The sequence below is a fragment of the Alnus glutinosa genome, chromosome 1 (assembly GCF_958979055.1).
Source record: "Alnus glutinosa chromosome 1, dhAlnGlut1.1, whole genome shotgun sequence".
NCBI lineage: Eukaryota > Viridiplantae > Streptophyta > Magnoliopsida > Fagales > Betulaceae > Alnus > Alnus glutinosa.
In genome coordinates this window covers 18,210,311-18,281,293 of record NC_084886.1, presented here as the reverse complement: position 1 = coordinate 18,281,293, position 70,983 = coordinate 18,210,311, and the positions used below count along the sequence as shown (strand labels likewise).

At 36.9% G+C, this 70,983-nt stretch overlaps 5 protein-coding genes and 1 long non-coding RNA gene across 7 annotated transcripts; 5 read left to right on the top strand and 1 right to left on the bottom strand.

Annotated features, from left to right (window-relative positions):
• The first annotated feature begins 16,221 nt into the window (after window positions 1–16,221).
• On the top strand, window positions 16,222–20,002 carry LOC133858627 (2-alkenal reductase (NADP(+)-dependent)-like). The gene is made up of 5 exons (XM_062294100.1): window positions 16,222–16,461; window positions 17,084–17,261; window positions 17,496–17,662; window positions 18,037–18,119; window positions 19,412–20,002. Exons 1-5 carry the CDS (start codon window positions 16,222–16,224, stop codon window positions 19,788–19,790), a joined length of 1,047 nt encoding a protein of 348 aa, XP_062150084.1. The 3' UTR covers window positions 19,791–20,002.
• Window positions 20,003–30,511: 10,509 nt separating this feature from the next.
• On the top strand, window positions 30,512–32,899 carry LOC133875861 (2-alkenal reductase (NADP(+)-dependent)-like). The gene is made up of 5 exons (XM_062314116.1): window positions 30,512–30,810; window positions 31,297–31,474; window positions 31,564–31,730; window positions 32,096–32,178; window positions 32,357–32,899. Exons 1-5 carry the CDS (start codon window positions 30,568–30,570, stop codon window positions 32,733–32,735), a joined length of 1,050 nt encoding a protein of 349 aa, XP_062170100.1. The 5' UTR covers window positions 30,512–30,567; the 3' UTR covers window positions 32,736–32,899.
• A 6,167-nt stretch (window positions 32,900–39,066) lies between these two features.
• Window positions 39,067–41,157, top strand: LOC133875853 (2-alkenal reductase (NADP(+)-dependent)-like). Its single transcript, XM_062314105.1, has 5 exons — window positions 39,067–39,368; window positions 39,712–39,889; window positions 39,997–40,163; window positions 40,312–40,394; window positions 40,609–41,157. The coding sequence occupies exons 1-5, from the start codon at window positions 39,117–39,119 to the stop codon at window positions 40,985–40,987; spliced, it is 1,059 nt and encodes a 352-aa protein (XP_062170089.1). The 5' UTR covers window positions 39,067–39,116; the 3' UTR covers window positions 40,988–41,157.
• A 4,254-nt stretch (window positions 41,158–45,411) lies between these two features.
• LOC133875841 (2-alkenal reductase (NADP(+)-dependent)-like) lies at window positions 45,412–48,220 on the top strand. Its single transcript, XM_062314087.1, has 5 exons — window positions 45,412–45,855; window positions 46,481–46,658; window positions 46,748–46,914; window positions 47,383–47,465; window positions 47,664–48,220. Exons 1-5 carry the CDS (start codon window positions 45,613–45,615, stop codon window positions 48,040–48,042), a joined length of 1,050 nt encoding a protein of 349 aa, XP_062170071.1. The 5' UTR covers window positions 45,412–45,612; the 3' UTR covers window positions 48,043–48,220.
• A 132-nt stretch (window positions 48,221–48,352) lies between these two features.
• LOC133875847 (uncharacterized) lies at window positions 48,353–50,831 on the bottom strand. The gene is made up of 4 exons (XR_009901501.1): window positions 50,638–50,831; window positions 50,496–50,560; window positions 49,648–49,704; window positions 48,353–48,642 (listed from the first exon to the last, which is right to left on the bottom strand). It is a non-coding gene; the product is annotated as an uncharacterized LOC133875847 (long non-coding RNA).
• A 12,271-nt stretch (window positions 50,832–63,102) lies between these two features.
• On the top strand, window positions 63,103–68,333 carry LOC133858625 (2-alkenal reductase (NADP(+)-dependent)-like). Of its 2 annotated transcripts, none has more exons than XM_062294098.1 (5): window positions 63,103–63,374; window positions 63,850–64,027; window positions 64,117–64,287; window positions 64,468–64,550; window positions 67,870–68,333. In XM_062294098.1, exons 2-5 carry the CDS (start codon window positions 63,863–63,865, stop codon window positions 68,246–68,248), a joined length of 798 nt encoding a protein of 265 aa, XP_062150082.1. In that variant the 5' UTR covers window positions 63,103–63,374; window positions 63,850–63,862; the 3' UTR covers window positions 68,249–68,333. The 2 variants fall into 2 exon arrangements, with proteins under 2 accessions (XP_062150082.1, XP_062150083.1); XM_062294099.1 differs by having other exon boundaries at window positions 63,850–64,050.
• Window positions 68,334–70,983: the final 2,650 nt, after the last annotated feature.

Below are 70,983 nucleotides of genomic sequence, written 5' to 3'. Positions count from 1 at the left end.
AGAATAAAAGAAAAAACCAGGGCAAGATCAAGAAGACAAAAGAGATCGATCATCATATCAAATAAACTAATTGAAAATGAGAAAGAACACAAAATATAGTATGAAATGGGAGATGGAAAAATAATATTTCTTTTTTAAAATTAAAAAAGTACATAAAAACGAAGAAATTAAGAACTTATTAAAATTTCAAAAAAATGCATGAAAACCGAAAAAGAAAATTATATATCATCGCATGGACTCGATATATGAGCAATAAACGTACACGTGGCATCCACTCAGCCCACAAAATGTACACTACGTAAATCCAGAACTGATAACACATGCACGTATAGGCCTGAGCTTTCTTGGTTTTATTTTTGATATCGCGGGCAAATATTGAGTATATATATATATATGCTATTAGGGTGCTCTCCAGAGCTTGAATTTTTCTTGAAGTAGTCTGAAAATATGTATCATGATTTAATGGAAATTAACAGAATAGTCAAATTCTTTGAAAGTTGAAAGCATTAATTAGTTAATTAAGTAAAACAACAATTAATGAGAGATATAGAGAGGAGAAAACAACATGCTTGAGAACTACCAGGGTTCCATGCATGCCCCTTTCCTCAATCTAAAAAACATTTGAAAGTAGTGGTTAAATAAAAAAAAATCAATAATATCTCCTAATTAAGCCTCTTTTGATGGAAAAATACATTAATTGTGTGGAGTTTGTGAAATAAGTTAGCTTCTACTTGATGGTGGCAATACGTATTCGCTTGTCGATGCATGAGTATAAAATTATATAAGTCAACATTGAATAAAGCCATAATGAAATAGAAACAAAATACAAAAGCGGAATAAAGGAAATAAATACACAAGACTTTACGTGGTTTAGTCTATTACTTACATTCACATGTTAAAACCTTAAAAGCTATGTATACTTTGCTCTTATTCTTTATGATGTTTACAATACCAATGATTCCTATATATAGAGAAAAGATGGTACGTGAATACAGTATAAATAAGATAGTTAAATAACATAGATTTGATTATCAACCACAAGAATTTGATTACAAGCACAATCACAATTCTATAATTAATATTATAACATCCCATAGAAACAAAATACCAAAGCGGAATAAAAGAAATAAATACACAAGACTTTACGTGGTTTGGTCTATTACTTACATTCACAGGTTAAAACCTTAAAAACTATGTACACTTTGCTCTTATTCTTCATGATGTTTACAATACCAATGATCCCTATATATAGAGAAAAGATGGTATGTGAATACAGTATAAATAAGATAGTTAAATAACAGAGATTTGATTATCAACCACAAGAATTTGATTACAATCACAATCACAATCACAATCACAATTATATAGTATAACATCCCATAGAAACAAAATACAAAAGTGGAATAACGGAAATAAATACGCAAGACTTTATGTGGTTTAGTCTATTACTTACATTCATAGGTTAATGCCTTAAAAGCTACGTACATTTTGCTCTTATTGTTTATAATGTTTACCATACCAATGATCCCTATATATAGAGAAAAGGTGGTGATAAATAAGATAATCAAATAACAGGGATTTGATTATCAACCATAAGGATTTGATTACAATCACAATTATATTATAACATCACTTCAAACTCAAAGTAGAAGATTCTAGAAGCTTGAGTTTGAAAATAAATTATTTTTTTTTTCCTGGAGATGGCAATAGTCGGTGGCAAAGGCCAGAAATGGTGCCGGTGATGATGGCTGAAAACTCGTTGGAATTGGTGGCAGTCGGCAACGGTGACCAAGATGGGCTTTTAACAACCATAGGCTGAAAATGGGACAAAATAATAGGCCAACATAGGTTCAACTATGTTCGAGGCCAACTTGGGCCAACTATGGGCTAAATATGAGGACCCATTTAATTAAAGGAGCCAAACCTCTCAACCTTAATCCGTTAATTTTAAGTTGAGTTTATATTCGTGTAAAAAATTGTTAGTCCTAAATATTGTGTGTAGTGTCGAGACATATATATAAGACTATAAAGGTATATCAAATTTGACCAATTTAATTAAAGAAGTCAAATTCCCCAACCATAACCCATTAATTTCATGTTGAATTCATATCAGATTTACGAGTCGTGTCAAAAATTGCTACCGGCCTCCTTGTACCGTGTTCTAACCTTTCAATTATGGACCAGGAAAAGTTTGGACAATTTTACCCTCATGTTATAAGGAACCAGCTATTTTCCAATTGCTTTCAATTGGAGAGGATCCTGGTCCTTCGATTATGAATTTTTGTCTTGATCATAAATGCAGCCACTAACTGGGTATGGAGTGGCCAAAGTTGTGGAATCCAGGCATCCAGAGTTCAAGACGGCTGAGTTGCTTTGGGGCACAATCGGATGGGAGGAGCACAGTCTCATCACGGATGTGGAAGGTCGATCTCTTTAAAATCCATCACACTAATGTGCCCCTTTCGTACTATACTGGAATTCTTGGTAAGTTGTCTGCTGATCATTCAGTTAATTCTATATTGACTTGGGTGTTAAATGACAATGAATGCTGTTGATGTATGAACATGCTCTGGAAATACATTTGTTAGCCAGTGAATTCTTTGTTTGAAGGAGATACTTTATCTTGCCCAATGCTCTGATATGCACACACAAAACTATATGTGAGTTGACATATATAGTTACTGCAATTTGTCGACCATCTGTTGTGTTGTGTAATATGTTTTGGTTGGGATTTTGTGTTGAGCTTTTTGTTGATACTTCAATTTTGTTTTCCCATATAATGATATAATTTTAGCTAACTTCCGATCTAGTTCATGGTCGATCTTTTTGTTTTTTATGTTAGCAATTACCAAGATAAAAGGGAAGAACACATCAATCAATTAATCCCAAAAAACAAAAAAACATAAAATAAAAAAAATCAGCTATGAATGCTGTTTGAATTAGTTGCATACCAACATGTGATATCATTTTGAATTGGCATTTGGCAATCAGGGACGGAGCCAGACATTTTAATGGGAGGGGGCCAAATAATTTTTTTTCTTAAGTAGGGGTTAAAGTATATATATAAAGGCAAATTTTAAGTAATTAAACATAACCTAATTTTGATATTTTTATTATTCCATTCAAATTAAAAATCAATAAGCAAAAGTGAAAAGAGTTTTTAGAAAAAAAAAAAGTAAAGAAAACCACTGTCCAAAGATTCAGAAAATAAAAAATAAAAAATAAAAAAAGGTCTCAGTTATTTTTTCCACATATTCTTAGGAAATTGAGCTTGGTCAAGCTTGTGACTCCTCAAATCTACACTTGTCTTCTTCTAATGCACTACTTGACTAAACCCTTTTCGTTTACTTTGAACAAAGCCTCTACAACTTTGTAAAGATCCTTCCATTGTTACCTTCTCAGGCATGTCCATTGCTACTCGTGAAATTTTAAAGAAAAAAGTTTTGACAATAGTTGAACAGATGATAAAAGGGAAGGGGCCAAGGAAAAAAAAAAAAAAAAATCTTGCTAGGGCCAATAGGCCAAAAAAAAAAAACCTTAATTTTTTTTTGTTTGTTTTACCTTAATTTATTTATTTTTTTTCTTAAGAGTTGAGGGGGGGCCATCATTGTTGGCAATTTTGCATTATAGTGTCACTATAGCAACCGTTAGTTTTCAATGAAGGTGAATTTCTCATGTTGCTTTACCCTTCCATCATACACAATCTTGCCTCTAATTGCTGTGCATTTGGCTTTAATTCTAGGTATGAGTTTGACCAAGTGACTTATATTCTTTTAGGCATAGAGGGTAATATGAGACGATTAGGTTGGGCGTAGTTAAGACAATAGAGAACATGTAGTTAGTTGGGCGTAATTAAGTTTATGTTGCCAAGGGACGATTAGGTTGTGGGGCTGCGGGGGCAACGCCCTTATGGTAGTTGCTCCCGGGGCACAATATAGGGTATTTTACATTTTTTTCATATCTGTCCGTACAGTAGGATTTTGTTATAAATATGTTATGCTGTAACTCTAAATCACTACTGAATATAGCCGCACTCCTGTGGACGTAGGCACATTGCCGAATGGCCCGAACCACATAAATCTGTGTCTTGTTTTTCTCTTACTCTTTCTCTTTTCGATTCTATATTATTCATCATTGTTGTGCACGGTAACAATAGTATGCCTGGTTTGACTACTTTTGTTGGTTTCCATGAAGTTTGTTCTCCTAAGAGCACTAGTACTAGATACCCAACAATTTTTCCTAAATTTAAGGAATAAAATTACTTTTTGCTTTCTTATAAAAATACATTTCACAATAGATTCCCGTATATTTTCCGATATAAATTAAATACTCATTCTTTCTTCTTATTTTATTATTTTTCTTACTTTCATACTTTTTGTCATTTTTATCATTATATAATTTATTGATTATCTACAATGCTACCCAATACATTGGATACGTAGCACTGTAGCTACCCAAGAGTTTAAGGGAAATGTAAGGAAACGAATGTGGATGACTTTTTGTGACTTTTTAATTTTTTTTTTTTTCAATATTTAGGAAATGGAATTACCTATAAATTATCTGCTATTAGTGCTTTAAGAAAGAAAAATATGTCTTCATTTCAGTTGGTCAGCTTGTTGGGCAATTTGCAAAGTTGATGAGTTGCTATATGTTGTTGGAAATGGTGGAAGTAAAGAAAAGGTGAGTTATCTTTGTTTGGTATAATATGCTTCAGGGTTAAGCCCTGAGCAAGTGTAGTTAACTTGATCTTGCCATGTGTCATTGGGTTTCTTTGCGAATTAATATTCACTCCAAGCCAATACATGGGCTCTCAGAACAATGGAATGTACTTAATTCTAACACGAATCTTCTTATTTTTCTTTTGTTGCTTTAAATTCTTTGTTCATGATTTTGTTCTTCCAAATGATTTGACATTATGCAGTGTTAAGGAAGAGAACCAAGTGGAAAAAGAAAATCAAAGGGGAAAAGAAAATCAAGTCACTACAGAGTAATAGCTACTAGCCTTACTCAGCCCCTGCCTTTCTCTTTTCTATTTTTCTAGTTTTCCTCAGCACACTTCCTTGGAAGTCAGCATGCACACGATCCTAAGACATCAGGTGATTGATCCTCAGCAGCTTAGAACAGTCTACACAGCTGACCTGCAGCCCGATTCCCTCCAGGAATTCTGTTGCACTTTTCTCCTCCTTGTTTACTGGCTGACTCACAGCTCCTCAAAATCAACAAGACTTTTTTCTGTTTTTGTTTTCATTTTATATGGTCAACTTGATGTAAAGTGTTGTACTATTATTTCCTAAACTGGTGTACAATGATCATTATAAATAAACACATATTTCCTGGTTTTGGTCAAGCAACCAAACCAGTTCCTTACTACAATTTTCATGGTATCAGAGCTCACCCCAAGAGCCAACGCTCCACCCATGGCTACTCCTGACTCCTCCTCTGCTAACTCAGCTTCCTCCTCTCAACATACCACTCCACCAGCAACCAATCCCATCAACTCTGCTACATCTTCCAATCCATTGAACTTACATCACCTCTGTCTAACCTACCTTCTTTCTCTCAACTTTTCAAACTTGAAGGACCAAATTACTTGGCCTGGGTTGCACAGTTTCAACCCATCCTCTGAGGCAATGACCTCCAGGGACTTGTGGATGGCACTGATTTTTGTCCATTCCAGTTTCTCACTAATACTGACAATACTCAAGTTCTGAATCCTGCCTATGTTACATGGCAGAAGAAAGACCAGCTTCTCTTGAGCTGGATCATTTGCTCACTTTCACCTTCCATTGTATCAACGATGTATGGTCTGAAAACATCGTTTGAAGCTTGGACAACTCTAGCAACCAGATATGCCTCTCAATCCAAGTCCCGAATTTCTCACCTCAAATCATGCACTGGGTATTTAAATCTGGCCAAACAATGGGCAGATCAACTGGCTGCTGCAGGAAAACCAATTGATGATGATGATCTCATCTCATTTGTTGTAAGTGGTTTGAATCCCATCTTTCACACCTTTGTCACCATTCATTCCTATGCCACCCGTGACCATGACATGACATTTGCTGACTTCCAATCTGAACTCTTTAACCATGAAACTCTGCTGGAAAACCAACAACGCCCAACTATCACACCAGAAACCGGTTCCTTTGCCTTATACACTAAAAAGCAAGGCAGCTCTTCCAGCAACAACACAACTGACACCACTCAGTTTAAGAGACCAAGATTTCCTCCAAGGCCTAACTTTCGACCTCAGTCGTTTGCACCCAGAAGCACCTTCAGCTACTCTCTCAGAGGGAGTAGTGATCTTCATGCCACTAATCCACCTTACACTGTACCCAACCAGCGCTTTAGGCCTCCCAACCTTAGGCCTAGCTTTCTCAACTAGCAGGGAAACTCTCAAACTCGAACTCCTCCACCTACCACAGCTCGTTCACCTTGCCAAATCTGTGGCAAGAGTAGCCATAGTGCACTGGACTGCTACCACCGCATGGATTTTTCCTATCAAGGCAGACACCCTCCTCCTCAACTAGCAGCAATGGTGGCCCAACTCAATGATTGTTTTGAGACACAAGACTGGCTGGCAGACTCCGGTGCTAACACTCATGTCACGGTTGATCTTTCTAACATTGCCAATCCTTAACCATTTGATGGAGGAGACACTGTTGGTGTAGGCAATGGGGCAGGTTTGAGTATCAAAAATTTTGGTTCATCCTTGGTTCATTGCAAAACCTCTTACCTACCTCCCTTTCTTCTTAAAAACATTCTTCACTGTCCGAATGCCTCGGCCAATCTCCTCTCCATTAACAAGTTTTGCTTAGACAACAATTGCTGGTTTGCACTTATTGGTTCAAACTATTCTGTGCAGGACAACCTGACGGGAGCTGTGCTTCTTCAGGGGCCAAGTGACAATGGATTGTATCCCATTCCTCTACACTCCCTCAAATCCAAACACCTTAATCAGTGGAAGGGTCTCACAGCTCACTTAGGAGTTAAAACCTCAGATATGGTGTGGCGCCAACGACTTGGAGACCCCTCACTTGCTGTTTTACAGCAACTTTTGAAGAATCAGCACCTCCCACTTTCTGGTTCAGTCGATAGGACAAGGGTTTGTGAATCATGTCAACTAGGCAAGTCCAAACAATTGCCTTTTTTTGAGTCCAATAGGGTTTCTACTAAACCTCTAGAACTTATCCATTCGGATGTTTGGACATCCTCTGTTGCCTCCTTAAGTGGTTGTAAGTTCTATGTTTTGTTTGTAGACGATTATAGCCGATTTACTTGGTTATATCCCATATTAAATAAAAGTGATGTTTATCTTAGCTTTGTTAAGTTTAAATTGTTTGCTGAAAATCTCTTCTCAACTACTATCAAGCAATTTCAATCCGACAATGGAGGTGAATACACCTCTACTCATTTCAAACAATTTCTAACTCAACATGGCATTTTGCATCGCCTAACCTGTCCACATACCTCTCAACAAAATGGCATTGCTAAGAGGAAACATAGACATGTGATGGAAATGGGGCTAACTCTTCTTGCTCAATCCGGTTTGTCTCCTAGGTACTGGGTAGATGCCTTCCTCACCTCCATTTATTTGATTAATCGGCTGCCATCCCCAGTTCTCAAACAGGAATCCCCCTTTTCCAAGCTCTTTCATCACCCTCCAGATTACTCTACACTTAGAACCTTTGGGTGTCTTTGCTACCCTCTCTTAAGACCCTATGCCACTCACAAATTATCCTTTAGAAGCAGGCCGTGTATATTTATTGGCTATGGCTCTAACCAAAAGGGATATCGATGCTTGGATCCTACCACAAACAAGGTGTACCTGTCAAGGAATGTCACATTCGATGAAACACAATTTCCTGCAAAGAATCCATCTTTTTCACTTGGCTCCTGGAAGGTCACAACTTCCCCAGGTAACTCAATAGTTCTAATTCCATCTCAGTTGTATCTTGATTTCAATTTCGTTAAGGCATCCTCTAACCAAATTGGAGATACGCCTAATGCCATAGACACACCATCTCCTCACACAGCACAGACACAGACCACTCACTCACCTTCATCCTTTACTGATCAACATGATAATTCTACACCTCAACCTGAACATTCTACCATATCCATCACACCCGATGAGTCTTCCATTCGTTTAGACACACCATCAGATTCTTCTCCTTCTCTTCATCAACTTCCTTAACCTTCCCTTCCTCATTCTTTCTCATCTCCTCACTCATCACCTCGTGAGCCACCGCCTAACCGCATTGTGACCAGGTCTCAAACTGGTCACTCAAAACCTAAACCTTTCCCTGGTTTTAAAATGTTCCACACCATCAAACACCCCCTCCAAGCTCTACACACAGTTCACCTTCCACCAGAACCCTCAACTTTCAAACAAGTTGCCTCCAAACCTAAATGGATTCATGCCATGAACCTTGAATACCAAGCCTTGATCTCAAACCAAACATGGTCCTTATGCCCCAGGCCCTCTCATCACAATGTGGTTAGAAACAAGTGGGTTTTCAAAATTAAGCAAAAATCAGATGGCAGTGTGGATAGGTACAAGGCCAGACTTGTGGCAAAGGGGTTTGATCAACTTAGTGGAGTTGATTATTATGAGACCTTTAGTCCAGTCATAAAACCAACAACCATTTGTCTTGTTCTAACTTTAGCTGTCCAATTTGACTGGCCAATCCACCAACTGGATGTCTCCAATGCTTTCCTCCATGGGGTATTAGATGAAGAGGTATATATGGAGTAACCCCAAGGTTTTATTCATCCTTCCTACCCAGACTATGTGTGTCGTTTACACAAGTCAATTTATGGCTTGAAGCAGGCCCCTAGAGCATGGTTCACTCGGTTATCTCAATCTCTACTTGACATTAGGTTCACTGGATCTCAATTGGATCCATCTCTTTTCACATATCATGCCAACCAAGTTCACGTTTGTCTGCTGGTTTATGTAGATGATATAATCCTCACTGGCAACCACAAGGACACTATTTCTTGGATACTCAGCAAGCTTAAAGCAGAATTTGCTCTCAAAGATCTTGGTGCACTCAATTATTTCCTTGGAATTCAGGCTATCCGAGATCACCATGGCCTTCATCTTCGACAGTCCAAATATATTACTGATCTTCTAGAACGAACTCAGATGACAGATGCCAAACCTTATCCAGCTCCTTGTGTTGCTGGCACCAAAATGTCCAAATTTGATGGAGACCACTACCTAATCCCACTACCTATCGTCACATTGTTGGGGCACTCCAATATGTGACTCTCACACGGCCAGATATAGCCTATTCAGTCAATCAATTATGTCAACATATGCATGCCCCAACATCAACTCACCTCACAGCAGCCAAACGTGTCTTGCGGTATCTCAATGGCTCCATTGATCTTGGACTTCACTACAGCAAAGGTCCCATCCAGATCACTGCTTATTGTGACTTAGATTGGGCAGGAAATCCGAACGACAGGCGGTCTACCTCAGGCTTTGGTCTATTTCTTGGTTCTAATCTTATTTCCTGGTCTGCTAAGAAACAACACATTGTTTCTAGATCAAGCACTGAAGTTGAGTATAGAGCACTGTCATTGGCTACTGCAGAAATGTTTTGGTTGCGTATGCTACTTAAAGAACTTCAGGTCATTCTTCCTTCTCCACCAATTCTCTGGTGTGACAACTCTGGGGCCCTAGCTCTTGCCTTTAATCCAGTTCTCCATGCCCGCACCAAGCATGTTGAAGTTGACATTCACTTCGTTCGGGAAAAAGATGCAAATCGGGACATTCAACTCCACCACATTTCTACTCTTGATCAATTAGCAGATATCTTCACTAAAGGCCACACAGCTGCACGGTTCTGTTTCCTCCGTGACAAACTAATGGTCATTCCTCCCATCAGTTTGCGGGGGGGGGGGGGGGGGGGGGGGGGGGGGGGTGTTAAGGAAGAGAACCAAGTGGAAAAAGAAAATAAAAGGGGAAAAGAAAATCAAGTCACTACAGAGTAACAACTACTAGCCTTACTCAGCCCCTGCCTTTCTCTTTTCTATTTTTCTAGTTTTCCTCAGCACACTTTCTTGGAAGTCAGCATGCACACGATCCTAAGACATCAGGTGATTGATCCTCAGTAGCTTAGAACAGTCTACACAGCTGACCTGCAGCCCAATTCCCTCCAGGAATTCTGCTGCACTTTTCTCCTCCTTGTTTCCTGGCTGACTCACGGCTCCTCAAAATCAACAAGACTCTTTTCTATTTTTGTTTTCATTTTATATGGTCAACTTGATGTAAAATGTTGTACTATCATTTCCTAAACTGGTGTACAATGATAATTATAAATAAACACATCTTTCCTGGTTTTGGTCAAGCAACCAAACCAGTTCCTTACTACAATTTTTATGCAGGTAGATCTACTAAAGAATAAGTTGTTGCAATTGCTCGTGACTGAGAGTCTGAGATTATGTCAAATGCTTTTGTATCTGCTGGTTCTCCTATTTGTGGTATAAGAAAACACAATCGTAAATAAACAATGATATAGAGATAATTTTCTTATGCTTCTTTTTTTATGCATTTTTTTTTTGTTAAGAAAAAGGGTCCACGGACCAAAAAAATTTCATTAAAATTGTTTGATATTTTTGGCTTGAAGCACTTGTCAATATCATTTGGAGCTTTTACTCTGGATTATAAGGGCTAGTCATATCTGCGCTATTATCACAAAAGAATTAGTCAATTTGGAGCTTCCTTAGAATCCTTTATAAAATCCAGTTTCACTTAGGGTCCGTTTAGGTTCGCAATTTCAAAATGTGTGATTTAAAAATGTACGATTTGAAAAAATGATTTTTAAAAACATAGTTAAGCGTTTGGCAAAATCACAGTTTGACCTTTAAAATTGTAGGTTAGCCTTTTAAAATTTCGTATTTTCAAAAAAGCACTCCATTGCTTGGGATTTGATAAAACAGTTTTCTGCGTTTCCAAATCGCAATTTTTTAAAAACGCAATTTTCAAACGGTTCATTTTTTGCGATTTGGTTTAAAATCACTCTTTTTGTTTACAAAATCGCAATCTCAAACGCACCCTTAGTAACTAAGGAATGTGAGACTTAACACTCATGAATATCTTTATAAATTACGCTCTCTATGTAGGCTACTCCTTATTTTTCAATGTGGGATAGGGATGTTAAACACACCATTAAATTATTGAATGAAACATGGATGGAAGTACTAATTGTGTTTATCAAATATCTACAGGCACCATCTATGATATGTTTTGAAATCAAAGAGTCTGTTTGATTTCGCATTAAATCACAGGTACTCAAAAAGCAATTGACCATTTTTTTTAGGGTTAAATACTTTATTGGTACCTGAGTTTTGGAAACTTCATTTTTTAGTACTTGAATTTCAATTTGCATCACAGATGGTTCCTCAGTTTTAAAAAAATATCAAATTGGTACCTTAGTCAAGTTTTCCGTCTAAAAATTAACGGCCTGCCACGTCACTGCCACTTAGCATCATTAGGAATACAACACCTGTCTCTTGCGGCATGTCAGCACCCACATAAAATATTAAATTAATTAAAAATAAAAATTAATTAAAAATTAAAAATAATAAAATAATAAAATTTTAAAAAAATTAAAAAAATTGAAAAAAAAGAAAAAAAAGAAGAGGGGTGGCTGAGGCCGGTTTGGGGTGGCCGAACCACCAAAAATTTTTTTTGTTAGGTTTTGGCCCTTGGGGGTGGCCGAACTACCCCAATGGGCCACGGGGGTGGTTCGACCACCCCAAACTAATGGCCCGTCACGTCACTGCCCTTTAGCACCACTAGGAACACGACACCTGTCCCTTGCGACATGTCAGGTACCAATAAAAAAGTTTCCAAAACTCAAGTACCAATAAGGTATTTAACCCTTTATTTTAAAGGGAAATGCAAAATTAGTCATTGTGGTTTCACCGATTCAATATTAGCTCCTTGAAGTTTACTTCATGATTGAAATCTTCTTAGGGTAAGCAACAAATACAAATAGGTATGTTCGTGGACACCTCTTTCGCTTGAAAAGTTGACAAAATCAATTATTGAGCTACGTGAGGACCAATCATATTGCAACATGTGTCACTTACAATAGAAAAAAAATATAAAATATTTTTTTTAACAAAATTGAGAGGCGGTCGAGCCATCACCTTCAAACCACCCCTAGTTGGCCATTTAGGGCGGTTTGACCACCCCTAAATGGTTAAGTGGCGTGGCTGAATGTAATGCCCCAACTTTCACCTATATATACATATGAAATCCATTTAGTGTTACTATTGTGAATTTTTTTTTTTTTTTTTTGAACAAGCTCCAGAACCTTCATTGCTGAAATGAAACCCCAAAGGAGATTACATCAAGGCCAAAGCCACAGAACAAATACAGGAGCAAAGAAGCTGAGAACACTGCCCGAAGGCTACATCAGTGCCCGTAGGCCAATGTAGTGAATAAAGCTGAAGAAACTCCATCCACTAAGTCAGGAAAACTCCTGGCTTAAAGCAGCTACCAAAAGGTAGACTGTGACCAAGGATACAAGAATGTACAAATACAAACAGGAAAAAAAAAAAAAATCAAAAAACCACCACCATGAGAATAGCCATCGGAGCTTAGTGCGTGTTGAGCACGCACCTACTTCGGGAACCCTTCCAACCATCGAATGACCTCCAGAAGCCCAGATCGACACTAAACGAAGCCGGATATGCAAACTGTGACCCTCACGCGCTAACCTAGGGAAGACACTCCCCCGGCGGGTGCTGGCCACGCGCCGCGCAGGAAAGAACCACACAACTCCGTCAAGTGACTACTGAAACTAGAGGAGGCCAGCGACCACTAAAGAAAAGCTCCTGTCGACGAACACCCAGCCGAGGCTTATAGATCTAGCAATAAAGCACAACTCCACCGGATATCCACTGACATCTGCCATTCCCACAGGCCAGAGCTTGGGAATCATTCTGTTTGCACCAATAACAACAAAACCAAAAACAAAACAACAAAACAAAACACCAACCTCACCAGATCTAACTCCGGGAGGGACCACAGCTCCACAACCTTAAGGTTGGGAGAACAAAACATCCACCACTGAAAACCAGTGGGATGACAAAAAACCACCCTAGCCCACACGGGTTAGGGGGAAGACCAACACCAGGAGGGGGAGACGTGAAGCCTCCCCCCCGGTACTGAACCGTTACTACTGTGATTTGACTTTAAGAATAACGACAAAATTTAATTGAACTATAAATATAAGAACAATAGCATAGCATTAACTAAAAACCTCATTTATATTTATTCACATAACTGTACAACTTTCTTCATACTTTCTAAAACTATATACATATTCAAAAGATAATCTTACAACCCTAACGTGATCAATCCTCTGTCAAAGCTTCATCTGGGTTTTCAAAATATTATGACCTCCTCAACGGTCTGATTATTAAGAAACGATTACTCGTTCTCACAGATAGTGCCATATTGTTAGAAAAGTTTTCCTTATGTCGAGTACCATCCATTTTGTTGAAAATTATTTCATGAAAATTTAAGTTTCCTTCCTATTTCAATATTTCAACTTTTCATCTTTTTTTTTTTCTTTTTTTTTTTTTTTTTTTTCTCTCTCTCCAGTTACTCTTTGTCCCACGTTGAAAAGTTATGAGTTTTTTGTGTGTTTTATAAACATGTATCTTGCTCTTATACTGGATTGGATTTTGAGTATACACATGCTAGTTGTGTCACCTAGTGTGAAGCACTAGCCGTCGCACGCACGCATGCGTGTCGCTTAATTAGTTGCTGTAGATGCACTTAGCACTTGTGCATCATCGCACATGAGCCACAAGCTTATTATTTACGTGTGTATTTTTCTTATGTGTACAACTGCTATTTTAACAGTCATATTTTTGAATATTTAACTGTTTTTTCAACCGTCAGAAACTACATTTTCTAATTGCTTTTTCAACAGTCAAAAACTGTTTTTCCAATAGTTGGAGCTGTAATAAACTACATTTGTAATTTATAAAATATATTTTTCTTACATATTTGTTTAAGGGACAGATTAATATTCGTCTTACTGTCCCAGAGTTTAGTGATTTTTATACAGTATTTATTTTGCTTTCATTAATTTTTGTAGTTCCACATCTTTATTTCCAACACATTTCGCACCAGTGAAAGAGAAAAATGATAAGCAACGGAGCCTAGCAGAGGTACCAGTGAAGGATAACTCTAATATTTAAGTCAGAAAAGTGCTTGAAAAATGAAAGTGGAGAAATTCTTAGAGACATTTTTGAGCAAAGGCCAAAAGTCATTTTTACTTGATTGTTGGTTACCTTTTATATGTAGTAGCATGTTTGCAACTGTTTCCCGTTGGTTTCTATGCCATGATCGTGTGATTCATCTCACGTTGGCATTGATTGAATCACAACTTATTCTTACTAATTACGTTGTAAAATCGTTTTCTTTCAAGACAAAAATCAACCTAAAATCTATCAAATGATGAAACAACTTAGGAAGAATTCGTGTATTGTAGGAAAAGGAAAAGGGTACATCAATGTGCTGGAGTTTATAAAGAGGCCTTCTGGTGCTGTGATAATTCTGTACTCTTCCTATCTAGTGTTTCCCCAAATCAAGTATCCCTTCCTTGAAATCTGGGTGCTTCGAGTCTAAAAGTTTGGCACTCCAAACCTATATAGAGGCTACAAGTTTCTATCAAGAAAAAGGTTCACAAATCACAATTGCAGGCTCAAAACCACGTATCCATATGGGAGTTAAGTGAAACTGTTTCAGAACTTGAGGCACTTCAAATATTTTGCTGATCACAAAAAATTATTGCAGCTAACAAGAATGAAATATAAGAAGACAAAGTAATTACAATGTTTGAGTTCCCTTTCCCTTTACATGATTCAAGGGGCAAGGCTAGCTCAGAGAGCCGGAGGTGAAGGAAGCTAATTAAAACACTTGAATATAGACTTCGTTCATCAGGACTCGCAGTATGGGTTGACATGTCGGGTTCGAGTTGACTCACTTAACCTATAAATTCGTTAAGAGTCAACCCCAACATGACTCGTCTAGTTAAATGGGTCAACCCCTTTAATCTTGACCCATTTAATAAATGAGTCATGTTGGATTGACCCGCTACGACCTGACCTTCATAACTCATCTAATGAACATGTCATATTGGGTCAACCCAACATGATATGTTTTGACCTGTACTTGACTTGTTTGACCTGTTTCAATTTGTATGTATTATAAAAAAAATTATATAATTTAATAAATGGGTCACCCAAAGGTTAAGCGGGTTAGTTCTGGTAGTGACCCGAACCCAATTATACCAAACCCTAAATCGCTAATTTTGTGTTAAGTTCATATTGTGTTCACGGGTCATGTAAAAAATTGCAAGCCATAGCTCATAGGCCAAGTAGAGTTTTTTTAACCAAAAGTGCGTTTGATCTATTTGGAACCTTGAGTTGTATTCTAGATTCCCAAGAGAGTCTCTATCTCACTAGGCTTATGTGACGGTGCTTATCATCCTTTAAATCGACTCTTGTTAAAATAAAAAATAAAAAAAATTCAAGAGGTGATGGATATTGACACATCGACTAAGTGAAATAGGATGTAGTATTTAACATTACTCTTTTATTAAACTCGAATAATAATAAACATAATAATGTTATATACTACACTCTATCTCACTGGACCGATATGATCGTGCCATCAACGTTTTAATATATATATATATATATATATATATATATATATATATATATATATATATATAAGGGTTGAATTAAGTACCGATAAATATTATCACATTAATTCAATAAAATGAAGGTGGGATGAGATGAGATGGTAATACTATCAAATAAACATATCATTTACAATTCCTTTAAAAAAAAAACATGTAATTTGAGATAGACTACTTACGTTGGACAAGAGCAGCATTACAAGAATTTAGAACATTCCAGGGTTACAGAAACCAATAAAAATAAAAAATAAAAAAATTTATTACTAATGACGTAAAATTAGCATTGACGGACTTCCCTCTCGCAAGTGGATCGTCACTGCTGACTGCCCCTCATGGCCCATACATTACATCATCAGTGACACAAGCACTAGGACCTGTGCGCTACAAAATCCAACCTCTTGCCTTTCCCGCTGCATGGCAAACGTCGAAACACAGACAGACAGACAGACAGAGACAGTGAAAGAGTGTTGGTTTATCAATGGCGAGCGTTAAAGGAGAGGAAGTAGTGAGCAACAAGCAGGTGATATTCAGGGACTATGTCACTGGTTTTCCAAAGGAATCGGACATGTACGTCACCACTAGTACCATCAAATTGAAGGTCCCCGAAGGTTCCAATGCCGTTCTGGTGAAAAACCTCTACTTGTCCTGCGACCCCGTCATGCGAATTCGGATGCCACGAGTCCATCTTAGCGGGTTCAATTTTTACACCCCTGGCTCTGTGAGTATCGCTGTTTGGTACCCGAAAAAGTTGTATGGGGAAATGGGGTTCTGAATTTTTTTACTGATTGATGACTTATTTGAATTGGGTCCTTTAGATTTTGGAGATCCATAGTAATTATAGCATAGCAAGATGACACTTTGAATATATATTTTTTTCCCTTCGCTTTCCTTTATCCCATGTTTTTTCTTGGCTGAGGGTATTGGTAGTTGGAAATTGAGACTGAAATTGTTTTTGATGATTTATGACAGAACAAAGTTTAAATTTTTGGACATGGGAATTAAAATTAGAAGATCAAACATGTGTTTTAAAAAAAAAAAAAAAAAATTCTTGGTGGGTAGTCGATGGGTTTTCGGAATATTTGTTTTTTTATTTTATTTTTTTATTTATTTATTTTTATATTTTTTTTTGAGTATATCTCTTTTGGTTCTTGGGGAGGAGTGAATGACAGGAAAGAAAACAAATACTTGAACAGGGCTAACCTGAAAATTGAACTAATATTTTGAAAGATTGGAAAGATTACTGGGAGAACATTTTATATGACGCGTGCTTGCTTGTTTAAATTGAAATTGTGTACATTTTGAGTTTCAAATTGTGATCTTCTCCTGCTGGAAACTCGCAGCCATTAACTGGGTATGGAGTGGCTAAAGTTTTGGATTCTGGGCACCCAGACTTTAAGGCAGGTGACTTAATTTGGGGGACTACTGGATGGGAGGAGTACAGCCTAATCACTGCAACCGAAAGCCTGCATAAGATCCAGCACACTGATGTACCCCTTTCCTACTATACTGGACTTCTTGGTACGTTGTTTGCTCATTCTATGAAGTTTTGATTGATTTGAGATTTAGAAGATGATGATTATGCTACAACTTATCAAAAAAAAAAAAAGATGATGATTATGCTACATTCCCTTTTGAGCTGCATGTCTCAAGGAGTGGTTTCATTGGTTTAAGATTTTGTGCTCCTGTGGGCGTCATGTTGAATTCCCTCGGTTAATCTGTGTCAATATGTTTTTTTCTTTTCTTTTCAAATAGGTATGCCTGGTATGACTGCTTATGCTGGTTTCTATGAAGTTTGTTCTCCTAAGAAAGGAGAATATGTCTTCATTTCCGCAGCATCTGGCGCAGTTGGTCAGCTTGTTGGACAATTCGCCAAAATGTTTGGTTGTTATGTTGTAGGAAGTGCTGGGAGTAAAGAAAAGGTATATTTCAATTTGCATATCTACTTTTCTGTTATCTGGCCCTTCATTAATTTATGTCTTCTATCTAGATGTATTCCACAATCGTTAAAAACATAGGTTTCATGGAACTATAGTAGTCCCTAATTCCCATATTTGACACCTGCTGTATGGTTTTGCTTTTGTGGACCCAAATTGTGGCAGCCATGTGTCCCTGATTCTCTCTGTAAAACCAAGAAGATGAACCATAAGGACATGTTGAATAGGCGCTGTTCAATTTTCTTCTTCCTTCCCCCTCCCCCCTTTCTCTCTGTCTTCTTCTGTGATTGTGGAGATGACCTGTCAGGATGAATGGACCAGTCACATAAAAAACTCATTCTTCTTCTGTTATAAATTAGGTTGATCTATTGAAGAATAAGTTTGGTTTTGACAATGCTTTCAACTATAAGGAAGAGCATGACTTGGATGCAGCGTTGAAAAGGTCAGTATGTCATTTGAGCATTGTGTAACATTTGAGCAAACTGGATGGGGCCATTATTTGACACCACATTCATTATCATAAATGACTGCAAAAATAGTGGGCTTATTAAAATTTTTAGGCCCTGCTAGAACTTACAATTTTTGCTCTAAAGCTTGAAGCGTATACGGATTCCTATGTTGATTAAGTTGTTGGCCTGAGCTTCATGCAAAAAGTTTTATTATCATAAATGACTGCAAAAATAAATGGCTTGTGACGTCCCACATCGCCTGGGAATGAGGATGTGCTTATATGTATAAATGCACCCTTTATGACACAACGCGTCTGGAGCCCAGTTGGTTGGGTGGAAAGAACAAAGCCTTGAGGTTGAGGGTTCGAGTCCCCAAGAGACCAAAGAGGACAATATTGTGGGTGGGTCCACCAGCTGGCTGCGATACCACTAACAACGCGTTTTAAAGCCGTGATGGCGATGAACCTATCAGAACTCCGCAGTTAAGCGTGCTTCTGCGAGAACAATCCCAGGATGGGTGACCTCCTGGGATGTCTTGTTTGGGGAGCCAAAAGCGGGCAATATTGTGTCATTGGGGGTGGGTCGTTACATGGCTTATTAAAAGTTTTGGGCCCTGCCAGTAGCTTAAAGGTTGGTTTATACTGAGAGTGTGGAGTAAAGCTTAGATATAGAAGTATTAAGCAGGCTGGAAACAAAAAAAATATGGTAGATTTTCAGGTACGTCATTTAATTGATTCCTTCAATTGATATTATAATGTTAGATGGGTAGTTGGTCCTTAATCTTTAATAGTCATATTCATAATGATGGAATCAAAAAAATTCGATTCTTAAGGATATAGATGACTTATTTTTTTAACCTGATTGACACAGCTAACTTTGCTCGTTGGGCATGAGTTTCTTTTTGGTGCATATAAATTTGGTTCTAGTACGTGGATATGACATCTAGTGACAAACATTTAGAAAATTATTTAATAAAGGGAAAGAGCTAATGGTCTTTGGATTATATGACATCTCCTCCCCAATAATTAAGGGGTGGTGTGTGGGGCCATAAATTAAATTTTGTATGCCTGCATGAGTTGTTTAATTGCCTGTCAAAAAACAAACAAGGAAACAAAAGAAAAATCTAATGGACTCGATATTAGATTTTTATGTTTGATAATAAGAACTCTCAATATCCTAAATTGTTGCCCCATCTGGTAGAACATGTAGGAATATAATTTTGATCTTTGAGGCATTAGTATTTCGATCTTTGAAACACACATTATTGGTTTTTGTTCATCATCAGGTACTTACCAGAAGGCATTGACATTTACTTTGAGAATGTTGGGGGTAAAACACTTGATGCAGTGCTCCTAAATATGAGAGTCCATGGCCGCATTGCTGTTTGTGGAATGATTTCACAGTACAATCTTGATCAGCCTGAAGGCGTGAAAAATTTGATGAGTCTCGTATACAAGCGAATCCACATGCAAGGATTTACAGTTCATGATTACTATCATCTCTATACGAAGTTCTTAGACACTGTATTGCCTTACATCAGAGAAGGGAAAATAGTGTATGTGGAAGACATAGCTGAAGGCCTTGAGAGCGGTCCAGCTGCTCTGGTTGGACTTTTTAGTGGTCGCAATGTTGGCAAACAAGTAGTTTTAGTTGCTCGCGAATAGTTTAGGCCCGTCTTTTATACCTAGTATGTGCCGTTGTTGGGAGTTTGTATAGTACTACTGTGTGTAGTATCTTCCTATGTTGGTTGCTTAAGATGTATTTGACTGTTGGGGCCAAATAATGTTTTGGAGTGCAAAACGGTGCAGGCAATTCCAATAGAGGATGAGTCTGTACTCTGGAAAAGATGGAAATAAAGTGAATTTGTCTTGTTGCAGTGATCAATTGATTGGTGTCTTTGTGCATTTACCTTTTGTGTTTACCTTTGCAAATGAAGTAAGGACAATGACTTTGGCTTACTCTTGTCATTATGGGATAATTAGCATTATTCAGGTTATCCCACATCTAGAAGGAGACGTTATGCTTTTTGCTTCAATCTTTTAGATGGTCATATCTTCAGCTTCATGCACCCATATTGATTTCTGGTCATTGCCTTAGTTGAGGTACCTCAGGTCCACCATTTGGGACGACATCTAACGCAACTCCGAGTGTAGCACTCTGCTTAAGAAAAATAATAATAATAATAATTAAAATTTAGAGAAAAATATATATAATATGATGAAAATGAAGAGAAATTATGGTATAAATAGATAAAGTGCAATTGGGTTTGTAGGTGTTTGATCATTAGGGTATATACGTATTAGATTTGGGTGTTATTAAATTTGTGCAAGGTCGATTGAATGAAGTTGGGGTTCATTTGATCGAGATGGCATATTCAAGTGGTAGTGCCACGTATGCAAGTAGGTGAGATTTGACAAGAAATGTAATGCAAATTGTCACGTTTCATTCGATCTAAATTGCATCTCCACTCTTGGTCGAACATTCGAGTCAAACCCTAACGCCGAACATTCGTTGTTAGATGCTCGAATGTTCGATCATTTTTCGTATGTATAGTAGGCCCACGCGTGTGGTATGTATGTCAAAAGGTACACCAAATGTTCGATCTAACCTAAAACCACTAGATAATAAAGTACATCAAGCATTCAAGAAGAGTGACCGAACGCTTGACGTTTGATAGAAATGTTTAAGAACAGCCCCCACCCTCGCCCCTTTCACCTCATTTCCACCCCTTCCTTAAGTTTTATCCTAGAATGACAGTAAGAGAGTGTTTTGAATAGAGAGAATGAGCTCTCTTGGTTCTGTTCTTCTAAGAAGATAGCATTCCTAGCCCTTCTCGTTTCTTAAGTTGTTATTATGCTATTCAGTTAGTTTTCATGCCTCAGCTAATGGTTTTGTATCTCTAATTGGTTTTTGGTCTTAGAGCTAGATTAATGTTTGATTAGTAATTTGATAAGGTTTAACATATATACAAAGTTCTGCTTGAAGGTGTTATTGAGGCTTATGACTCTTTAGAGATTATATTAGGACCTTATGACTTACTTAGAAGTGGTTTTGTGACTTTTAAGTTCAGAAATGAGATTATGTCCCAGCACTGAACATTTGACCCTGCACTTGATGAATGTTCAATTTCTAGGCCGAACGTTTGACCAACGGGCAGAAAGCCTATTTCGAGCTTATTTAGGATTTAAGGTTTGTTTAGTTCGGGATTAGGATTGATGATAAGTCTTTTCACAGATTTTGAAATTATGGAGCCTCAAGAAGAGGACTTTACGGTGCAGCTTTACGATAAGAGTGAGTAAAAACTCACACGATACTTGTTATTACATTTTTTTTTTCCACATAGCATGATTATTTTGTGTACCAAATATGGATGTTTACAATTTACATAAAATACACTTTCGATTACTATGAATTCTATTTTGTGAAAATGAGTGATTAATGACAAGATAATGAAAATGATAAGTTTATAAAAGCATGCATGTAAAATACGGTGAAGATTAAATTGCATCGTATGACATGGTACACTAGTACGTGCGGGATAACGACCATGGGCTTACAATACATGTTAACCCTATGGTCAAAGGTTTATTTTTATGTTTAGCATTGGAACTAATGGTTTTCGTGATCGATGCAACCATGTTTGCTTGGTGGTCACTATAGACGGACGTCATTAGTGGTGTGGGCCACTAGAGGTCGAACTCGGTCAGGCTGCTAATGATGGACGGTAGCGTACAATATGCAGGGTACCGATATTGTATTACAGGTTCTTCAGGACAATGCCAACCTTGCTGGGAAGTGGTATAACATATGGTGTTAAGCTATGACATGATTATTTTATTTCAACATATATTATATCTATATTGCATCCACGATGACATTGTCAAATGACAAACTGTAACCTTGCAATACTGCATGTGATTTTTAAATAACTGAGTTCACTACATGATAACCTTTCATCATGTGTATTATTACTGACTAATTCGTGTACTTACGCTTGTATTTTCTCTACTTATGAAACATGTTTTGTTTTATAGTGGAACTACCTTTAGATTTGAGATTGACCTCGAGGCTGATGTGGTTATTAGACGTAGTGATATTGATCCAGTTATGTTTGAGGATTGATTGCAGGATTTTGAAGATCGCTCATAATAATTAAAACTTTTGAGTGATGTTGTAGGCTTAGCATTTGAAGCTCGATTGTGTATTAAGGATTTATTTTGGATCTATTATATCGATGATTTGTATAGTGTAATTTTAGTTATGAATTGGCTCTTGGTAGATGTTCTAGTTGGTATTAATGTTGTTAGACTATCTTATATTTCCACTGCGTAGTATTTTCTTTTGGAAGAGTAGAGATCTCTAAGTCTTATTCCTTGTGGAATGAGACTGAGAAACGAACCATGAAGTTAATTGCCAGTTAATTAACTTATCGGGGCATCATAACTTTCCTGCAATTTAAGAAACATACCTTAACTTTCGCACTATAATTGTACTCGTAATCATTATCCTAATAATTCCCTTTTAGTTACCACGCATTTCCATCAGGTTTATCAACATTATATTCATTTTACAATGTAATCTATGGTTTTGAAGCGTGGTGTTACAAGAAGGGTCTTAGAACTACAAGGATGAAGTAAAAACTATCATATAACGTGGTATAATGTAGACGAATTTGAGGAACGGGCCGGTGACATGTAGGCAAAGGAAAAAATTAAGCAAAAGTTGTGAGTAGAACCTTCACCCAACCGAAACTTAAATGCTTTACATGAAATATTTTGTATTTGATTAAATGCATCATTGTGAACTGTTTTAAATATGTACTGGATATATGCATGGATCAGTGAAATGAGCCCTATCCTTTGGTAGTTTAAATTATAACGAAAGTATATTACCAAAGTCATTGATAAATGTTTTAAGGAAAAGAAATGGCATGTGCGTAGCGTTTATTGCATGTAATGATTTAAAGTTGAAATAGCAATGAAAAGGAACGATTAAGCAAGTGAATATGAAAATGGGAATCACAAGGATATGGTAAAAGGAGTGGTCACCTTGCTTTGTCCATGGCTCAAGAAATAGCCAAAGTAAGGATTTGAGACGCTAGGCGATGACCCAAAGAAACACCAATCATGGTCACCTATTTCGATGGCCCAAGAAACGGGCATATATAGGTGCCCAATTCTCACATGATGACGACCAAGAAACCTTAGAAACGGTCATTTGAAGAAATGTTAAGGAAATTAGCGAAGGAAATGAAATAATTACATAATGGCCAAGAATTCTACAGAAGTGGTTCTACTGTTTGTAAGGGCATTGGGTTTTCAGTGTTTGTATTCTAGTTGTAGCTTTGTTGGTCGCCCTTTTGGGTGGATTGATCCAGCCTTTATACTGGAGTGCTTGTAGCTTGTGTTTGGTTTATAAAAATTTCATTCATAAAAAAATAAAAAAATAAAAAAAAATAAGTCACCTTTCTTTGTCGATGGATCAAGAAAAGGGAAAAGTAAAGATTGCGACACTTGGTGATGGGCCAATAAATGGCGATGGCCTAGGAAACAGCCATAGGTGTCCAATCTTCTCATGAAGACGACCATGAAACGGTCATGTGAAGGTTCCCCTTCTCCCACCCCCAAGTGAGATGGTAAATAAATGATAATGGAAAACGAGCTGTTAAAGTAATGAGAAGAAAGTTGAAAGGAAAGAATTAAAAAGGGTAAAGGCATGATAAGAGTACAGTAAAATATGTTTATATTGTTATAATGCATGCGATCATAGTTTGGATTTAAGAATAACCGAAGAATAGCTCCAGATCCATTGTGCCCCTTATGTCAAGGAGTTTCCGAATCAATTTTTCATATCCTGTGGGGATGTCCTTTGTTGGTACAGTTTCTGGTATGGTGTGAATCTGCACGCTCTTCTAATGTTCTTCACGCTTCTCAATAATTCTGCAAAACAAAAAAAAAACTAGGGACCTTTCCAGGGATCCCGTTCTGATGTCTAAGTTAGCTTCTGTGAGAAAATAATGCTCTATGCATAAAATTGAGTCTTAGTTTATACCTGGGGTATGGGCCTATTTATGGGCAAAGAGGTGGAGTCAAACCTGGATTAGGACTCCTGCTTCTTGTTGATCTAGAACTGTTGTCAGAGTTCTAATTGGACTTTAATCCTTTATTAGACTTCTAATTGGATATCTTCTTAGACTTCTGATCCGATAATTCTTCTTATTTGATTGGACCATGAGTCCTATCCCAATTCTCTGATTTATCTGAAGTAGTTGTTAAATGTCCATCTCCTCCTTGAATCGGTTTGAGTAGAATTTATCCCCAACAGTTACCCCCCAATTCCCTTATCCGAAGCTTGCTTGAATAATGGAAATTCTATGTCTAAGGAAACCCGAGCTTTGTCTCCTTCTGAAAACCTGCTAACCTACAAAACTCGAGGGTTAAATCTTACCCCCCATTACCTTCTTGTTTTTCCTTAGGGTTTTCTCACTGTCTCTTGGAATGGCTAACTCTTGAAAAACTGGAAAACCCGAGGGTTAAATCTGACCCCCCTGGCTCTGTTTATTTCTTTCTCTCAGCAAGGATTGATCCGAGAATGCTTTTTTTTTTTTGTTGCTCTCGGCTAGGACTGATCCGAGACTCTTGGCTAGGATTGATCCAAGAGGTTTTTCTTCTTACTCTCGGCTAGGACTGATCTGAGACTCTCTGTTAGGATTGATCCGAGAGGTTTTTCTTCTTACTCTCGGCTAGGACTGATCCGCGAGGTTTTTCTTCTTGCTCTTGGCTAGGACTGATCCGAGAGGCTTTCTTCTTGCTCTCAGCTAGGACTGATCCAAGAGGTTTTTTTCTTGCTTTCGGCTAGGGCTAATCCGAGAGGCTTTGCCTTGCTCTTAGCTAGGATTGATCCGAGAGGCTCTTGCTCTCGGCTAGGACTGATCTGAGAGGCTCTTGCTCTCGGCCAGGACTGATCCGAGAGGCTTTGCCTTGCTCTCAGCTAGGACTGATCCGAGTTCTTGGCTAGGATTGATCCGAGAGGCCTTTTTCTTGCTCTCAGCTAGGACTGATCCGAGAGATTTCTTCTTACTCTCGGCTAGGACTGATCCGAGGGGCTTGGCCTTGCTCTCGGCTATGACTGATCCGAGAGATTTCTTCTTGCTCTCAGCTAGGATTGATCTGAGAGACTTTCTTCTTGCTCTCAGCTAGGACTGATCCGAGAGATTTCTTCTTGCTCTCGGCTAGGACTGATCCGAGAGTTTTTGCCTGCAAAAGAAGCGATATCAACGGGTTCCCGGTCCCTAGACCGGGAACACTCGGATGCTTAAGTCAGCTCTATTCTTTTATTCTGAAAATACTTATTCCCAAAATCTGTGGAATTTTCTGTCTTTTATTATAACTAGTCTGAGTTAAAAATAAAAGTCTAGTTCTTTGCAAACATAAATGCTAAAAATAAAAATCAAGCCTGAAATTTCCAAGAGTCCTTTCTACATGATCACAGGCAGATTCTGCTGTTGCCTTGGCTCTCTACGCCGTGGGCTTCTGCTTCCTCGGTCCTCTCTTCTTTCTAGATCATCTCGGGGAGCATTCTCTTGATGCCTCTCGTCTAGCTGAGGACGGTCTCGGGGATAGTAATCCCGTGGCTGCTGATCTCGGGGCTGACAGTCTTGATGATTCCGAGGCATGTTGTTTCTTGGCTGGTTCCGTTGCTCTCCCAAGAACCGAACCAGGTTGCCATTCTTTATGAATTTTTCTATTAACAACCTTAGGGTTACGCACCCCTCGGTGTAATGACCTGCTTGTTTATGGAAATCACAATACTTGCCTGCATTCCTATAAGGAGGACTACCTGGTATCTTTTGCGGTTCCCAAAATGCCAGATCTCTCTTGATCTCCATGAGGACTTCTGATATCTCGGCATTGAGGGGTGTAAAGATGTAATCTTTGAACTTCTTTACCTGCCTCTGCTCTTCCTCATCAGCTTTTCTGAATTCTTTCCTTTTCTTTTCTGGAGCTGTCTCTCGGGGTAGCCTAGAACTGGTCATAGCCTTCAGCGTCTCTTCCTGGTTGATGAATTCATCTACCTTATCCATTAGGCCCTGCAAAGTACTCGGTTGCTTCCGGACCAACTTCTTCATCAAAGGCTCTTCGGGTGAAATTCCCTGATAAATGGCAGCAAAGATCATATCCTCAGTCGGATCTTCTACCGTAGCCTTCTCTCGGTTGAACCGAGCCATAAACTCCTTAAGACTCTCGTTGCTCTGTTGGTGCAACGATAGCAAATATCCCGAAGGCTTCTTCTTTGTCCGGAAAGCTAGAAATTCCGTTAGGAATATTTTGGACAACTCCTTGAACTGATCAACAGAATTCGGGGGCAGCTTTCTGAACCAGTCTCGGACATTCCCCGAAAGAGTAAGAGGGAAGGCCCGACATGCTACTTCATCGAGTGTCCTGTGAAGGTCTAGATGAGCTCGAAAATTCTCTAGGTGATCCAAGGGATCTCCGTCTCCTGCATAACTTAGAATTTGGGGTACCTTAAACTTCTCGGGAAGCCGATAGTCTGCTACCCGTCTCGTGAAGGGTGAATTTGTACCCATTAGGAGCTTGTCCACCACTACGGATCTGCTTTTGTCTTTTCTTTCCATCTCCATGTACGTGCACCTTCTCTCCAGCTCGGCAATAACTCTGCTCAAATCTCCTTGGCGGTCATCCTCCCTCCGAGGATTAGTGTTGCTGTTGTGATCTTCTTCCTCACGCTCATCCCTGTTCATCTCAGGATTGGGCTGTTCCGGCCTCCAGCGCAGCAACTCGGCATTCCGCTGTGTTAAGGATTCAATCTGGGCTTCCAACGCTGCTATGCGATCTTGATCTCCACCCCCCGGGGGAGGGTTCGGTGGAGGCTGCGGATTATTCTGAATAACTGGCTCCATTCGGACTATGGGCTCTTGGTTGGTCTGGCTTCCAGAACTTGTGTTCACTACCATGCTAGATCTTCTTTTTCTTTTATGAGGAACGAATAATCGTTTCCCACAGACGGCGCCAAACTGTTGGTACAATTTCTGGTATGGTGTGAATCTGCATGCTTTTCTAATGTTCTTCACGCTTCTCAATAATTCTGCAAAACAACAAAAACTAGGGACCCTTCTTGGGATTCCGCTCCGATGCTTAAGTTAGCTTCTGTGAGAAAATAATGTTCTATGCATAAAATTGAGTCTTACTTTATACCTGGGGTATGGGCCTATTTATAGGCAAAGAGGTGGAGTCAAACCTGGATTAGGACTCCTGCTCCTTGTTGATCTAGAACTGCTGTCAGAGTTCTAATTGGACTTTAATCCTTTATTAGACTTTTAATTGGATATCTTCTTAGACTTTTGATCTGATAATTCTTCTTATTTGATTGGACCATGAGTCCTATCCCAATTCTCTGATTTATCTGAAGTAGTTGTTCCATCTCCTCCTTGAATCGGGTTGAGTGGAATTTATCCCCAACATCCTTCATCGATGGCCGCATGGCAGGAGAATATATAGCAGGAGGATCCAAAAGCTCTCTATTTTAATTTGGAGAGTGATGGCATGGGGCTTATCAAGCAACTGATGGAAACGCTTGAGGAAGAAGAGTTCATAGAGGTGGCTACATTGGCTCGTCTGCTATGGTTACGTCGCAACACTTATGTCTTTGATGGGGTCTTCACGGCTCCTACTCAACTGGTGCTCCAGGCCAAAGGGCAGGTGGAAGGCTACGCACAAGCCAACCAGAGGGTTGACTCTGGCACTGGTGTTGACGAGCCGAACACCTCTCATTGGATACAACCCCCTGTTGGAATGCTGAAGACAAACTGGGATGCAACCTTGAATTGCAACAATAAGCATATGGGATTAGGGGTGGTAGTGCATGCGGGATTACGCTGGTGTGGTATAGGCAGCCTTGTCCATGACTGTCCAATACATTATCGACCCAACAATAGCCGAAGCTTTGGCTGCATGGAAGGCAATTAGTTTTTTCAGATCTTGGGATGCAACGTGTAATATTCGAGGGTGATTCCATGCAAGTGGTATCGGGTTTGAACAAGAACACCCCAAGTTTTTACTCCAAAGTTTTGAGTCTTGTGTTGTTCGGCATACTTGAAGGGCAGCTAACCAAGCAGCCCATTTGCTAGTAGGGTTGGCAATTTTTGACATGACTCGCGAACCCGATACGAACACGACACGGGAAAATAGGGTTTGAGTTTATTGTAATCGGGTTCGGGTCATAATTAGGTTATGACCCAATTAAAATTGTGTTTGGCGGGTTAACCCGCAGGTTGACCTGCCAGACACGATTAGACCCGATTTTATTTATTTATTTATTTATTTATTTTTTTTAAAAAAAAAGAAAAGAAAAGAAAATAAAAGAGGAAGAAAGATCGAAAGACAAAAGTAGACTGTAGAAGAACAATGAAGAATCTAGAAATGGAGAAAGTTGAGAAATTGAGAAAGTAAGAAACGAATCGGAATCCTAGCCCGCTAGTCGGCGTAGCCGCACCGGCCCGCACGGCGTACGCCCGTCGCCTGCACTCCGCAGTCGGAACCCTAGCCGCTAGTCCGCGTAGCCACACTGCCCGCACAGCGCACGCCCGTCACTTGCTCTTCGTAGTCTGAACCCTAGCCTGCTAGTCGGCGTAGCCGCACCGGCCCGCACGGCACACGCCCGTCGCCCGCAGTCCGCACGGCCGCACTTCTCGAGTTCTCATCTTCTCTTGAATCTCTTCCAGATTTTCACTTCAGTGTTTCAGTTTCACCCTTCGGTAGTTCGGTCCCGTGCTGATTTAGGTGAATTTTCCATTAGATTTGTTAACGCTTGTATTGATTTTGTTTTGATAAACATTGGATTTTCAGTTCTCTGCTTCTCTGATCAATCAGGGATTCAGATTTCAGGATTTGGTTGAAAGTAAACATGTTACCCGGGTCGTGTTCGGGTAACACGGCTGGCAGGTGAGTCGTGTTTGGGTTCAGAATTTCAACCCAATTAATAATCGGGTTGGGTTCGTGTCAGACCTGATTGTGTATTCGGGTCAGCCGAGTCGACATGAACCCGACCCCCCCGACCCGAATTGCCAAGCCTATCTGCTAGCCAAAGTAGAGTTGTCACACACGTTAGATCAAGGGTTTTCTCATTGATTAATAAAATCATCTTTTTTTTTTTCAAAAAAAAAAAAAAAGAAGAAGAAGAGAGTTTGGATTTAAGTAAGTGCATATTTAAAGAGGTGGATAATACGAAATATGCATTTATCCTATTCTTTTTGATGAAAGGCTAATTGAAAACGAGAAATGTTAGATACCTTTCTAGTGTTATTTTGGTGTTTATCTGGAAGGACATAAATATAATAAAAAAAAAATTACATTTATATCCTTCTGGATGATATGGATGTAATTTGTTAATTTTTTTTTATTACATATATTTATGTCCTAGATGATCACCAGAAGAACATTAGAGGAAGATCTAACATTCCTCAATTGAAAATGAGAAATGCTAAAAAACCACTAGTTATACATTGGTTACACCCCCCTTTTACATGAGGTAGAGCCTACATGTGGCCACATCTCATATGAGAAGGGGTGTACGTATAACTAGTGTGTAGCTGGTGTGTTTCTAAGCCTCCCATTGAAAAGGAAAATTTTAGATATACACCCATTTTTTTACACCAAGCAACACCTACACCACTTTTTTTTTTTTTTTTTTTTTTGGTAGAAAGAGGAGGCACGGGCTTTAACGGAAGAAGGAAGAAAAAATCGGCAAAAAAAAAAGAGAAAACAAGAGGGGATCGCCGACGCTCAGGACGGCTGGAGAAGAGAGTGCCGGACTCTTTGGACAGCTGGCAAGAGGGGAGAAAGTGACGGGGAAGCTCGGAACGACCGAATCTACTGGAGATAGTGACGAAGAGAGGTGGGTCGGCCCGTGTGGGCGGGTTTTCAGTCGGTGACGCTCAGGTTGGGTTCGACTGGGCTGCAATGGAGACGCTCGGGTTCCGGCCGAACGCGTAGTTTCCGGCCTCTCATCCCATGGCCGGTTGCGTGGCGGCTCAGCCCATGTGGGCGGGTTTCCGGCGTGCGGGGGTTTCCGGCCAGTGACGCTCGGTTCTGGTTCGACTGGGCTAGGATGAGGACGCTCGGGTTCTAGCCGGACGCGTGGTTTCCGGCTTCTCCTCCCATGGCCGGTTGCGTGGTTTCCGGCCGGTGTGGTTTCGATCCCTGTCTTCGCTTTTTTCTTCGCCTGCCGTGCCTCATTTTCTACCCAAAAACAAAAAATATGTCATCCATTGAAAATAGATTGTGACGCATAATCTGACGCAAGTTCGTGTACCCACGTAAGCAGTTACGAATATACTCGGATCAGCGTGCTACAAAAAGACAACCTAATTTCCCCTTCCACACCTCACCAAGACTGAAACAGAAAGAGTTTAGCGTTGCAATAATGGCAAGTGTTAAGGGAGAGGAGGCAGTGAGGAACAAGCAGGTGATACTGAGGGACTATGTCACTGGTTATCCCAAGGAATCGGACATGTACGTGACGACTGGTAGCATTAAGTTGAAGGTTCCAGAGGGTTCAAATTCTGTTCTGGTGAAGAATCTCTACTTGTCCTGCGATCCCTACATGCGAAACCGCATGGAGCCAGCCGCTAATGCCAGCTACATCCCCTCCTTCACGCCCGGTTCGGTCAGTGGATTCTCTGACCCGTTATTTTCATCTTCTTTTGCAGGGGCTCAAGTTAAAAAACAGAAATGAAAAATTCCTCTGAATAAAATGGGTAATTCTCAGTTTTTATTGTTGCAGGGGCTCAAGTTCATTCAAATTGCGATTTTTTCTATGCATGCTTTTATTATTTCCTTGCTCGCAGAACATGCAATTTATTGGGTTATACTGTGCTGAAATTTCTGAAAATTACGATATATATATATATGCCGCGACTTTTTGGAATCCAGCAAAAAGATTCGATTTTTACGATGATTATTTGCAAGTGGTTGTCAAAATGATGTGTTCAAATTATATATAATATTGGAGATCTTTAGTCAATCAGAAGCTTAAAATTTATATATAACTGCGATTAAAAACTTGAGTTTTCTTTCTTTTTTTCTTTTTTTTTTTTTCTGGTTGATGTTGTGTGAAGGCATAATTTATGACCTTGATTTTGAAACTACGCAGCCCATTGTTGGACATGGTGTGGGTAAAGTTTTGGATTCTGCGCATCCAAACTTCAAGAAAGGTGACTTGGTTTGGGGAATGACCGGGTGGGAAGAGTATAGTCTCATCACGGAAACTGAATCTCTGTTTGAAATTCAACACACAGATGTGCCTCTTTCCTACTACACTGGAATTCTTGGCAAGCTTACTGCTTCTAATTATGTTTTGTCCTTGTCTGGCTGCATGTTTTAAAACAGGACATCTAACATATTCAGAATATATATGTAGGTATGCCTGGTATGACTGCTTATGCTGGTTTCTATGAAGTTTGTTCTCCTAAGAAAGGAGAATATGTCTTCATTTCTGCGGCTTCTGGTGCTGTTGGTCAGCTTGTTGGACAGTTTGCTAAATTGTTGGGTTGTTTTGTTGTTGGAAGTGCTGGAAGTAAAGAAAAGGTTACCTTTCTATTGGGATGGATACTTTTCTCTTATCTAGCCCTTCTTTATTTGATGGCTGTCCTCTAGATGTATATATTCTGCAATCATTTGTGACAATTGATAGTTTCAAACTAGCTATTGCTGTCTAGACATTTCACAATATTCCCTAATTCCCATACTAGTCGCATGCTGTATGGTTTTTTGCTAATTTGTGTAATTTGGCTGTCACTTGTGTCCCTGATTCTCTCTCTCTTTTTCTTATTTTGTAATTGTGGAGTGGGCCTAGGTAGTGGGATAAATGTACCATTCACTTGAAAGAACTCTTTTTTTTTTTTTTTTTTTTTAACTATTAATCAAGTCATATTTGTTCTGTTAAAAACCAGGTTGATCTTTTGAAGAATAAGTTAGGTTTTGACGATGCTTTCAACTATAAGGAAGAGCCTGACTTGGATGCAGCTTTGAAAAGGTCAGTTTTAAATTTTACTCTAAAGCTTGAAGTATTTACAAGTTCTTTATAGAATAAGTTGTCCGCTTTGAGCTTGGCATGCTATAATATTAACAAATTAACTAGATGTGGCCATTACTTGACTCCATATAATATTATCAGAGTCTGTACTTTATTGGTTTCTGTTCACCACATGCAGGTATTTCCCAGAAGGCATTGACATTTACTTTGAGAATGTTGGGGGTAAAACACTTGATGCAGTGCTCCTAAACATGAGAAACCATGGCCGCATTGCTGCATGTGGAATGATCTCACAGTACAACCTTGATCAACCTGAAGGCGTGAAAAATTTGATGTTTCTCGTAACCAAGCGAATCCATATGCTAGGATTTGTAGTTTCTGATTACTATCACCTCTACCCCAAGTTCTTAGACACTGTTCTGCCTTATATCAGAGAGGGGAAGATAGTGTATGTGGAAGACATAGCTGAAGGCCTTGAGAGTGGCCCTGCTGCCTTGGTTGGCCTTTTCAGTGGTCGCAATGTTGGAAAACAAGTTGTTGTAGTTGCTCGCGAATAATTTGTCCACGTCTTTTGCACCTGTTCGTGGTGTTGTTGGAATGAGTTACTTGTCTAGTGTTACTCTTGTTTTTATACTGTTGTGGTTTGGGGCCGAAAGATTGCTGGAATTCAAAATGTATAACTAGTCTTTATAATCTAAAATAAATCCCAAGATTTTAGCTATCATGATTTTCAAAATAAATTAACAACGTCCCAAAATCCATTGCAACTAAAAACCTTCTTGAATTTTGATCTTGAAAGCGTGAACACCAAAAAATGGGTATTTCTCTCGCTCGGCTCTCTTTAGTTACATAAAATTGATGGATATTGTATATATTTATGAGAAATGTTATTTTGTTTTTTCTTTTTCTTTTATTATTCTATACTGATGTGACATTGTCATTTTACCATTGATTTTTATTTTATTTAATTAAGATTGATTTAAAGGTGAATTGACAATGTCACGGCAGCGGAGAATGATAAGAGAATACCAAGTAACATAGCTCTATATTTATAGGGTAGACAGATGATTGATTTTCTTATTGAACTTTAACTCCACTTCCCATCAAAGTAGGAATCCAATAGGAAACCAATTAATCAATTCCATCCCTTACTTATCAATACCAAAAACACTTAATACTGGAAGATAAACAATTTGCAACCCATCACAACATGCATAACTCTAAAGAGTAGATTTGAAGTTTCTCACACCAACTTGAGATAAATTAATGGAAAAAGTAAACAAACTCATCTTCCTCAAATTACTACCCCATTGATAATGTCCCCTAAAACTATTAATTAAGTCAATGCCCCCTAATAACAAAAATATCCTTGATCAAAATTAAAAAAGTTAGGGGAAAATACACTTTTGTGTTTTAGCCTTTAAAGTTCAAAAAATGACATTCGAATTTCACAAACTACCAAATCCTAACATGTTAATCCATCCGTTAAGTTTTTCTGTCTTTTTGGACGGAATGTTAGTCACGTGCGCTGCACGTGACTTTTAACACTTAAATTTCCAAAAATGTCCCTAGTTAGGAGAAAATATTCTATACCCTCACCTCTGAAATATGACTACTTTTGCGTTTTTAACTTCCAAAGTTTAAAAAGTGACTTTCGACACCCACAACTACAAAACTTTGATAAGTCATCTTTTCTATTATGTTTTTCGTCTTTTTGGATGGAATGTCAGTTTATGGAGGAAGGCAAACGTAAAAGGCAAAGACAAAGAGGGTGCAGCGGAGGATCAAGGTGGTGAACGACGAAGGCATCAAAGTAGGAGTTTGCTCGCAACATTCCCATTTGCCTTCCACCTTCAAGGTCCATTTGGAGTAGTGATGTGTTAGTTGTTTGCATAGGGTGAAGCTAGAAAAATAATTTTGAGGGATCCAAAACTCAAAATATAAAAAAAAAAAATTGAAAGTTAAAAATTAATTTTGAAGGGTCAATTTTATAAAAACACCTACAATTTAGAAGAATTTTTTAAAATTTTGTGTTGCTCATATTTAATCAAGCCTTTTTTAAACAAAAATTGGAAAACAAAAAAACAAAAAGTACATATAATCCTCTCAAACTACTATCTCATTGTTAATATCCCTCTAAATTACTAATTGTGTCAATCTTCCCCCCCCTTCCGTTCTCTCTCCTCCATCCTTTTCTCCCTGATTTTTTTCCTGTGCAAGCCGCCATGGGAGGGAAGCACTGTGCTTCCCTCCCCACCACCCATCTCCGTTTTCCTCTGTTCTTCTTCCACCCCAACATCCGACCACCCTTACTTTTCACTTTACATCATCTATCTCTTCAACCTTCTACCTTCTTTCCAGTTTTTCAAGCCTTTGGAGTTAAGGCATAAGCTCCATCTACCCACCTATCTTACATGCTTTTTACTGGTTTTTGTGTCTCTAAAACGTCTGTTCAGGCTATTTTCCTCCGCCTTCCACCGAGTTTTTTGTAATTTTTGGCAAGGGGTTTTGTTTCAATTTTTCAGATCTAGATCTACACTCCTCCGCAAACAATTACAAGACACGCGCCTCACCACTGAGTTCTCCGGCGTCTCCGGTTTCCACCAACGATCGTTTTTTCCCCAACCGGCTTCTACTCCCTCGCGCGTGGCACACACGCTCCAGCGAGCTCTTTAATGGTGACTCAATACACTTGTGAAATCACCTTTAATGGTGACCCCGACTTTGTGGCATCCGTGCCTCGAGTCAAAGGGCCCGCATCTTCGGAAGCATTGCCCCCGCGTATTTACGTTCTTAGTTTAATATTTGGGTTGCCCATACCCTGTTGTATTTGTGTTTTTTATTTTTCCTTGTAATTGGTTACTGACGTACTTAAAAAATAAAAATTAAAAAAAAAAAAAAAAAAAAAAAAAAAAAACTACCGAAAAATGTCAATGTTTATCCTAATGACAAAAATAACCCATCATAAAATTATTATTATTTAAAAAAAAAACTAAAAATATTATTTAAAAAAAATCTAAAATAACAAAAAGTTATACAAAAAATAAAAAAAAATAAAAATAAAAACAGGTTTTTTTTCTTCTTCTTCTTCTTCTTTTCGGTTTTTTTTAATATATATATATATATATAAATTTCAGTTATTTTTTCATTTTTTTTAAAAAATAAAATTCTTTTTTCGTTCTTTTTTATTTTTATTTTTCTTTTTTTTTTCCTTAATTTTATTTAATTTGTTTTTTAAAAAGTTATTTGTTTTTTAAGTTTAAGTTTTTTTTTTTTTTTTTTTTTTTTTTTTTTTTTTTTAATTTATGAGGACATTTTTATCTTATTGAAAATATATATATAGCCATTTTTGTCCTTTTATTGGTTTTAGGGGGGGATATAGACCTGCTTTGGTAGTTTGAGGGGAAACATTGACTTAATTGATAGTTTGGGAGACATTGACAATTGAGTGCTAGTTTGAGGAGAATATGTGTATTTTTCTCATAAAATTGTGTGTTTTTTTTTTTTTTTTTTTTTGTGATTTAGATGTTGTTTGGGTAGAGAAATCAGTTGCGGTTAATAGTGTGTTTGGTTTGAATAAAATGTAGAATAATATTCTACTTTTTTCAAAAATAAATTATATTTTATTCAACTTTTTAAATTTTTTTTTTTTTCAAATTTTATCTCACAATGTCAAACCCCATAATTCGCACAGTGAATCAAAATAATATTCTGATTCAAAAAAATTCAACATCCAAACCGACCATAAAATATTGAGTGCCCATGTTTAACTAAGTCTAATTTAACTCGATCAGTGTCGATCATTTGAGTCTCCCACACTACAAAAAAACTTGCAGTTTAGCCACGTGGCTATAGTACCCGGTACTGTAGCCATGTGATTATAGCCACGTGGCGATTTCGCTACATGTTAGATTATCCACGTCGCTATTTCGCCATGTGGGTAAACCACCACGTAGCAAAATGTTTGTGCAGGTAATTAGCCATGTGGATTTTTTTCACGTCGCCAATTAGCCACGTGGATTATTTCCACTTCGCCAATTAGCCACGTGACTAAAATGTTCATATTTTTTCAGGAATTGAAATTTTTTCAATTTTTTATTTTTATTTTTTTATTTTTAATTTTAATAAATTAGCCACGTAGTGTAATGGCCACGTCTCCAATTAGCCACGTGAAATATGTACCACGTGGCTAATTTATTAATTTTTTTTTTTGACAAATTAAAATTCTAGCCACGTGAAAAATAACACACGTCTCTATTTGCTTATATAGATTAAAAAAATTTTGGGACGCGAAATCCTGCTCGCACTAATATTTAGATTTCAAATTTGACTTTCCTATTAATTTTTTCAATTTTTGCCTTTTCTTCCTAAAATGCTTCTATCTCTCTCTCCTCTCTTCACTCTCACTCTCTTCTCTCTTTCGTCAACTACTCACCCCAAAACTCTCTTCTCTCTCGTCGATCTCTGATATTCCGTCTCACTCTCACTCTCTTCTCTCTCTCGTTGACCACTCAGCCCCACTGGCTCAACAACACGCCACCACCCAAGGAGATTGGGCGACTCAAAGAGGTAGAGATCGAGATCGACTGATGCTCAGAGATGGAGGAGATCCGTTTGACTCATGCTCTCCGGCCGCGGATCTCCGTCGACCACAAGTACTCTCTCTCTCTCTCTCTCTCTCTCTCTCTCTCTCTCTCTCGTGTTGATCTCTCTCTTATCCTTTGATGTTTCGGTGATGCAGGGATCGGAGGACCGGCAAAATTTTGAATCTGATTTTGGGTTTTTGTTGTTTGGTTTGATGATTTCCCGTGAGTGGGCGACTGGGTTTTTGTTGTTTAGGTTTGATTGCCGGCGAATTGGTTTTTTTTTTGGTTTGATTTCCGGCGACTAGATTTTTGTTGTTTTGATTTTTTGAATCTAATGTATGTGATTCGGTTTTTCCCATTTTGGGGTTTTGTATTTTTGGTTTGATGAGTTCAAATCCGACGACTAGGTGATTGCCGGTCCCGGCCTGGATGTACGCCGGAAATATTGTATATATATATGATATTGGGAGAAAAAAAAAAAAAGAACAGATATTCTGTTTTTTTTTTTTTTTTTAGCTTATATTTTTTTTTAGCTACGTGGCTTTAATTACACGTGGCTAGAAGTGCTCATTTTTTTTTAAAAAATAAAATTGCATTTAGCCACTTGGAGTGGCATGTGGCTAAACGTCACATGGCTAAATAGCCACATATATAAAAAGCCACGTCTTTAAATGTACATTTAACAACAACTGGATTCACCACGCGTAACCCACGTAGCTAACTGCACTTGGTTAACAATTAGCCACGTGGATGACCTTAATCTACATGGCTAACTGCAAGTGGCTAAAAACGAAGTTTTTTGTGGTGCTTGCACAGCAAGTCATTTTTGTTATGACTTGAGAATTAGAGTTGAATAAAGTCGGCTCTTTGATCAAATAGATCGAGAACCCCAATTTCATGTGGAACAGCCTCCTCCTAAGGGCTTTTGCACCAAGCTCTGAGGCAGGGAGGGAGGGAGAACAATCTGGGAAGCTAGCTAGGGGGATTTTTATTTTTTGTGGCGTGTCAGTCCGACATGCCACTAAATTATGGCGTGCCAGTTAGACACGACACTAAATTTGTGACGTGACTGCCAGACACGCTACAAATTTAGTGGCATGTCAAAACGACACACCATTAATTATTTTAGTGAGGTATTACTTTTTAACACGCTACTAATTAGTGAAGTGTCAAAAAGTACTTTACTGTTGACACGCTACTAAATGCAGAGTTTTTTGTAGTGAAGTAAAGAAAAGGTTACCTTTCTATTGGGATGGATACTTTATTTGATGGCTCCCATCTAGATGTATTCTGCATGCAATCGTTTATGTAGATATAATAAACTCATTTATTTTTGTTTTTGTTTTTCTATTAATAAACTCATATTTCTTCTATTAAAAACCAGGTTGATCTTTTGAAGAATAAGTTTGGTTTTGACGATGCTTTCAACTATAAGGAAGAGTCTGACTTGGATGCAGCTTTGAAAAGGTCAGTTTTAAATTTTGCTCTAAAGCTCGTAGTCTTTAATTACAAGTTCTTTATAGATCGAATAAGTTGTCCGCTTTGAGCTAGGCGTAATAATATTAACAAACTGGATGGTGCCAGTTTTCACTTGATGATGGCCAAGAAACAGTCATTTATTTGAAGAAATGTTAAGGAAATTGGCAAAGGAAATGAAAGAATTACATAATGGCAACACAAAAGTCACCTAATTCCTTTGTAGATGGATCAAGAAAAGGGAAAAGTAAAGATTGCGAAACTTGGTGATGGCCCAATAAATGGCCAAGCTAGCGTAGTCATATATGGCGATGGCTTAGGAAACAGCAATAGGTGCTTAATCTCACATGAAGACGACCATGAAACGGTCATGTGAAGGTTCCCCTTCTCCCACCCCCAAGTGAAATGGTAAATAAATGATAATGGAAAACGCGCGGTTAAAGGAATGAGAAGAAAGTTAAAGGAAAGAAGTAAAAAGGGTAAATTACTAAATTTATAAGGCATGCATGATAAGAGTAAAGTAAAATATGTTTTTATATTGTTATAATGCAGGCGATCATAGTTTGGATTTAAGTATGTGCATATCTAAAGAGGTGGCCGGATAATGCGAAATATGGCATTTATCCTTTACAAATTCTTAGGGAGCAAGCAACCCAAATATTTAAAGAGGTGGATAATGCGAAATATTGCTTTTATCCTATTCCCTTTGAAGAAGGCTAATTGAAAATAGATTGTGACGTATAATGTGACGCAAGTTCGTGTCCCAAACGTAAGCAGTTACGAACATCCTCGGATCAGCATGCTACAAAAAGACAACCTCAGTTCCCCTTCCACACCTCACCAAGACAGAAACAGAAAGAGTTTAGCGTTGCAATAATGGCGAGTGTTAAGGGAGAGGAAGTAGTGAGCAACAAGCAGGTGATACTGAGGGACTATGTCACTGGTTATCCCAAGGAATCGGACATGTACGTGACGACTGGTAGCATTAAGTTGAAGGTTCCAGAGGGTTCAAATGCTGTTCTGGTGAAGAACCTCTACTTGTCCTGCGATCCCTACTTGCTTGGCCGCATGAGGCCAACCGGTAATTCCGTTACTGGCACCTACATCAGCTCCTTCACGCCCGTTTCTGTGAGTGGATTCTCTGCCTAAATGTGTTTTCATTCTTCTTCTCTTTGTACGTGAAAAAACAGAAAGGACAAATGATCCAAGCTGGTCTATGAATTATTAGTTTATATCAAATTGCTTCTTAAAAAGTTTAAATTTATCAAATAAATCATTGTCTCCCTTTTGTTAAATTTTTAACGGTTTTGCCGTGTACCACGTCAAACCTACTCAGATTCGGCTGAGGGCGGCCGAGCCACCCCAAGCTTTTCATGGCAGTTCGGCTACCGCTGTTTTTTTTTTTTTTTTTTCATCTTGTTGATGTTGTGTGAAAGCATAAGTTATGAAATTTGATTTCGAAACTTTGCAGCCCATTAGTGGACATGGAATGGCTAAAGTTTTGGATTCAGCGCATCCAAACTTAAAGAAAGGTGACTTGGTTTGGGGAGTAACCGGGTGGGAAGAATATAGTCTTATTACAGCAACTGAGTCTCTGTTTAAAATTCACGACACTGATGTGCCTCTCTCCTACTATACTGGAATTCTTGGTAGGCTTGCTGCTTCTAATTCTGTTTTGTGTTAAGCTTTTAATTAGGTTATTGCTTCTTGGTGGTCAAAGCACATCTAACTTATTCAATATTATATATTTATGTAGGTATGCCTGGTATGACTGCTTATGCTGGTTTCTATGAAGTTTGTTCTCCTAAGAAAGGAGAATATGTCTTCATTTCTGCAGCTTCTGGTGCAGTTGGTCAGCTTGTTGGACAGTTTGCCAAATTGTTGGGTTGTTTTGTCGTTGGAAGTGCTGGAAGTAAAGAAAAGGTTACCTTTCTATTGGGATGGATACTTTATTTGATGGCTCCCATCTAGATGTATTCTGCAATAGTTTATGTAGATATAATAAACTCTTTTTTATTTTTGCTTTTGTTTTTCTATTAATAAACTCATATGTTCTTCCATTAAAAACCAGGTTAATCTTTTGAAAAACAAGATTGGTTTTGACGATGCTTTCAACTATAAGGAAGAGTCTGACTTGGATGCAGCTTTGAAAAGGTCAGTTTTAAATTTTGCTCCAAGGGTTGTAGTATTTACAAAGTTCGTTTATAGAATAAGTTGTAGTATGTATATTTTTAGAATAAGTTTGTATAATAATATTAACAAACTGGATGGGGCCATTAACTTGACTCTATATATATTATCAGAGTCTGTAGGAATATTGTTTTGATCTTTAAAACACACATTAATTATTGGTTTCTGTTAACCACAGGTATTTCCCAGAAGGCATTGACATTTACTTTGAGAATGTTGGGGGTAAAACACTTGATGCAGTGCTCCTAAACATGAGAATCCATGGCCGCATTGCTGTATGTGGAATGATCTCACAGTACAACCTTGATCAGCCTGAAGGCGTGAAAAATTTGATGCATCTCATATTCAAGCGAATCCATATGCAAGGATTTGTAACTTCTGATTACTATCACCTCTATCCCAAGTTCTTAGACACTGTGCTGCCTTATATCAGAGAAGGGAAGATAGTGTATGTGGAAGACATAGCTGAAGGCCTTGAGAGTGGCCCAGCTGCCTTGGTTGGCCTTTTCAGTGGTCGCAATGTTGGAAAACAAGTTGTTGTAGTTGCTCACGAATAATTTGTCCTCGTCTTTTTCACCTGTTCGTGGTATTGTTGGAATGAGTTACTTGTCTAGTGCTACTGTATGTAGTGTTTTTATACTGTTGTGGTTTGGGGCCAAATGATTGCTGGAATTCAAAATGTAAAACTAGTCTTTATAATATAAAATAAATCCCAAGAATTTAGCTATCATGATTTTTAAAATAAATTAACAACATACTAGAATCCATTGAATTTACGATAAATCATTATTAGATTTTGATCCAATGGTAATTTTAAGAGCCACATCAATTTTGGGGGGACAAAAAGAGGACAAAATGATGATATGTAGTATTGCTTCAACCAAAAACCTTCTTGAATCTTCATCTTGAAAGCGTGAACACCAAAATATGGCCGTTTCTCTCACTTGACTTTCTTCAGTTACAAAAAATTAATGAATATTATATATATTTATGAGAAATGCTATTTTGTATTCTTTTGTTCTTTTTCCATCATTCTCTACTGATGTGGCAATGTTACTTCACCATTGATTTTTATTTATTTTTTAATTAAGATTAATTTAAAAGTGGATTGACAATGCTACGGTAGCGAAGAATGACAAAAGAGGGTAGAGAAATGACCGATTTTCTTATTGAACTTTAACTCCACTTTCCATCAAAGTAGGAATCCAATAAGAAACCAATTAATCCATTCCATCCCGTACTTCTCAACACCAAAAACACTTGATACTGGAAGATAAACAACTTTGCAACCCATCACAACAAAACTCTAAATAGTAGATTTGAAATTTCTCATACCAACTTGAGATAAATTAATGGAAAAAGTAAACAAACTCATCCTCCTCAAATTACTACCCTATTGTTAATGTCCCCTAAAACTATTAATTGAGTCAATGGCCCCCAATGACAAAAATATCGATCAAAATTAAAAAAATTAGAAGAAAATACACTTTTGTGTTTTAGCCTTTAAAGTTCAAAAAATGACATTCGAATCCCACAAACTACCAAATTCTGACATGTTAATTCATCCATTAAGTTTTTCTATCTTTTTGGATGGAATGTTAGTCACTTGCGTCGCACATGGATTTTAACACATAAATTTCCAAAAATGTCCCTCGAAGAAAATACACTATACGTACCCCCAACTTCGAAGTATATATATACTACTTTTAAGTTTTTAGCTTCCAAAGTTTAAAAAGTGATTTTCAACATCCACAACTACAGAACTATGATAAATCATCTTTTCTATTAAGTTTTTCGTCTTTGTGGATGGAATGTCAGAGTATGGAGGAAGGTGATCGTAAAAGGCAAAGACAGAGGGCGCAGTGGAGGAGGTGGTGACCGATGAAGGCATCAAGGCAGGACTATGCTCATGGCATTCCCATTTGACTTCCAGTCTTCCACCTTCAAGGTCCATATGGAGCAGTGAGGTGTTAGTTGCTTGCAGGAGGTGGAACTAGAAAAATAATTTTGAGAGGTCCGAAACTAAAAATATAAAAAAGTTTGAAGTTAAAAATTAATTTTGGTGGGTCAATTTTATAAAAACACCTACAATTTAGAAGAATTCAAAATTTTGTGTTATTCTTATTTAACCGAGCCTTTTTTAAACTAAAATTGGAAAAAAAAAAAAAAAAAAAAAAAAAAAAAAAAAAAGAAGAAGAAAGAGAAAAAAAAGGAGGAGGTACAAATAATCCTCTTAAACTACTATCTCATTGTTAATATCTCCATAAATTATTAATTGTGTCAATCTCTCCCCCTTTAAACTACCGAAAAATGTCAATATTCTCTTTACTGGCAAAAACACCATTCATAAAATTATTATTATTTAAAAAAAAATAAAAAAATTATTTTAAAAAATAAAAAATAACATAAAGTTATAAAAAAAACAAAAAAATAAAAAAAATAAAAACAGGTTTTTTTTTTTTTGGGTTTATTTTATTTTATTTTATTTTTATATATAAATTTCAGTTTTTTTTCCTCTTTTTTTTTTTTTTTTTTTTTTAAATGTTCTTTTTCGTTCTTTTTTATTAATTTTTTTTTCCTTAATTTTATTTAATTGTTTTTTAAAAAAGTTATTCTTTTCAGTTTTTTTTTTTGAATTTATAAGGACAATTTTGTCTTATTGAAAAAAAAAATTATGATCATTTTTGTCTTTTTATTGGTCTTAAGAAAAATATTGATATGTTTTGATAGTTTGAAGGGACATTAGCATAATTGATAATTTGAGAAATATTAATAATTAATGCTCCGTTTGTTTCGGCGTAAAATGATTTTTGGAAAATGATTTCGGTATTTTACGGTGTTTGGTAGGGGCGAAAATAACGGTCAAGGAAAACCATTTTCGGTTTGACCGTAAAACCTTCTTTAATTTTTGGAAAACGATTTACGGTTTTTAAAACCGTAAATCGTTTTCCAAAATTATATTCTTCGTCTTTACACGCATGTTTGATATCTGACTGGTCGAGTTCGGCAATAGTCGGTCGTTCAAAAATAGGCAGAACCGGAATTCGGCATCATCAAGTCACTGGAATAATGCTGGCGTCGGAATCCGACCACTGGAATACTGCCGGCCGACGGAATCCGGCGACATTCGGCAACTGCGCCGAATGCCGGCGGAATCTGGCCGGAATTCAGCCATGGACAGAAACCGGCCGGAAGCCGGCCTGATCTGACCGGATCCGGCCAAAATGGCCGGAATCCGGCCTGATTTGACCGGATCCGGACACTGATCCGGCCGGATCTGACCGGATCCGGACACTGATTCGGCCGGCTCTGGCCAAAATGGCCGGAATCCAGCCTGATCTGACCGGATCCGGACACTGATCTGGCCAGATCTAGCCAAAATGGCCGGAATCCGGCCGGATCAGTGTCTGGACCCGGCCGCTGATCCTGCCGAGATCCGGCCAAAATGACCGGATCCGGCCGGATCTGACCGGGCCCGGAGGTGTTTTTTCGGAATCCGGCAATTTTGACCGGATTGGCCAATCATGCTCTCTGGATTCCGATGACGGCGACCGGTCGTTGCCGAATTCCGGCGACATTTGCATTTTCATTTTTCGTAATTTTTTCGTGCGAACCAAATGCCGAAAAATATTTTCGAGAAAATAATTTCTTTTGAAATTGATTTCATCGAAAATATTTTACGATAGAAATCATTTTGCGTCGAAATAAACAGAGCATAAATAATAATTTAAGAGGGTATGTATATATTTTTTTCACTAAAACTGTGTTTCTTTTTTTTGCCTGTGATTTAGACGCCGTTTGGGTACGATAGAGAAATCGGCTGCTGTTAAAACATTGAGTGCCCATGTCGAACTAAGACTGATTTAACTCAATCTGTATCATTTTGCGTCTCACTGCACAGCAAGTCATTTTTGTTGGAAAATGCCCCAACTTTTTACACCCCGAAAAAAAAAAAAAAAAGAAGAAGAAGAAGAAGAAGAAAGAAGAGGAGAAAGCAGGAGGGGGTCGCCGGCTTGTTGGGATTGCCGGCACTCAGGACGGCCGGAGAAGAGAGTGCCGGACTCGTTGGACGGTCGGCAAGAGGGGAGAAAATTACGGGGAAGCTCGGGACGACCGGATCTACTGGAGAGAGTAATGGCGAGAGGCGGGTCGGCCCGTGTGGGCGGGTTTCCGGCCAATGAATCTGCCAAAGATGGTGAAGAGAACAAGAGGGAGGGAGGCAGAGGCGCTCGAGACGGCCGGAGAGATCTGCTCGGGTTGGGTTCGACTGGGTTGTGGCAGGACACTTGGGTTCTGGCCTCTCCTCCCACGGGATGCTCGGTTTCCGGCCTCTCCTCCCAAAAATTTTCTTAGCCTGTCTCCTTTTTTAAAAAGAAAAATATATATGTGATGCAGGTGTTGGTGTTGCCACATCGGGTGTAAAAATGTCGGTGTAACCGTGTAAGAGTAGCAGCACTCTTTTGTTATGACTTGAGAATCAGAGTTGAATAAAGTCGGCTCTTTGATCAAATAGATCGAGAACCCCAATTTCATATGGACCAGCCTCCTAAGGGATTATGCACGAAGCTCTGAGGGAGGGAGGGACGGAGGGAGAACAATCTGGGTATTGAAAGATGTTTGAAAACTGAAAGGGAGTTGTGGGTCTAACGGGTGAGATGATAATAAGCTTTGGGTAGTGGAGTGGTTGAGCGATAGCATTTCCAAGAAAAAATGGTGCTGGATTCTCCGCTTGTAATGAATTTAAAACTAGGTTTTGTTTAATAGTAGGAATTGAATTCAACAAATTGATAGTCTCCCTGTCTTTGATGTTTTGATAGTAATGAACATTCTGTAATCTCACAGAATGTTCACCAAATGGGTGGTGCTCCATCAGGTCCCCAAGGTTACAATTAGCAAGGGCTACAAAATGGGGCAAGCTGCAAAAGAGGTCGGTTTCTCTACCCAAACGGCGTCTAAGTCGCGGGAAAAAAAAAGATAAAAAAAATAGAGAACACAGTTTTAATTTAAAAAAAAAAAAAGAAACAAGAAAAAATTGGTTAAATATGAGCCACACAAAATTTTACCAGCACCTGTGCCGCAGTGAAGCCGAATCCCAAAAAGACAACCACTTTTCCCCTTCCGCACCTCACCATCACCAAGACAGAGACACAGACGGAAAGAGAAAGAGTTTAGCGCTGCAATAATGGCGAGTGTTAAGGGAGAGGAAGTAGTGAGCAACAAGCAGGTGATACTGAGGGACTATGTCACTGGTTATCCCAAGGAATCGGACATGTACGTGACGACTGGTAGCATTAAGTTGAAGGTTCCAGAGGGTTCAAATGCTGTTCTGGTGAAGAACCTCTACTTGTCCTGCGATCCCTACATGCGAAGCCGCATGAAGCCAGCCACTAATGCCAGCTACATCGCCTCCTTCACGCCCGGTTCGGTCAGTGGATTCTCTGACCCGTTATTTTCATCTTCTTTTGGAGTTTTCTGATTCAATGTTTGGAATGAAATTAGTGTTTATATCTCTGCTTGTTTTGGCTGTAATTGGGAATTAAATTCTGGGTTCAGACTTCAGAGACATAATTCCTCTTTGCAGGGGGCTCAAGTTAAAAAACAGAATGAAAACATTCCTTTGAATAAAATGGGTAATTCTCAGTTTTTATTGTTGCATGGGCTCAAGTTCATTCAAATTGCGATTTTTACTATGCATGCTTTTATTCTTTCCTTGCTCACAGAACATGCAATTTATTGGGTTATCCTGTGCTGAAATTTCTGAAAATTACGATATATATATATATATATATATATATGCCTTGACTTTTTGGAACCCAGCAAAAAGATTTGATTTTTACGATGCTTAGTTGCAAGTGGTTGTCAAAATGATGTGTTCAAATTATATATAATATTGGAGTTCATCAAGTATTGGAGATCTTTAGTCAAGCAGAAGCTTAAAATTTATATATAACTGCGATTAAAAACTTGAGTATTTTTTTTTTTTTTTTTTTTTTTTCTGGTTGATGTTGTGTGAAGGCATAATTTATGACCTTGATTTTGAAACTATGCAGCCCATTGTTGGACGTGGAGTGGGTAAAGTTTTGGATTCTGCGCATCCAAACTTCAAGAAAGGTGACTTGGTTTGGGGAATGACCGGGTGGGAAGAATATAGTCTCATCACGGAAACTGATTCTCTGTTTGAAATTCAACACACAGATGTGCCTCTTTCCTACTACACTGGAATTCTTGGTAAGCTTACTGCTTCTAATTATGTTTTGTCCTTGTCTGGCTGCATGTTTTAAAACAGGACATCTAACATATTCAGAATATATATGTAGGTATGCCTGGTATGACTGCTTATGTTGGTTTCTATGAAGTTTGTTCTCCTAAGAAAGGAGAATACGTCTTCATTTCTGCAGCTTCTGGTGCTGTTGGTCAGCTTGTTGGGCAGTTTGCTAAATTGTTGGGTTGTTTTGTTGTTGGAAGTGCTGGAAGTAAAGAAAAGGTTACCTTTCTATTGGGATGGATACTTTTCTCTTATCTAGCCCTTCTTTATTTGATGGCTGCCATCTAGATGTATATATTCTGCAATCATTTGTGACAATTGATAGTTTCAAACTAGCTATTGCTGTCTAGACATTTCACAATATTCCCTAATTCCCATACTTGTCACATGCTGTATGGTTTTGCTAATTTGTGGAATTTGGCTGTCACTTGTGTCCCTGATTCTCTTTGAAAGTTTAAAGAAGGATGTCATCTTCTTCCTCCTCCTTTCCCCCACCCCACACACACACACACACACATCCAAAAAAAAAAAAAAAAACCCTCTCTTTTTCGTATTTTGTAATTGTGGAGTGGGCCTAGCTAGTGGGATAAATGTACCATTCACTTGAAAGAACTCTTTTGTTTTCTGTTTTTTTTTTTTTTTTTTTTTTAAGTTTTTACTACTCATATTTATTCTGTTAAAATCCAGGTTGATCTTTTGAAGAATAAATTTGGTTTTGACGATGCTTTCAATTATAAGGAAGAGCCTGACTTGGATGCAGCTTTGAAAAGGTCAGTTCTAAATTTTTCTCTAAAGCTTGAAGTATTTTCAAGTTCTTTATAGAATAAGTTGTCCGCTTTGAGCTTTGGCATAATAATATTAACAAACTAGATGTGGCCATTACTTGACTCCATATATTAGCAGAGTCTGTAGGAATATTGTTTTGATCTTTGAAAGACACATTATTGGTTTCTGTTCACCACATGCAGGTATTTCCCAGAAGGCATTGACATTTACTTTGAGAATGTTGGGGGTAAAACACTTGATGCAGTGCTCCTAAACATGAGAATCCATGGCCGCATTGCTGTATGTGGAATGATCTCACAGTACAACCTTGATCAGCCTGAAGGCGTGAAAAATTTGATGTTTCTCATAGTCAAGCGAATCCATATGCAAGGATTTTTAGTTTCTGATTACTATCACCTCTATCCCAAGTTCTTAGACACTATGCTGCCTTATATCAGAGAAGGGAAGATAGTGTATGTGGAAGACATAGCTGAAGGCCTTGAGAGTGGCCCAGCTGCCTTGGTTGGCCTTTTCAGTGGTCGCAATGTTGGAAAACAAGTTGTTGTAGTTGCTCGAGAATAATTTGTCCCCGTCTTTTGCACCTGTTTGTGGCGTTGCTGGAATGAATTACTTGTCTAGTGCTACCGTGTGTATTGTTTTTCTACTGTTGCGAGTTGGGGCCAAATGATTACCGGAGTTCGAAATGTAAAATTAGTCCATATAATTGTTGGTGTGACGACCCTTTTTTTTAACATACAAACGGATCTTCACAGTGGCACGACTACATGTTGCTTAGCCAACATATGACACATGTTCCATAACATGCACCTGATAATCAGAGTTACATTTAACAGCGGAATATAATAATCAATGTGCAGCGGAACACATATCATAAGCGAAAATACATCTAATATACAACAGTTAATTACAACAAGAGCCATTTACAAGTCTAACTATTTAAGGCTTATATAACATATTACACTAATTACATTCTAAAATATAGGCTCAACAAATACATGTGCCACATAGGACACGAGCCATGGATAAAATATCCCAAAATGCGGACTACCCATGAGTCCGTGACTTATGACTGTCGCGATGTGTTCCAATCATAATATCCTATACGCTAGGTGGACGAGTCAATATCTATATCCGCAGGACCTGCAACCAAAGCATCAATGTCTGCACGGTTGCGGGAGGTTGCCGCATCCGTACAGGTGGAATTATGAGCCCACCGCCTTAGCATAAATAAATGCACTAAGACCTCAGAGGTATACTATTCACTGAGTTTTCGCAAAGAACCAACTTTTCTTTTCTAGTCATGCGTACACTATAACAGCCACCAATTTTATATATTTTTGTTTGAAAATCCCCATAGCTGATTTAGCGGACACTGACTAATAGAAAACATTTAAATACTGTGGGCAGCTAGTATTATACAAAAAGATTCGTTATAGAACACAATGACATTTAAATCATGCAACCATCCGATACCAATATACATAAGTTCTTTTTCTATCAAGACTTTTATGCATACTAATACGTCTAGCAAAACTACAATATATTTTCATAAAAACATCACACAATCCGATACCAATATACATAAGTTCTTTTTCTATCAAGACTCTTATGCATACTAATACGTCTAGCAAAACTACAATATACTTATCATGAAAACATTACACAATTTAAACAATACTATGCATGCTCATGATAGTCTTTTTGTTCATTATGAGCCTCACGCTCTCTTCATTATTATTAGCCTCACGCTCTCTTCATTATTATGAGCCTCATGCTCTCTTCTTTATTATGAGCCTCACGCTCTCTTCTTTATTATGAGCCTCTCTCTTCTTTATTATGGGTCTCATGTTTTATGCTTTACAATTCTAACTCTATACTCCTATTCTTTGCAAATCATGCTTTCTTCAAATACCATGAACCAATCAACATGAAATTTTCTTTATTTTTCTTTGCAGGATTGCAGTACATAGTCAGACACTTTAAATCGATTCAAACATTTCATTTATGCATCATTTCATAACATCATTGATATTTCAACATAATTGAAACTACTTAAAACATTCAAAGCATACATGTTAACATATCGTTGGTTCAGTAGAAAATTATCTATCATTTGCATTTCTATAAAATACGAAAATATATCTTCTCAGTGAGTAGAATACTCACTTTGGCTGCGCGGATATCAAGCACTAGGTCTCATAGACACCACCTTGCAATGTATCACTGTGGAATAACACATTGTACTATTTAGCACTTTAAATAATTAACACCCTAATTAGCACTTGAATCGCTCAAGGCTAAACCGTTGAAAAACCCATAATGTTTTTAAGGGTTCCAAACATCTACCTATAAATCTTAGACACTATCTAAAACTCAAACAATACTAACCCGAAGTATTTACTAAGGATTAGATATTAAAATTACTATTTAATTAATTACTAACCTGCAATTAATTTTACAAACCCGTAAATTATTTTCACTAACGCTTATAATAATATTAGCCCTAAAATTATATTCACTAATCTCTAGATCATTTTTTTCACTAACATTTTCTCAATATCATTAACTCTAATATTATTTTCATTAATCTTTTACAATAATTATTAACTCATTTAAAATGACATTAACCCCTAAGAAAATTTTATGGTTAACTTCGCAAATACTATTTAAGCTAAATACCCATAATTATTTATCTTTACTAATATTAGAACCTAATTCATAAATACTTATTTTTTTTTTTTACAAAACCTATAGCTACTTTAGGATTAATCATCACTATAACCACAATTAATCCACAAATTAACAATCTAGGTTTTACACTTAAAAACTCTAAATTAATTTAACCCATCAAATTAGAGTTTCTAAACTTAAACCATAATTTATTTTACTAACCCATAACATAATATTGCTATTTAAACACTAATAACACTAACCCATAAGATTTACTTAGGATTAGACACAAGAAATCGCAATTAAAATACATAACTCAAAAGTTAGGGTTTAAAGAAACTTACCAAAATTCACCAAACCAAAATCCATGGTTTGGGTAGTCTTAAGCAAGTTCCAAGTAACCCATTACCTAAAGAAAATACTAGATTAAACTCACATTTCAATATTTTAACCCAAAATTACGAAATCATGAGTTTAGTGTTTTACCTAAAAACGATCGGTGGAAACGTAGATCCACGTGCAGGGATCACGTTTTCGAAGACGGATCGAAGATCGGACCGTTAGATCTTCGTAGATCATGGATTTTGTATAAAAACCTTAAGGAAAGAGAAATGAGGAACTCTCCATTTTCTGAAATAAGGCTCTCGGGAGCCTCTTCTTCCTTTTATTAGTGAAGGGCCATTTGGCCCTTCATTCAACTTTTACGCATGTGGGGCGCAGGTTGCCCCACATGCTATTATATTTCCTTTTATTTTTAGGGATAAATACCCCATTGGTACCTGAGTTTTACGTGTTTTTAAATTTAGTACTTCAGTTTTGTTTTGTATCATAGGTGGTACCTGAATTAAGGGTAAAAACCCATTTGGTACCTCTGTTAGATTTTCCGTCCAAATTTTAACGGTTCGCCAGGTGTCAACCGCTGAGGTTGACACGTGGCACTACATAAAAAAAAATTAAAAATTAAAAATTAAAATCTTTAAAAAATGATTAAAAATAATAAAATTTTAAAAAAGAAAATTAAAAAAAGAAAAAAGAAGAGGGGTGGCTGAGCCACCCCCCTTGGCCACCATGGGGGTGGCCGGCCACCCCCATTTTGGCCAAGGAGGTGGCCCAGCCACCCCCTTGGCCGGTCTGACCGGTCTGGGGTGGCCAAACCACCCCATAGGGGGTGGTTCGGCCACCCCACAGTTGAAAAAAAAAAAAAATTGAGGGTTGGCCCTTGGGGGTGGCCGAACCACCCCCTAGGGCCACGGGGGTGGTTCGGCCACCCCCTAGGGCCAAAACCCTTCAAATTTTTTTATTTTTTTTATTTTTTTTTTTTCAACTGTGGGGTGGCCGAACCACCCCCACCCCATAGGGGCCAGACCGGCCACCTTGGCCAAAATGGGGGTGGCCGGCCACCCCCATGGTGGCCAAGGGGGGTGGCTCAGCCACCCCTCTTCTTTTTTCTTTTTTTAATTTTTTTTTTTAAAATTTTATTATTTTTAATCATTTTCTAAAGATTTTAATTTTTAATTTTTAATTTTTTTTTATGTAGTGCCACGTGTCAACCTCAGCGGTTGACACGTAATTCAGGTATCACCTATGATACAAAATAAAACTGAAGTACTAAATTTAAAAACACGTAAAACTCAAGTACCAATGGGGTATTTATCCCTTATTTTTAATTCTTTTCTTTTTCCTTTACTTTTCTTTGTTGTTTCTTTATATATATATATATATATATATATATATATATATATATATATATATATATATATATTTTGTCTTCTTTTCTTTTAGAAGGGCCACATGGCCCTTCTTGTTTAGTGGTGGGGCGCAGGTCTTGCGCCCTGCGCCTCACCACTTCATTATATATATATATATATATATATATATATATATATATATAAAATTTAATTAATTAATTATTTTTATTTTCTTTTCTTTGGACTTGAAAAATATTCTTTTGCATTTTTTTAAATGCACCTAATTAAGTTTAATCAATTATTTACACAAATTTTTACTTTAATTATTAAATAATGTCCTAGACATTACAGTTGGTATAGTTTTTGGTATGGTGTGAGCTGCACGTTTTTCGCTGTTCTTCATGCTTTCTAAGATTACTGCAAAACAACTAAATTAGCTTCTGTGAAAAAATTATTCTCAATGAACTTCTAAACTTATACTTGGGGGATGAGCCTTTATAGGCATAGATTTGGAGTTCAACCTGAATTAGGATTCCTGCTCTTTCTTGATTTAGGAATATTGTCAGAATTTCACTAGGACTTTGATCCTTTATTAGATATATAATATGATCCCGAAAAATTCGAGATCAGATTGGACTAGGAGCCCTATCCTGATTCTACTGGGGATAGGACTGCTGATCGGATTATGACTCTTATTAGAGTAGAGTTTTAATCCGAATCTCTTGGGATAATTGATACTTGATACTTGATTTTTCGGGACAAACTTGTTTTGGGCCTTGGCTAGCTGAGTTGACTCTTTGTCCCGAGTTGTCTACATTCTCGGGACTAAGTCTAGATTAACCTCCTGTCACGTATTCTTGGGAATAACTGCTTGGTGTCTGACTTCCAGGATTGGACTTTTCGGAAGTACTGCTGTCTTGATTGCTTAATGTCTATCTCCCTCGATAGGACTTTTCGGGAGTCCTGCTATCTCCTCCTTCGGCCGGTACTGAGCCGAAAGCTCATGATTCTTTTGATGGGCTGATCTTAATGGAATTATTCTCAACAATAATATAAAATAAATCCCAAGATCTTTACCTATCATGATTTTCACAATAAATTAGAACATACCGGAAGTCATAACAACCAAAAACCTTCTTCAATCTTGATCTTGAAAGTGTGAATGCCAGAATTTGTTTCTCTATCTTGACTCTCTTCAGTTACATAAAATTGATGAATTTTGTGTATATTTATAAGATAACAAGAATTGGAATGCATATCAAGTGTTTGAGAAAATTCCTTACTAGGAGGATATCATGCAAATCAATTAATATTCTTAGTAATTAGAACACCCCACCACTGTTTACACAGGAAGTAGATTCAATTAGCTTTATAGATTCATATATTAATGCCGACAATTTTGGAGAGAAAGATGTGCTACTAATTGGATTGTCATCTGCTTTTGTCCCTTTTATATTCGAACAAAAATGTTACAAGTTAATTGTTTAAGCTATCCACCCATCTTAAAAAAGTTTTTTATTTTTTTATTTTTTTATTTTTATTTAATGCATAACAAATACACTTTAGAGTGAGGCTAACAATACTACAAAAAAATTAGGTATTTAGGGTCTTTTTTTTTCACTACCTTTTGCAAAAAGGTTGTGAATTGCATAATATCACTACCTTTTACAAAAATGACTTCTTTAATTGCAGAGTATCACTACCTTTTACAAAAATGACTCCTTAACTAAGAGATAAAGTCTTATTTTAAGGAAGCCGTTAGAATCAGGGTCTTTAAGTCTTTTTTTCCTACTACCCTTCAATAAAGTGATGTAATATACAGAGTTTTAACTACTTTTGGATGAATATTACGCTGCCTTATTAGAAAGGTCTCAAAATTCTCTTGAATTTCGTCAGAATAAAATATTACTCATTGAAGAGATAGATTAAGATTAATTTGAAATACATTTTCGTGGATAATTTTTTTTATTTTTAAACAAAAGAAATTTTTTTTAAAAAAAATTCCTAAATAGCCATATGATATGATACAGTCAAGAAAGTTTGAAACTTGACCATTGGAGCAATATATCCTAAACTGACGTCCTTATTCTTTCCAAAAAAAAAAAAAGAAAAAAAAAGTAAAAACCTAAATAGGCAATAGCCATCTGATATGATATGGTCAAGAAAGTTTGAATTCAAACTTGACCATTGACCAGTTATTTCTCCTAAAACTGACGCCTGCTCTTTAAAAAAAAAAAAAAAAATCCTAAATAGCCATAAAACTGACGTCCTTGCTCTTTCAAAAAAAAAAAAAAAAAAAAAAACAAAACAAATTACGTCCCTGCCTATTCACTAGAGTCATGAGTACTACAAGTTAGATGTGATGATGATGAGTCATTTCTCAGAGGACTTCAAGTCCAGTTTGAAGACTCAATCTTTTTTAAAAAAAAAAAAAAAAAAAAAAAAACGTAGAAGCACTACTTTCGTAAAAGGGACGTGCGTTTGCTGAGTCCTTCTTCAAAGGACTTGTACTCAAGTCCGAATTCTCACTTTCGTGAAGGACTGAAGACGTGTGCTGGCCAGAGTTATCGTCGTGGGTTGAAGACGTGAAGGAATGAAGACGTGCTACACGCAAAGGACGTGGGTTGAAGCCGTGATTAAGCTGAAAGACGCAGGACTTGCAGACGATTTGCTATGTGTCGCTAAGTATCCCCACGATGATATAAGACGCCAGGTATCCCACGTTGCCATGTATTTTGTAGAAACGGGCGGGTGAATTTTACACTTCCCGCTCGATCTCTTACTCTGCCTTGCTAGCCTCCCTCACTGATAACAATATCAGTGCATAGCAAGTCGCAAACAGCCAAAAAAATCCCTCTCCACCACCGTTGTGTCTAGACGTCGTCAACTTGGATCGCTAGCTAGCTGCCATTTAAAAAATTCTGTGAGTTTCTCCTCTAGCTGATCTCTTTCATATTCCATCCTATGATTTCTCTTTATTACAAATGCTAGTGAGATATTTGGGAAAGATGACGCTGTAGTTCTTATTAGATTCTGGTTTAGGTGTAATTAGTGTATTTGGGTTATAATTGTTAACCGGTAGAACATATTTCGTCCTTGCATTTCTCTTGATTACAAATGCTAGCTAGTGAGGTATTTGGGGAAAATGGTGCTGGATAACTATTACATTCTGATTTAGGTGTAATTAGTGTATTTGGGTTATAATTGTGAACCAAGCATGCAAGAAATCATCATGGAGACAATTAGAAATTCCCAGAAATACAGCATGTAAATGTGCAATATATGTACTGCTTCCGTGAGAATTTTATCATGCAAACACTGTATAATCTCTAAGCCTAACCAAAGATCATTATAAAGTTATGTTTATCCATTAAATGCTGCCATATATACTCCTCAATTCTCTGAAAATGTCCCCCCTTGTTGAATGAAAAACAAGCCTTTTTTAGGAAACAAAAAAGGGCTTCCATGTTATATTTAAATGATCTAAATACACCCTAGATGTTTTGGACAGTTAAAATCAATTCAATTTCATTTACTTTCACAATGCCTTAAGCTCTCGTGGAGAGTGAGAGCAAAATCCATTGCTTAGTTATTATCATTGGGGCCCATCTAAGAGTAGCTTCAGTTTATTAAATATATAAAACTATGGATGTCTACAATTTGATGTACAAAAAATTGAAATATTCTCTTTGGACTAGAGCGTTATTCCTATTCTTAAGAAGAATGGTGTTTATGCTTTATAGTGTTTTGGAGCTTTGGAGTTTAAATATTTTTAGAACGCTTATGCACATAGCATGGACTGTGTGCATATGAAAATGCCTAACATTGCCTGTAGGTATGGCCCTCTGTAGCCAAAACAAGAACAACGAAATATTGCCTTAATAAAAATCCTTTCACACCACTTTAAAATGCTTCCAAATTTTTCTATCTTTTCGACCTCTCTAATCCTGTGATATGAGTTCCAATGCAAGAGATCCAAAGAAAAAATACATACTATAAGTAAAAGGTAGAACCATAAATATATCTCCCATCCCCACATGCAAGACCCAACTCGAAAATATGTAAAAACAAAAAATTATTGAAAGAATTCACTGGTCGAAGGTGAAATATTATGATTGGGACTTCTGAACCAATGTTGTGGCTGTCATTTATCTTTGAATTTCACTCTCGAGTTCTATCATATGGAAATCCCAATTTAACCATAGCCTAACAAGGATTTTTCTTCTTAACCTCAAATATGTACCTTGAGTTTGCATGTATAGTATATGTGTGTGTGTGTGTGTATTTATATATATAGTTTTAGATTTTAATTAAGGTTCTCTCTCACTGAGTTCATGATGAATAAAAAGAAAGTTTAGAGATTTCATTTCCCCACCCTGACATCAAGAAGTTTGACAAAGAAATATTACTCCCTTTGACCGTCAGTTTAAAAAAGCTACCTTCTCATGAATTGTAGATGTAATAAATGAATTTATTTTCAATTAAGACCAACTTTTGCTACCTCAAATTTTTAAAATGTTACAAGCATTAATGCTATTCTTCCATTATGTTTTTAACGGTGACAAGCATTACCTTTTCCCCTCGAGGCTCAATATGTTGTTTGGCCAAAGGACTTTCAGCTGTACCTACTCCAAAATCCCATCTAAGATTGAAATTTAAGAAACAAAAGGTAGAAAAAGAATGGTATAGAATATGGTTTTACATTAAATATGCATATATAGCATGACGTGCTTCTACCGTGTTAAATTTCTTGTTGTAAAGTTAATGGTATTTTTATCTTAATCTAGTGAAGCCATGGATAAGAGTTGGATGACAGAGCATAGAACTTCGAAAAAGTATATGGACGGTGTTAAATCTTTCGTGGAATTTGCAGCAGTAAATACTAAGACACCTGGGTTCATGTTGTGCCCATGTAAGAGATGTTGCTTTCGCAAGACACTACGACAACAAGTTGTTCATGACCATTTGACGTCGGGGGCGGGAATTTTGCAAGGTTACACCGATTGGTATATGCATGGGGAAAACATTAGCACACCCATTCATAGGGAGCCGAGTCATGTAGGCTATAGTGTGTCACCCGTTGATGAGATGTCAACACATGAAGGGTCAACAACTGGAATGCATGCCATGTTGCATGATGTCTTCACTATGCACGATTCTCGAGTAGACGTGGATCCCACTGAAGTGGAAGAAGATCTTGAGGGTCCCGATGAGAATGCTAGGAAGTTCTATGAAATGCTTAAGGATGCTGATAAGCCCCTCCATGATAACACAAAACATAGTAAATTGGGGGCCATTGTACGTCTCTATAGTTTGAAGTGTATGGGTGGATTGAGTAATGCGTTGTTCACCTTTTTGCTTGAATTTATCAATGAGTTGATTCCAACCGAATCACCATTGCCAAAAGACACATATGAAGCGAAAAAGTACATGAAGGACTTGGGACTTGAATATCAGAAGATCCCGTGTTGCCGTAATGGTTGTATGTTATTTTGGAAGGAGTCCGAGAATTTAGAAAACTGTACAACATGCAAAATGTCTAAGTGGAAGGAAGATAATGGTATGATTGATGGGACGTCTCGAAAGCCAAAAAAAAAGCCAGCGAAGGTCTTGCGATGGTTTCCATTGATACCTAGGTTACAAAGGTTGTTTATGTCACATCATACAGCATCGCACATGCAGTGGCATGCTAACGAGCGCACAAAAGATGGTGTCCTAAGGCATCCGGCCGATGGTGAAGCTTGGAAGACATTTGATGCACGGTATCCTGATTTTGCCTCAGAACCACGCAATGTTAGGCTTGGCCTAGCGTCAGATGGATTTAACCCTTACGGAAACATGAGTACTTCCCACAGTATTTGGCCAGTTATGTTGGTAACATACAACTTTCCTCATTGGATGTGTATGAAACAACCTTATTTTATGTTATCCTCAATTATCCCAGGTCCAAGAGCACCAGGAATGAATATAGATGTATACCTACAACCTCTAGTACACGAATTGATGGAATTGTGGGATGTCGGTGTTACTACTTATGATGTATCATCGAAGAAGAAGTTTACGATGCGTGCAACATTGATGTGGACAATTAATGATTTTCCCGCATATGCCGATTTGTCTGGATGGAGTACAAAAGGCCCTCATGCATGTCCCTGTTGTATGGATTCAACTCATTCTATCTGGTTAACTTATGGGAGAAAATATTGTTATATGGGGCATAGGAGATGGCTGCATAAGGATCATAGGTGGAGAAAGATGAAGAAATCTTTCGATGGTACAAAAGAAGCGGGAACAAAGCCTGTGACGCCAAATGGTGATGAGCTAATGAGACAGTTAGAGGGTGTAGAATCTTTGTTTGGGCACTCTATGGGCAAAAGGCCAAGAACTGATTCCTCGATCAACAAAGAGAAAAGTATTTGGAAGAAGCAAAGTATTTTCTTCAGACTCCCCTACTGGAGACATAACTTGTTGCGTCATAACCTTGATGTAATGCACATTGAAAAAAATGTGGTTGATAATATTCTTGGAATGTTGTTGGACATGAAGGGGAAAACAAAGGACAACGACGAAGCACGTATGGACCTTCAAAAAATGAATTTAAGACCTAATCTGCATCAGGTTACCACAGAGCAAAACAAGACATACTTTCCCTCTGCTTGCTTCACAATGTCTAAGGAGCAGAAATATAACTTTTTAAAGGTCATACAGGATGTAAGAGTGCCAGATGGGTACGCTTCAAATGTGTCACGTTGTGTTAAACTCAAGGAACATACTATGGGAGGGATGAAAAGTCATGACAGTCACATCCTCATGCAACAACTGCTGCCGGTTGCCCTACGCGGTTCCTTACCAAAGAATGTTGTAGAACCTTTGATACAGTTGTCTGGGTACTTCAGGGAGATATGTTCCAAAACAATGCGGTTAGAGGATTTGGATCGTCTTGAGTCTCAGATCCCCATCATATTATGCCAACTGGAACAAATATTCCCACCGGGCTTTTTTACCTCGATGGTGCATGTTGTTGTACATCTAGCTACTGAATGTAAACTAGGTGGACCGGTCCACTTTAGATGGATGTATATTTGGGCTACTCTAATGGTAGGTAATGTTTGTTTTGTTACACTTGAAGCTACAAATTAAATTATAACATTATAATTGTCAATTTGTATGTAGTCAAAATTCCATGTTGAGACTAGTCAACAACTGAGTGAAATTAAAAGGATCACATTCATGGACCTGGGGAAAAAGAGGAAGGATTATAAGTATGGGATCAAGCATTCACTACAAATTAAGGAGGGTGAGACAGTTGAAGAAATCCTTGAATCGACACCTACCAACCACGGGCTCCCTCCTGAAACTCTGGAAGTAATGGTTCGGAGATGGAAAAGTGAACTTGATAAGGTAATACATAACATGACTATTATGATGTATTATGATTTACATGCGTTCTATATCTCACTATGGTAATAAATAATATAGGAAAGGGCCAATGTAAACAAAGAAAGCCGAGCCTTGCAGAAATTTCACCACACCTCTGGGTCAAAAAGCTTTGCACGGCTTGCATATCAAATGGTACGTGTTTTATCCTGAACAAATATGTGTTGGCTTGATTTATTGTTTGACATTGTTGTATAAATATATGACTTTTTACATGCAGGAAAAAGAGTCAGGGTATACCCCGAATCGTAGCCAACTTTTTATGGTGACTCACAAAAAGAAGGACGGCAACCCTGTCAATGAAGAGGCTGCGAGGATGATGGTAAGTGTATTCACTTTATGAATATGCGTAAAGATCTATAGATGTACACATGCACATATTCTAATTAATTAGGTTAACGACAAAATATGTATAAGGTTTTCTATATTTTACAGGCCCAAATGGAGGAATTAATGTCGCGAGATGCTCCGACAAGTGGGGTACGTGCGAATGGGTCAATATCATGGTCACCCGACGACCCATATGCACAAGTAATGGGCTCGGAACGGCCTGGCCATGTCCGTGGAGTTGACTTCGGGCGTACTTCTGGTAGAGCAAGGTTCAATTTTAATGGGGCATCTACATCTAACAATCATGAAGGTTGTGCAAGTCAGATTAGTAGGTTGGAAACAACCGTGGATCAGATACGAAACATGATTGATTTGCTTATGCGGGAGAAGGATGTTCCATGGGCAGCGCGTGTCGGCAATGCCGCAAACATTCCAGGTACGACATTTCACTAATGTTAATGGTGTATTTTGTAGTATTTCTATTGTTAAGATTAAGTACTACGACAGTTTATTACAATGTTAATTCAGGTATCATCAATACCTAACATTGCTTTAATCAGCACATATATAGAAATATTACAAGCAGCCAGTATTAATTAACTAATATGGAGAAGAGTGCACTCTAAATTTAGGATATGAAATTACATCTTTTTGTCTTACATACTTTGTTGAATCCCCAAGAAAATGAACTACACATGGTAATTTGTTGTCAATGCTGTAAGAGCAAACTATACATATGAAAGTTTGTTGTCATGAGAATGTGTTACAATTAATTATGTAGGTGATGAAGACCCTATTGTTCGAAATGCGGATGTCGTGCAAGCGAGAGATGATGGTGGGGAAGAGGACAGCAGGACACCGGGTGAATTTTCGAACAAATTTTATTAATGAAATAACGTACATATGCAATCCACTAATTCTAGTCTTGTACTTGTGATGTTGTACGTGTTTAGGAAATGGATGCTAAAGGAACTTTGTAGCGAGGTAGCTGTGAAGTTGGTGGCTGTGAAGGTAAAGTTATTTAAACTAATATGAAGACAATTGTTTACTAGTATGCTTACCTCTTGATCCTGTACATGCTTATATTTCTTGGACACGAGTAAATTAGAAAGTGGTTCATTATTCTATCTAGATTAGAAGTTTTGGGGATCCACAATCTTAATTAAGACTTTCTTAATATATTGTACTTGTTTTACTATTAACGTTAAACATTTCATGCTCATAAAGTGAAATAATTTTAGCATGCAGACCATCTTCTTTTGTATGTTATTCCAAACATGCTGTGTTATCCCTTCCTATGTTTATATCCTCTAATATTAACATTGTATCTAGTACTTATTAAAAACATTCAAGATGTGTAAGGATACCAACTCCCTCTGAGAAGTATTCATACTACACAGGTTGTGAGGGATTAATCCTCATTATTTTATGGGACGTTTGGGTTCCATTGGGTGATATGATAATGCAGAAATTTACCTGATATTTGGCTTCCACTGAGCTATGAGTAAGACATCCATAAGTTGTTAATGAAGTGAAATCAGAAGTTTATACAACATGGCATAGCATGCTCCGGGGAAGTTGTGTGTTTGGTGAGAAAATTTTAGGAGAAAAGCTTTTTGAGTTCTGCCCAATCAATTTTAACTTTTTTTTTTTTTTTTTAGAGGTATCATTGTGAATTTGAATTTATGACAAGCACATGCAGTTTTTTTTTTTTTTTTTTTTTTTATTTTCGCAATTATTTTTTTTGTTGTCTTTTTCTACAAGATTGAAGAGTAGTTCAGGTATTCAGTAAATTTATTCTCTTTTATATTCACCTGGTTCATAAAATTTTACTGCATGCTATGTGATAGAAGTTCTGAATATATTCACCTTATAAATCATAGATGAGGTCTTCTACTGAGATTTTATCCCCACTTCAAAACATTTACTTCTCATTCATTATATAAAAGATTAAAAACAACCACATTAGCACTCCTTTTCAGTTTTCAAGTTATAGATATGTGTATTTGAAGTTTACTAATACATATTTGGGTTATTTATTAATTAACTAGTATATACATTTCTCTTATATGGATCATAACGAGATTATTTTTGTTTTTAATGTAGTTATCTGAGTATTGGGAGATGCTGAAATGCTGCTGGCCGTTCGTCTTAGACAGAATGTGAAAGTTGTATGCTATTCACATTTAATTATGGACGATGCGTTTTTTTTTTTTTTTTTTTTTTTGGTAAGAGAGACTGACTGAACTCCATTATTTATGTATTTTAAATTTCGTTACAAGCATAACTATTTTGGTGAAACAATTATAATTGACCAGTTATTGTAATTGATGTCTGTGTATATGGAGATGTCAATGTGTATGATTTGTGTATGGTTGTAATTTTTGGGAGAGCAATTATATATATGTATAGGTATATAGGTTCTCAGATTTGGAAACATTAAAGTTGATTTTAAATTTTAATTTTTGAAATATATTAAATATAAAGAATAAAATGGAGCAAAATCACTACCTTTTACAAAAGTCAAAGAATACAATTTTAGAACCTTTTGAAAATGACTTCTTTAAGCTACCTTTTGTAGCTCACGTTATTGGGCACAATTCACGTCCTCAAAAAAATGACGTGCTGTGCTGTGCAATTCAAGAATTCTAGTCGTGTAGAAGGTAGAAGGAAGCAGGCTTGAGACGTGGTTTTACGACCTTTATAACGACGCGAAGCAGGTTTCAAGCTTTGAAGACCCATTAACTAAGACGGGCGTTGCCCACGTTAATTTCCGTCCCTGTAAAAGCGTGAACAATTTGTGTGTCCTTTTTCAAAGGACTTGAAGACTATTCAAGACCTTATTGGTAGAATGACGTGGGTTGCCCACCTTTTAAATTAAAAGGCTTCCAAAAAATTTTCTAGACTAAAGGTTTACTACATTTTATAAATGACTACATAAAAAGGACACCCACTTTTTTTAAGTCTTATTTCTTTGTATGTAGTCTTTTTAAAAAGGACATAAATGTAGTAATTTCTTGTCGTTAACGCAATTTTTAACACGACCCGTAAACCCGACATGAAATTAGAGGATTAGAATTTTGCATAAACGAGTTCGGGTTACAAACGGATCGACCCGCTTGATCTGTTTATAAAATTATAGACATGTTTTACATAATAAATTCAGATTAAAACGGGTGGCAGCCCTACTTTAAAGTCCGGTAGAATAAGTTATTTGGCAAGACAACCGGCTAGGGTGGCTGGCCACCGAGCCATTAGTTTATATATATTTATATTTTGATGGAAGTTCATGTCACCGGATTATAAGCAATGACGACGGATTTTCCAAGTAGATCGTCACTGCTGACTGCCCCCTCCCAGCTCAACCAGATCATCCGTGACATATAATGTGTCGCAAAATTCATGTTGCCACGTAAGCAGATACGAGAATCCTCGGATCAGTTTGCTATAAAAGACAACCTCTGTTCCAGCACTTCTTCCCCACCTCACCAAGAGAGAAACAGAGACAGAAAGAGAAAGAGAGTTAGTTTAGCAATGGCGAGCGTTAATGCAGAGGAAGTAGGGAGCAACAAGCAGGTGATATTGAGGGACTACGTCACAGGTTTTTTGTACGTCACCACTAGTACCATACAATTGAAGGTCCCCGAAGGTTCCAACGCTGTTCTGGTGAAAAACCTCTACTTGTCCTGCGATCCCTACATGCGTGGCCTCATGAGGCCAACCGGGTCCATTAAAGCCAGCTACATCAGCTCCTTCACGCCCGGTTCGGTCAGTGGATTTTCTTTTCAAGTTTTATGATTCAGTGTTTGGAATGAAACGAGAGTTTCCTTCACTTTTATTTTGTTTTTTTTTTCTTTCCAAACAAACATATTAAACAACCGATTTCACCTTTACGTCTCATAAAATACATTTTAAATAACAAATGAAATTTCAAAATGTTCCGAACTCTATGAACTATTACTTTAATTTATATATATATCAAATAAATCATTGTCCTCCTTTTGTTAAATTTTTAACAATGCCTAATCAGATTCGACTGAGGGGTGGCCGAGCCACCCCAAGCTTTTCGGGGTACGTAGTATATATGTACCATTTTTAGTCAAGCAGAAGCTTAAAATTTATATATAACTGTGATTAGAAACTTGAGATATCTTTTTTTTTTTTTTTTTTTTTTTTTTTTTTTTTTTTCTGGTTGATGTTGTGTGAAGGCATAATTTATGACCTTGATTTTGAAACTTTGCAGCCCATAACTGGACATGGAGTGGCTAAAGTTCTGGATTCTGCGGATCCAAACTTCAAGAAAGGTAACTTGGTTTGGGGAATCACCGGGTGGGAAGAATATAGTCTCATCACAGAAACTGATTTTCTGTTTAAAATTCAAGACACAGATGTGCCTCTTTCCTACTATACTGGAATTCTTGGTAAGCTTACTGCTTCTAATTCTGTTCTGTCGTTGTTTGGCTGCATGTGTAAAAACAGGACATCTAACAGATTCATAATATGTATGTAGGTATGCATGCCTGGCATGACTGCTTATGGTGGTTTCTATGAAGTTTGTTCTCCTAAGAAAGGAGAATATGTCTTCATTTCTGCAGCTTCTGGTGCAGTTGGTCAGCTTGTTGGACAGTTTGCCAAATTGTTGGGTTGTTTTGTCGTTGGAAGTGCTGGAAGTAAAGAAAAGGTTACATTTCTATTGGGATGGATACTTTTCTCTAATCTGGCCCTTCTTTATTTCATGGCTCCCATCTAGATGCATGTATATATTCTGCAATCGTACGTTTATGTAGATATAATAATTAACTCTTTTATTTTATTTTATTTTTTCTACTAATAAACTCATATTTATTCTATTAAAAACCAGGTTGATCTTTTGAAAAATAAGTTTGGTTTTGACGATGCTTTCAACTATAAGGAAGAGCCTGACTTGGATGCAACTTTGAAAAGGCCAGTTTTAAATTTTGCTCTAAAGCTTGAGTATTTACAAGTTACTTTATAGAATGAGTTGTCCGGCAGCTTTGAACAATTGGCGTAATATTATCAACAGCATCTGCAAAAATATTTGGCTTCTATATATAAAGTTTTAGGTCGTACCAATAGTTTGAAGGTTTGGTTAATATATGGGGATAATAGGCTGCTGCTTAGCTAGCTAGATATAGAAGTTAGGATTGTACATGCGAATGTGGATGCAGTTATCACATTTACATAATCGCATCTGCATCATATAGTTACTAATGTTATACGCGCAGTTATTGCAGTTTGTAACCGTTATTCATATACCAGGTAATAGGTTTATTTTAGTCTTTTTTTTTTTTTTTTTGTGTTTTTTCATCTTTTTTGGGACTTTACTATGACCTATTTTAAACGATTTTGAAAATATTTTTGGCATGCTTTTTTTTTTTTAAACCCTTGTGTTTTAGATGAAATCCATATCTTGATTTAAGATTCTAACTTAAAAATAACGAAGAAAATATAAACACCCCATGCATTATGAGTTCATCCAAAAAATACAAACATACAAATTACGAAGGGCAGTTGGTCAAATATAAATCCTACAACATTACAAATCCAGCAAATATAAAAAAAAAACATAAATTACAAATCCAACAAATATAAAAAACAATATTACTAATTCAAATCATAAAAAACATAAAGTATAAATGTAGCACTTTCAAAAGTGGATGTTGATAGCAATAGATCTACAGCACACCATGAATCCAAATCATCAAACCTACACGTACAAATCAAGAAATCAATTAAATGTAAAATATAATAACAATTGTATTGTAAGTAAAATATGATGACAATTCAAAAAATAATAATATAATCTTGATTACTAATGGTGCGTTTGGGTATCGAATATTTCGAATATAAATAATATTCTGAATCTGATCACGGATTTCGAGGCAATGAAAATGTGTTTGGATGTTGAATATAATTCAGATTCTTTTCGAATATGTGTTTGGGTGTTGAATTTGGAAGATTAAAAAAAAGTGTTTTATAATGGTAGAAAGTGGTTGGAAATGATTGGATTGTATGAAAAGTTGTGTATAATGATTGGTGTTATGAAAATAAGTGTTAATTTTTAAAAATTGAAAAAAAAAAAAATATTTTTTAATAGTAGGAAATGATTGAAGATGATTGGTTTGTATGAAAAATTGTGCATAATGATTGGTATGGTAAAAAATAATAAAACTAATAATAAAAAAAATTACAAAAAATTTAAAAATTAAAACTAAAAACTAAAAAAAATAATTATATTTTTATTTTTATTTTTATTTTTATTCTTTTTTTTAATAATAATAATAATAATAATAATAATAAAAAAAAAAATAAAAAAAAAAAAAAAAAGAGAAAAAAAGAAGAAGAAAATATAGGTGGCAGCCATCCCTTTGGGAGGGGGGTGGCCTACGAGCCACCCCCATTTTCCTATTTTTCTTTGAAATTTATATATATATATTTGCTTTTTGGATTTTAGTTATTTTTTTCAATTTTTTTTTTTAAAAATTCTATAATGACATGCGGCATGAGTAATATGGACATATCTCGCCCAATGTGGCATTTTTTCAAAGGTTTTGGTAGTTTGAGCCTTTGAGAGACCGAAGTCGGAGTGTTAGCAATTTTTTGGGCTAGATACAATACGGGTGGTAATTTGGGGGACTAAACTGTAATTTTTCTTTAATCTTGATAATGATTGAAATATTCAATGTATACTAATTAAAAATTGAGTATTAAATTTTATGGACTAATGATTTTAATTTATTTTGCTTTATTAAATCTAAGATAAACACGTTTTTTTGTTTTAATTTTATGATTAATTTTAGTTAATTTTATTTAGTAACGAATATTTTTTCGAGTTTAATATAAATTATTTCCTTCTCATTTCTCGTGAAAAATGCCTATTTCATTCTCGTTAAAATTAAATTACTTATCTGTTTTAATTCAAAATTATAAACCGTAATTATCGACATATTCATTTACCACAAATTAATTTGAGCAAGATATATCTAACATAAAATAAAGAAACTAAAAGCAAACAAAAAAATCTATGGAAAGGAAAAAGAAACAGATAAATTCTAGAAAAAAATAGGAACTCTACTGGTCTTATAATCTAACGGCTGTTATCACATAAATTCTGGAAAACGGTGTAAACGTTTTACACCCAGCCGAATTCCACTGCGTCTGACTGCGCCTGAGCAGATCTCGTAACAAGACGAAAGCTTGATATTTTGTTTAAACCAAAAAATCTGAAACAAGGTCGAATTACGTTACAATGCGGGAGTGGTTGGCTGCACTCGGATATGTACAAAAAATCTGACGGACAAGATTTATTCTAGTGACTTCATGATTTAGTCAATGGTCCTTAGAAGCTCACATTAATGCTGAATGTTAAAGTGAAATACACCCAATTGTCTTCTGTATTATGAGTCTGAAGACGCGGGTCCCACAACATTAAACAAATGCAGCTGAATTAGATTGTAGCAATAAATGCTTTCACACCAAAATATTCACGCCTTTGATCATCTGATACCTCGAAATACAAACCGATTTCAATAAAGCATTCGGGTTTTATTCAACATGGATGCAGGTGTCGGGTTTTTGAATAAAAACCCGGTTCGAATACACAAAAATTTTCGAACCAAACACACCATAACAAACTTCTAGGCAAGAGATCGATGATTCAGTTATTGAATTTGTAGGTTGAGTTTAAGGCTCATTTACAATAAAAGTAACTTGAGTTAAATGGCCCATCTACCATAGAAGAAATTTGAGTTAAATGAGCGAACCAAATAAAAAAAGATCTTGAGTTAAATGAATAAAAGTAAGTTTCAACTAATTTATAAACAATTAAACATTTACCTGGCCTTATATTAAATATATGGCTATTCAGATACAATTAATAACCGTGTCTCCATACTTTCAAATTGTTATCCGCTATCCGCAGCCGCATATATGCGCAATTAGTAAGTTTTGCTAACAGCATCCACATATTCAGATAGCTAGAAGATAGCGTTAGTGGTTAGTTAAAGTTAATAACCGCCACATGTAAAACCCTAATAGAAGAATTAAGAAAGTATTTTTTTTTTAAAAAAATAAAATAAAATAATATCTATTAGAGTAGATCTTCAATTATCATGTTCCGGGAATAAAAAATTCTCAATATCCTTAATTAATTAGTGCCCCATGCATCCATCAGAGTTTGTATGAGTATTGTTTTGATCTTTGAAACATACATACATTAACTATTGGTTTCTAATCACCACAGGTATTTCCCAGAAGGCATTGACATTTACTTTGAGAATGTTGGGGGTAAAACACTTGATGCAGTGCTCCTAAACATGAGAATCCATGGTCGCATTGCTGCATGTGGAATGATCTCACAGTATAATCTTGATCAGCCTGAAGGCGTGAAAAATTTGATGTATCTCATATACAATCGAATCCATATTCAAGGAATTGCAGTTTTTGATTACTATCATCTCTATCCCAAGTTCTTAGACTTTGTGTTGCCTTACATCAGAGAAGGGAAGATAGTGTATGTGGAAGACATAGCTGAAGGCCTTGAGAGTGGCCCAGCTGCCCTGGTTGGACTTTTTAGTGGTCGCAATGTTGGAAAACAAGTCGTTGTAGTTGCTCGCGAATAGTTTATCCCTGTCTTTTGCACCTGTTATTGCTTTCGTTTGTTATCATCCAACTTAATTGGCAACACAGCTCATTTTGGCAAAATAAAGTTTACTCATTAGGCAAGAGTCATGTAGTCTCTCTATTTAGGAAAATAAAAAACAAAAATAAGGAGTATCCTTCTTTTTCAAGTATTGTAATTTTGTTTAGTAGGTAGTATATATATTTCCTTCTACGTACATGCATGTTGAAAATCAAGGGGATATTTCCGTTAATTAACCCTAGAGCTTGTAAGGGGTATTCTATAAGAACCCTCGAGTTATTGAATAAGATGATGATCATATCATTTCTTCAGCTTAATTTATCTTGTATGAAATTTAGGAGGTCACTGTCCCCTCAAAGCACCACCAACTTCAATGTTGTTTACCTTAACCTATCTCAAAATTTGATCCTAAAATTTGTTGGAGTGAGTTACTTGTCAAGTGCTACTGTGTGGAGTGTTTTTCTACAGTTGTTTGCAAAAGACTTACATGTGGGTTGGGGTCAAATGATTACTAGAGTTCAAAACGGTGTAGCCAGAGTTCAATTCCTATGGAGAATGAGTGTATACTCGATGGAAAGAATAAAGAGAAATATTGTTCTTCTAGCAATAAATACATTGTTGTGCTTGTGTCTGTATCTCTAGCTTGTGTTTAACGTTGTAAATGATGGCTGGGAAGATAACAAATTAATATTGGCTTACCATTTTCGTAAGGAGATAATCACAATGAATTCTCTACATTTCTATATAAAATAAGTAATCAAAAGCTATTTTTTTTTTCTCTTTTAGCTAATGACTATTCAAATGCACTTTGCATTCTATTATTTATTCTTTCTCTATATCATTTAATTTAAATAATTTTTTTTATTCTTTTCTTTTATTTCATTTTTCAAACATATAATTGCCCTTTGGTAAAATAGAGAAAGAGAGAGAGGGAGAGAAAATCATAAAAAAGTTATGCATTCATTTATAATGCTTCCCTACATTTGGGTAAGCATGGTAGATGAAATGCAAATCATATTTGGTTTAAAGAACCAAATGGAGATGTTTTTTAGGGATTTAGTTATCCATCTTGCATAGAAATCCAAAATGCATAAGTTGTACTGTTGTATTTTCAAAGTTTTCCAGCTATAGAATATTTATGATATTGCTACTTAACAAATGTTGTGATGAAGACCACCGTTGTTAATGATTGATTTATCAACTACTTCCATGAATTTGTAAGGGTTTTGTATTGGTATACATCAATCACACTAAAACCAAGTGTAATTAAGTAAGTAAAGTGTGTACCTAGTAAATGAAGAATAACAAAACCACAAGACAATTAAGTATAGAGAATGGTTTACAACATAATCATCTCAACTTTTATAATCTTACACTCTCATAATGCATTTAAAAAGCTAATTAAACACAATGGAAGCACCTCAAATACTTACCTTAGATCAACTTAATTATGTAGTTCAGATCGATACATGTTACTTCATGCAGTCCAGCAAATTGATAATAAAGAAACCAATAGACCAATCAGAGTAAAACAACTATATATTTTGATCTAGCTTGATGTCAAATTAAGAAAAACTAGTTAGCGTTGGAAAGCTAATTCAAATAGCTACAATTTGTGTTTTACATAGAAAATTCAGTTTCAATGTTTACTTGATTGAAACGGTTTGTCAATAAAATTACAAAATTTGGTGTAGATATCTCACTTGACTCTCACTCGAGTAAGATTGCGGTAGGATTTTCACTCAGCCCTGGCTCAAGCAAGATTGCAACTAAGTGCGGTACATAAACTTCACTTGACACTTGAGCGACGTTTGCTCGAGCGAGATCGTGATTATTTTAATAAAGACTAGTTTCATTTTTTTTTTTAGGTTGCATCTCTAACCTCTATTTAAACATAATAAGGGGAGTAATTCTACATGTATATTAAGTGTCCATCAAGAAATGAGGTGGCTTTTAAAATCATCATTTGATCAATCAAACGTCCAATGGTGATTTTAAAAGTCACCTCATTTTTTTATAGACAGTACTTAATGTACATGTAAAATTACTCTAATAAGGATAAAACTTTGATATGTTTTTTACTAAAGAAAATAGTGTTTTAAAAATGGTAATTAAAACAAGTGATTGAAAACGTACACTCGTTTGATCGCAGACCTTCTTTACTAATTTACATGATTAAAGGGCTGATCGAAGACCCTGGTATACGAAAGCAATACATGCAAAACATGAGAAGTTCAGGCCTTTCTCTATCTATATAAGGAAAGGACCCATCTTTAGGGTTCTTGTGACTAAAGAGGTGGATATTATATACTTGCACCATTCCATTATCTAGGTATAATCTAAAACCCTACATTCTATTTCCTATTTATTAAGTTTACTCTTGTTTAATTAACGTGCTATTTAGGTTCTTAAATATAGATACCAAGTTGCATTGTTTTAAAACAAAGGTTGAACTGTATGCACGTGTTGTTTGTAATTTCATGGCTTGATAGTGTAAGATTAAGTCTGGAACAATATATACTATTTACGCACACATGCACACGTACACAGCTCTTTCGTAGGTTGATATAAATATAGGCCCTGTTTGCTAGCCCCCCCCCCCCCCCCCCCCCCCCCCCCCTTGGCCCTTTCCCTTGTCAATACGGTGCAGCAGACAAAATTCAAATGTTAGCTTCTTCAAGAAGCTTTAGTTTGAGTCAATTCCTATTTTACCCC

Bases quoted from the DNA above. Each gene is read 5' to 3' on its own strand.
- LOC133875861 (XM_062314116.1), top strand. From the start codon at position 30,568: ATGGCAAGTGTTAAGGGAGAGGAGGCAGTGAGGAACAAGCAGGTGATA. The intron at 30,811-31,296 runs GTCAGTGGATTC...GAAACTACGCAG, and splicing joins CCTCCTTCACGCCCGGTTCG to CCCATTGTTGGACATGGTGT. The intron at 31,731-32,095 runs GTTACCTTTCTA...GTTAAAAACCAG, and splicing joins GTGCTGGAAGTAAAGAAAAG to GTTGATCTTTTGAAGAATAA.
- LOC133875853 (XM_062314105.1), top strand. From the start codon at position 39,117: ATGGCGAGTGTTAAGGGAGAGGAAGTAGTGAGCAACAAGCAGGTGATA. The intron at 39,369-39,711 runs GTGAGTGGATTC...GAAACTTTGCAG, and splicing joins GCTCCTTCACGCCCGTTTCT to CCCATTAGTGGACATGGAAT. The intron at 40,395-40,608 runs GTCAGTTTTAAA...TGTTAACCACAG, and splicing joins TTGGATGCAGCTTTGAAAAG to GTATTTCCCAGAAGGCATTG.
- LOC133858627 (XM_062294100.1), top strand. From the start codon at position 16,222: ATGGCGAGCGTTAAAGGAGAGGAAGTAGTGAGCAACAAGCAGGTGATA. The intron at 17,663-18,036 runs GTATATTTCAAT...GTTATAAATTAG, and splicing joins GTGCTGGGAGTAAAGAAAAG to GTTGATCTATTGAAGAATAA. The intron at 18,120-19,411 runs GTCAGTATGTCA...GTTCATCATCAG, and splicing joins TTGGATGCAGCGTTGAAAAG to GTACTTACCAGAAGGCATTG.
- LOC133875841 (XM_062314087.1), top strand. From the start codon at position 45,613: ATGGCGAGTGTTAAGGGAGAGGAAGTAGTGAGCAACAAGCAGGTGATA. The intron at 46,659-46,747 runs GTAAGCTTACTG...ATATATATGTAG, and splicing joins CTACTACACTGGAATTCTTG to GTATGCCTGGTATGACTGCT. The intron at 47,466-47,663 runs GTCAGTTCTAAA...CACCACATGCAG, and splicing joins TTGGATGCAGCTTTGAAAAG to GTATTTCCCAGAAGGCATTG.
- LOC133858625 (XM_062294099.1), top strand. From the start codon at position 63,141: ATGGCGAGCGTTAATGCAGAGGAAGTAGGGAGCAACAAGCAGGTGATA. The intron at 64,051-64,116 runs GTTCTGTCGTTG...ATATGTATGTAG, and splicing joins AGCTTACTGCTTCTAATTCT to GTATGCATGCCTGGCATGAC. The intron at 64,288-64,467 runs GTTACATTTCTA...ATTAAAAACCAG, and splicing joins GTGCTGGAAGTAAAGAAAAG to GTTGATCTTTTGAAAAATAA.